General features: G+C 35.1%; 1 protein-coding gene and 2 long non-coding RNA genes across 5 annotated transcripts; all 3 read right to left on the bottom strand.

The window, feature by feature from the left end:
- Positions 1-2,097: 2,097 nt before the first annotated feature.
- Positions 2,098-5,211, bottom strand: LOC128206595 (uncharacterized). 2 transcript variants are annotated; one of them, XR_008256512.1, is made up of 4 exons: positions 4,872-5,211; positions 3,466-3,544; positions 3,101-3,141; positions 2,098-2,711 (listed from the first exon to the last, which is right to left on the bottom strand). It is a non-coding gene; the product is annotated as an uncharacterized LOC128206595 (long non-coding RNA). The 2 variants fall into 2 exon arrangements; XR_008256513.1 differs by lacking the exon at positions 4,872-5,211 and adding an exon at positions 4,494-4,535.
- A 15,416-nt stretch (positions 5,212-20,627) lies between these two features.
- LOC128205647 (angiopoietin-1-like) lies at positions 20,628-53,234 on the bottom strand. 2 transcript variants are annotated; one of them, XM_052907455.1, is made up of 9 exons: positions 53,106-53,234; positions 41,699-41,819; positions 37,973-38,696; positions 32,686-32,853; positions 30,429-30,596; positions 28,234-28,364; positions 24,585-24,681; positions 21,320-21,484; positions 20,628-21,005 (listed from the first exon to the last, which is right to left on the bottom strand). In XM_052907455.1, exons 1-9 carry the CDS (start codon positions 53,114-53,116, stop codon positions 20,755-20,757), a joined length of 1,836 nt encoding a protein of 611 aa, XP_052763415.1. In that variant the 5' UTR covers positions 53,117-53,234; the 3' UTR covers positions 20,628-20,754. The 2 variants fall into 2 exon arrangements, with proteins under 2 accessions (XP_052763415.1, XP_052763417.1); XM_052907457.1 differs by lacking the exon at positions 30,429-30,596 and having other exon boundaries at positions 20,630-21,005.
- Positions 50,886-52,329, bottom strand: LOC128205648 (uncharacterized). Its single transcript, XR_008256302.1, has 3 exons — positions 52,109-52,329; positions 51,395-51,479; positions 50,886-51,079 (listed from the first exon to the last, which is right to left on the bottom strand). It is a non-coding gene; the product is annotated as an uncharacterized LOC128205648 (long non-coding RNA).
- Positions 53,235-72,089: the final 18,855 nt, after the last annotated feature.

Genomic DNA, 72,089 nt, shown 5'->3' with positions numbered 1-72,089 from the left:
AGGGACAGCAGTTTCGATTCCCAACCGCAACATTAATATACTTATCATCTTCCGGGATGGACGTTAATCGGGGTCCCGTGTGACAGTCCTGTACTTTGCGGCACGTCAAAGAATTGGATTGGCTCAAACCAGGGCTGTATTTTGTATGTGCACCATTCTCGAAATATTTTAAATAACTAATACTCTTACCAGATCACTCGTCGAATGGGCAAGGCCCGAGTGCGAGTGTAAAGAAGCTTACACACCAACGGGTGGTTGAAGCAATTAAGCAACCCCGTCATAATTGCAAACAATGCTGCTTTTTTACAAGAGTAATGCAATGATGAAAACGGCAATAGAGTATGTCATTGGACAAGCAACATATATTTGGTTTAATAATAATGAAATAGATTGTGTTGTTATTGTTTATTAAGGTTCATAAACCTTCGTCTTAGTGTGAGGGTAAGATCACAACATAGCCCGACTTTGAATTAAAATTAACTTCAAATATTGTCATGAACACAGCAAACAAAATGCAAGGAATAATAATTTGACAATATATTGAAAGGATTGAGGAGATGGCTACATAAATCATGGTTACCGAACTGGCATCTTAACGTTGTCAGTAGGACTAAAGTATTAGGTTAACCGATATTTACCGCTTTAATTCGAACAGGGTCTGCCGCGAGACATTCAGACCTCTCTACCGACTGAGTTAAGTAGTTAAGTTACATTATATATTATTGAACCTTTTACCGACATATACAGTACAACCTTTGGGGTACTTATCCCAAAGGTTGTACTTTTTCATGAACATCCGGCGCTTAACCTTTAGGTGACAGTCAAAAATTGTATATTCTCAATGGCTAGTATTTTTAGAAAAAAGCATCATTAATAATGCTTTACTACATTTATATATGCATATTTTATGAAGGAAAATGCAAAGGATATATTATTATAGGATATATAGCATTTAATGATAATGTCTTCCAAAGGTTGTTCAAATTGGCAAAATATCCCAAAGGTTGAATTTGTATATATATATATATATATATATATGCACTGTGCTGTTTGTAGAGTTTTGTGCTGTTCTATGTTTCTTGTTTGTGATTTTGTTTTCTATGTCTTTGGCGTTTGCCCATTGCCACTTAACCGGGTTTATGTTTAAACTTTTTGCTACTGAGCATGTTTAAGCTTTATCTTTTTGCATAAATATTCATTGCAATTAAAAGCAATTTACCAAATACCATTTCAGACATTCTGTCATTCAAGGCATTCGTCGATACTGCCACCTACGAATAGAGATGGCAGCCTTTGGCTATGAAGAAATTCCTAGGTTAACGGTACTGCAAATCTCCACGTAATTACCAAACTAATTATATAAAACTGTGTATACATACCCGCCGGTAATATGAAGGAGAAAAATATGACCAAAAGCATGTTTCCCATATGCGTTATTTCTACTTATTATGCCACGTCTCTTCGCTAGCTAGTGTGTTCTCACAATGATTTATTTAGGACACATTATGATAAGGTGTCCTGTAATATATGTCAGAACAATGAAAGTGAAAGCAATGATTGTCTTTCAAATTCAAGATAAAAACGCGTCGATGTCAGAAAGAGTGACAACTTAAACACTTATCTACGACGCTTTCAGTCAAAAAATCAGTAAAACAAAGAAAATAGTTTGCAAGTTTACAGACGCTTCAAACACAAATAAGTTTATACTAATAATGTATAAGCGCGGCATACTATATAAACTAGCTGTTACATGTTTGTTAACTTTTAAGGTTTACCCGCGTTTTAGGCTGCATTATGGCTTTACCTCTCCGTGACGTCATCACCACTAAAATCATGTTTAAATGCCATGAGTAGCAATAACAACGTAAAAAAATAATTTAATGCGGTATATTAAAGTGATATATCATTTTAAAGGTTACGTCATTACAAACTCAAATATGCACATGTTTTCAAAATCCATCAATTTTTAACAGAATTATGGCCATTTTAATTTTACAATTTTATCAATTTTTCTGCCAAAATAGGTCAAATTCAAAACTTCGGAATTTAAATGAAATAAATAATGTAAAACAACACATTTTGTTTATTTTCTTTAAATTTAATACACATTCCTAAATATCAGAACCTAAACAAAGTTTTAAGCAAATTATTTTACTTTAAAAAAATGAAGAAAAAACGTCCATTTTTAAGAAATTTTAAAATTGCTTTATATTTTGAAGAATGAGCTTGAAAAAGGTAAAAGACAAAGAACATTAACATTCTTCCATTCACTGCTTGACTGTTGCATTTTTACAATTAATAGTATTATAAATAGGAAGATTAAAGGCAAACAAAACATTAGTTGCCATGGTAATCAAAATGTGCATAGATTTGGAATCATAATGTCCATGCATTTATTTGTAACCATTCATGACAAGTTTTACACATAAAAAGAAAACATTTTATATGGAAACATTTTCACTCTATAATCACTCAAAAAATAAAGGAACTGTTCATGCTGTACAGGGGTATTTGGAAGTGCAGATACTTCTTATTGCAAGAAAATTAATCCTCTTTGCACTACACTGTAATCTTGGATATTGCAGGAATTGAGAGAGAATCTGTGAGACACTTCATGGTATGACTGTTGCATGATAGAACCACTGTCAAATACTGAAAAATACTGTCAAATTACACCAAGCTGTTTTTTTTTCTCAGAAACCATCATGAGCCTGAAAATATAACAAAGGAATGTTTTGATTTCAATAAATACACATGTTCACAAAAGAAACTACATGCATTCAGTTTATATGGCAACATACATATACAGATGTATACATACAGTGTAAAAAGGTTTTATCACATTTAATTAAGAGAATACATTATATTACCAGATATTGTCTTAATATTGTCTTAATAAAGTTGACATACATACAGAGAGAAATAAGGATTTTCTAATTTAAAACTTCATACTGTTCAACATTTTTGTCCACTTTTTGTACATAACAAATTACCTGTTCTCTATAATAATTTATTTTTCCTTTCAGAATTATTCCTCAAAAAAGTCAACATTATATTTTTAATAGAGTAAATAAATACAATTTGACAAAAAAGTACATACAATTAGGTTACTGAATCTGCATCAGTCAGGTGAGAGTGAAACTGAAAGTAAACAGAAACATAGATAATTATGTATTATTCAGAGAGGGACAATTATGTATATATATATATATATATATGTAATGAGGTTTGATGTCTATACACAGTTTGGTATTTACCAGAATCAATTTAAGAATCAATTCAACTTTACAGCTCAAAAAAATGTCAAAAGCATTTATTTTACAAATAATAAAATATGTCATCATACAAAATGTCAAAGTTTATAAAGAGTTCTCAATAACTTCAGGTATGATTTCAAAGAAAATTAAGCAAATGGCATGTTTATGAGATATTCTCTGGTAAATATGCATCATAGTTCTAAGTTACCTCAGTTCTGCAATCCTTCCCATCATCCTGACTGGCTGAATTTGAGTGTTATGAATGTATTCTATGGCTTTATTTCTCACTGAAAGGAAGAAAAGATTAAATAAAAAAGTGGAAAAAGACTAATAAATGACAAAACTGACCACCCATGAATTGGCATACATACTAATGTGTAAAAATACTCAAAATATTTAGTCAAAAAGGAAGAACAGCCATTTATGGAATGTGAAGTTTAAAATAATTTCAAATGAATAATCAAAACATTGAGTTGAAAATTAATGACAGCAATTGAAATCCTATCATAACAGGAATTCCAATAAATCTGAAGACAAATAATGTTTGAAAAGTTGAATAATTTTTACAGAGAGTGATTTTATAATCCAAGTAACTATACAGAACTTAAAAATGTTTCCTGAAATTTACACATTAAAACATTGATATGTTGAAATTTGAAACTTTCCAATTATTATTTAAGTATTAGTTACTTGGTGATAATGTATGATCTCTAAACAATTGAAATTGGTAGGCATCCAATTAACTGTTTAGAAGATTAAAAAAATGCTTACTTTCTTAGTTTCAATTGTGAAATGCCTATATAAGCCAGCCTGCATTTTTCTTATTAACCAATAAAACACTAAATGGAAACTTGGCGTTGTAATTTGATTCATTGGGTTTGGGTTGTCGAGCTCTTTTAAGTTATTTAATATGAATTTGTCGGTCAATGCCCGTTGCAGAAACATGCGCATAAACAATAACAAACTAAGCTTGACAGATTCTTAATTAATAATATAGAATGGCTTAATAAAAAATAACTGCCAATTCTCCAATAGTTTATTTACATTTTTTTAAACCGAAAGTGACCAGATCCTTAAAGAACCCGACTGTTTATTTCATTAAAACCAATCACAATATTGCAAATGTCTTATTTATTCAAATTATAAAACATTTGACCAATGTTAATGCAAAAGAATTGGCAACCCCTTATAAATAGCATTCTAAATATAATAAAACAATGATATGCATAAACCTACCTCAATGTTTACTCAAAATAAAGTACTATTTACAGAGGTTGGCATTTAAAAAGTAAACAAAAATTACTTCCTGGTTAATTCGGATACTCTCGGCTTTTAAGGTTGCATGCCTTATGAGTCATCAAATTGTTCTTGTTTTTGGCCACTCTCAGAAACGATGTGTTTATAAATAGCCCTTGCGGAAAAATGCGACAGATTACGGAATCAAATGGATAGTATCACTGTGTAGATAAATGAATAAATTTTCAGAAATTCGATGATGCATTGTTGTTCTCTTTCGATGTGGACCTATAATTCAGCATGTTTTATCCTCTGTTTCAGTTTTTGTCAAAATAAAAGCAGAAAATATACATAATAATTCATTAAAGTTATACTCACCGATGCAGGAGACGTCAATGTATCCTTGTAAAGTCATTGACAATCAAAACAATTCTTAAAATATCCGAAATCGAAAGTATAAAATGACAGTCAAAACGTCCCAAGACCGGCAGAAAAACGACATATTACAAAAAATGCTTGTGAAACTTTTTGCTCGTTTTATTTTGTTTCACATAATTAGATAAAACCCGTACTACAGTTGATAGATAATTTATTCATGATTATTTTGGTACCATTTTCGGCAGTAAGTATAAATGTTTGCAGGAGTAATATCCATTGGAGTGAGGAGTGGTATTAGCATTGTGCAGAATAGGGAAGTGTAAAAAACGACGTTACGTTGTTATTGCTACCATGAGTGACACGAGTCAAATTCAATTATTTTAAAAGAGAAAAAAAACAGAGTGTGAGATACAAAATATTAGTTTAAACATATTTATTTTTACAACGATTGTGAAACAAGTTATTACAACATTATATTAATCACTTTCGTTGGCACGATTTAACGCGAGAGTGTGGTCTTGTGTTGTGGGGGGAACCGGAGAACCCGGAGAAAACCCACTTGTCCGGCTTGGTGACGACGAACCAAACCCACATGCGCCCAAGCCGGGAATCGAACCCGGGTCGCCTAGGTGAGAAGCGAGTGCGCTAACCACTGCGCTAACCGGACAATATTCGGGTGCGGTTTCAATCTCGATGCGAAGAGACTACTTGGTTCTATAACGTACTCGGTGTAAAGCACCGATACACGGGATACAACCAGTACTGAGTACACCATTTTCCAAAAACTATCAATTTAAATCCGAGCGGTAAACAAAAAGGGTTCCTTGTACAATATTTTAAATCTGTCGATTTGACACGGTGTTTTGTACATGCGACCTTCTCCATCCGAAGCGAATGCACTATCCCGAAGTGCCTGTTATGTCCATTGATGGAGTTCTACGGTAATTAGTTATTAAATAGTTCTGTGTATATTTCATATTAGACATAAAAGAAAAAATCAAATAGTTTATTTGTCTATAATCATTTGCCTAAAGATGCACTCTTACTCCCAAATAAGATTTACCATAATTAAAAATATTGTTTTAATATTCCAAAAAGGATGAATAAATGTCGAATACATTGGTTCTCATGAGGGTATCGAGTTGAATTTGAAAAGAGCACAAAACACGGTATTTCTACCTTATGAAACTAAAGTAGACCACAGTAAATCTTTTCGCATTCACCAATAATTTAATATTTTTGCGCTTTCTACTATTTAATACACGATTACAATCTTGCAGTAATTAATTGTTTCAATAAATGAATTATTAATTAAGTAGTTTAAGGTTTATCAGTCAAAGTTTATGTTTGTTAAACATGTGTATGTATTGATTTTGAATAAGAGTGTCACTTTAAATAAATTAATAATGTTATTACATTAATCTATTTCATTTTGCCTTCTCTGCTTTATAATGATTTCATGATTGGCATTATAAATTTCATGATTGAGCTGATGTGTGCTTACATTACACATCCTAAGATTGAAAAAAAATGTTTGATTTATCACTGGAACACAAAAATAGTATGGCATAATTATGTGAACTTATGTGCAAAAAGCAAAGACAGTGTCATATGTCCTTTATACTGTCGTAAAGGCAACGCTTCACATTGAAAGATGCACTCTTACTCCAAAAAATGATTTACCACAATCTATAATTTATTGTTTCTAATCCAAAAAGAATGCACATTTATTCATTATCCTAATACATAGTTATACTTATTGAAATATGTCGACAAACTTCTTAATAAAATAACAATCTGCCAAGTAGTTTGTACCGACCCCATTTTGGTTTATGCTTAAGTGGTACCATAGGTTAAATATTTATCTTAACTAACTATGTTCTATTAACATGACTAACATATAATAATAAAACTAACATGATATAATTTGGATTAAATCTCTCTGAAAAAAAAAATACGATTGTATTTTTTATGAAACATATACAAACATACCTTGTCCACATGGAAATGACTAATCCGCTTTTACTCTATCTAGCTAAAGATTTAGCACTGTTTCGCAATGTTAAACCACCAGCCCTATAGAGTTACGCAGCTATTTCGAGCCTCATCCCACGTATGTCTTAAAAGCCATAATAAATGCATACTGCAGCGGTTTACATGATGTTTATCAACAACAAACCATTTAGCAGTGCATCAACAAAAATATTTCCGGATGTAAAGTATCCTAGCTGTAAAGTAATCTCTAAATAAATGACGAAACATAATGAGTATTGTTGAACTGTGACGGTCTCGCAAATTCATTTTCGTTCTATGACCAACCATATGCATTAGATCATCAGTTTTAGCTTCGATATTTAAGGCACATTGATGAAAATAGGTTTAAAACACATGCTATTTTTTCTGTTTCTGAAATATTTTCCCTATTCGTTTAATGATGCACACATCATTAATTTATTGTTGATATAAGAATTTAGATAGATAAGTAAATATGATTTACTTTTGTATTCAAATCTACTTACTTTAGTCACCAGTGTGAGTTTATTAACTTGCGCATCAGTCTATTTCAATGAGCATGATATTTAAAATTGAACATAATAAATGTTTATCAAAAGCGGAGGTATTGTACTGCATTGTGAGATCAGCAAGGGCGACATATCACTGTGCATATCCATATCGGTACCCTCTTTGCGAAACTACTAAAAGGGTACCCTCTTTGCACATGCTCCGGTCATTCTCTGCTGAAAACAAATCGGCGATGGACAACAAGCCAGTAAATGTTCATTCAACTGATGAAAGGAGGTATGTCATATGCAAAAGAAGTATACCACGGAACACTAGAATGTTATAGCTATGTCTTATTTAGTAAAGGAAAACATAGCCTTGTCAAAATTTAATTTTCATTGTCATTACCTTATGTTTGGGAAATAATGGCCAAGGCTCGGACGAAGTGTCGATAAAATATCAACGGTTCTGTCATGGTATATCTATGATCAGATCCGACCAATCTATTTAAATACCATAAATTGTCCATAAACAGTTATTTGAGAGTTGCCAATCGCCAATGAGAGGCTGAGATAGTGGAAGCTGATCTGCCCAAAAAAACATACACAAAAAGACACACACACCAAATACTAAACATAATGAATGGGTCGAATATTTTGAGCTTGCCGTTTTTTTGCGAATGCGCCAAGCAATGTGTTATGCACATAGTAAAATGACTTTATAACGGCTATAACAAGACAAAGCATAGTGTAGCAGCAAACATTGCATACATGTAAGTATAAATAAATTGCGTTATTAAGAGCCAAGAGCATTTTGCAAGCTGAGTTTCGCATTTATGTTTTATACCCATCTTCATCATATATTACAAAGAGCTGAGGCCGGGCCAAAGTAGCCTTAGGAAAGTTTTACTAATTGTGTCACCTGCCAGTAATTTGGTTGGCGTTTTCATGGCGACGCGATAGATTCGCAGCAATATGATTGGTAACATATACAAATATAGCTTACAATGGGTGTTGTTGCATAGCATAGCATGGCAAACATAGCATATCGTAAATATTGACAATACAAGTCTTGAAGCGTTCCGGCCTTACGAATTTTGAAGGCCATGTATATGGTAACATTCACAAAAGTGTTTCACAACAAGACACTACAAAGTAAAATAGTTTCAAGCATGGTTATAATATAAATATATGAAGCTGGCGGCACAGTAAGTAATATGCAACACGCAATAGAATATACGTGGTTGAGGATATATTTTTTATTTGCAAATTGATTTCGAATTATTTTTTAGTAGGAAGTGGCTTATTTCATCTAGTCCAGTGGCTTCTTTACGTCTACATTACTAATTATATCTGTTATATCTAGTTCTGCTATTTCATTTCAAAATTGCTAATAGTTTTAGCAGACCTTAATTCGAACGAAGGTAACTCCACTCCATTATTGTCAATTGTCAATTGTAGAAATAGATGCAAAATATACAATTAGTGCATATCTTTATCAGTATATATATACTTATTGTCATCTAATGATAAAAAGGTGGTATTTGTTCACAGGTCTTATTTTCTTTTAAAGTTTTATTGTTTTCCAATATATTCTCGAATTATTTTGAGACATTTTATTTACAGAATTCTCTAAATTTTCGTAAAATATTTGTTTTCCATGTTTTATCAAGTTATTAAGTTTATTTCAAAGTGTTTTATTTTTTATTCCAGTTGCTAGGTTACTTTGTTATTATAGCTTTACGTTTTTGTCGGTGTCTATGACGAGAAAAATTCCGTATAACAGAGTCGTACCACGGTTTATCAGTTTGTCTAATAGTCACTGCATTTCGTGGGATATGTTTTCAGCTATCTCAATAAAAGCTTTTGTGAAAGCACAACATGCATCTTCCACAGACTCATGAACTAAAAATGACCAGATATACTCATTAGTTTCATTATTAAGTTGATCGTAATTTCCATTTATATATAATTTACACTTATTTCTAAGATATTTAAATTTGATGTATACGTAAGTGCTAAAATGGTCACTATTGTTTCCAGTTTTTATTATACCGCTATCTTGAACTTATATATTGTTGGATATTATAACTAGATCAAGTAATGTCTGTTTGATTTGAGTGACTCATGTTGGTTGTGTTATAGTAATATTATTTTTTTAGATCAAATGTCATCATTGTCGGAGTGAGTTAATTATTTTATTTTTTTTCATTCAAGTCACCTATTACTACTCGTGAGGAAATTTAAAAGGCTCTTTCTGAGCTAGTTTTAAATTCAACTTCTAGTATCTGGACGCCTATACAATGTACATAATAAAAATCTGTTAACAACGTCATTTATTTCAATCCAAATTGATTTAGAAAGAGCATTCTCAAGTTCGGCGACACCTTTCGATACTATATCATCATTATTGACGTATCCTAGAATCCCACCAGAGAAATTATATACACCTTTTCGATAAACAGTGTTAAAGTATTTAGTTTTACAGTTGAGTCTGAAACTTCTTTGAAAGGTGGGCTTCAGTAAAACATTAAAACATAATAAATCAATCTGGTATTTGTATTTGATAATTTATTTCTTATGCCACGAATGTTTAGATTAATGATTGATAGCGAATTGCAACCTTCTTCAGTAATCGGATCGGGATTCTGTTCAACGTCGTTAGATAGAAAGAATAAAAATATAGTAATTTACATATATTAATGTATACTTAATATCGACAAAGTACTGTCTACCCAATAAGTACTTATCATACTAAAATACGTTTCTTTCAAGTCACTTGACATTTGTATGAAACAATATTTAGTAAAGGCTGTGAATCAATATGCACAACTCTCCGCTTTAAGGTGAGGGTAACATAGCAATAAGTGACCAAGTATAAATGTTTGACCTAGTTACCCCATTTCTTTTAGCGTCGTACAATCCGATGGATGCTCGCCATAAGTCTTGTTCAATACCCGTATTTTACATGGTATTATTCAGAATAATTGGATATGTAAGAAAGCTATGCATCCAGCGAAGGAACCATATATAACTGAATACCCAGACTAATATATATGGGAAAACAATGAGTCAGACATAGGAGAAGATTAAATATAAATAAATCAATATCAAATTGAATAGGTAAACAACTAGTCATTCAAATAAATCTACTGAGTGTAAGGGAAAGTGTTCTATTATTATAGAGGAATAATGATTTAAAGACACCGGTAAGTTGATGAATACATAATTAGTTCATCTAAATAATTATTCAGATACCACGACCAGTAATTTTGGAACATTTGTTAACTTAACTTTTTTTACTTAATAAACAATCTGTTTACACCCGTGGTTTACCCCAACTGTTCTTATTTATGATATTGGAAGTTAAATTATCGTGCAAATCGCTTTTTACAAGTTTTGTTAGGTAGTTCGTGTTTTAACAACTATAATGAGAACATGTATCAGTTGTATAGCCTGACTCAAATGGAGTGTGCATATCAATGCTAACTCCAGTTATACATGTATACATGTACTATATATGAATAATAATAAAATAAACAACTGTAATATGTGTATGTACATTGATAGTGAAACAGTCTCGGATTATTTACATAATTGTTTAAAACAAGAATGATACTAGTACTAATATACAATAGTATTTACAGTGTGGTATGTTTTACAGTGTGGTATGTTATTACTAAACCATAGAAGAGTTTTAAGATTTATGCTAAATTGCGAATAAACCCTTTCTTGGATAACATTTAATGACGGATATATATACATGTATAACAAACTGGACTATATAGCATAAGGTAACTTTTCATTTTAATATTTTGTAAATATACGAGTAAGCTATCATCCAGTTAACACTATATGATTCAATACGGAGATATATATGTCATGATAATATGGTTTCATCGTATCATCTAATTACATATTTAATACTTGTATTCACGAGTGTATATACTTGACTAACATACCACAATCATTAGTGTGTCTATACAAGGGTCACTCCACACTAGCTGCTGATCTGAGTTACAACTAAAGCATTTATGCAAACAGTTGCAATAATATCTTGTGAATTGTCTGAAATGAAAATCATTGAATTTTTAGGGCAAGGTTCTCGCTAAATCTGCTGATGATTTTGGAGAGCTAAAACAATAGCGCCATAATTCAAAATCGATATTTAAGAATAATAGGCCAGTCGGGTCGCTGGAGAGACGCAAACGAAACTGCTGATAATAGTCAAGCCATCCATGGCCGGGATAGTTTAGCCCCAAACCGAATGTCCCTGCCGTACTTAAGTATTTCTTGCGTTCTATGTGGATTGGCGGCTAAAAAGGTAGACGCTTAAATAAAGAGAGCGTCCGTCCATGAGCCTTGAAAAGGTATCTCTAATTTTTGACCGTGATGATTTTAGTTTTATTAAAAGCTCCCCGTTCTGACCAAGTGTAAGTTCTTGTTCGTTCGCAGTGTGCGTCTCTCCAAGCAAGGTCGCAAACTCGACATAGCTCCCCGAGACAACTTTATCTCGTACTGACGGAATGACAGTACCCTAACTTTCTGCCTAGATTATGTTACAATTACACAACTTATAATTATTGTTCAAATAAAGCTCATAAAACAGATTTAAACATCAGATACTTAAGTCATCATCATCATCGTCATCGTCATCGTCATCGTCATCCATCATCATCATCATCATCATCATCATCATCATCATCATCATCATCATCATCATCATCATCATCATCGTCATCATCACCACCACCACAATCACCACCACCAGAAGTAAGGAAGAAAAGTACAATAGTTTAAATTAACACTTATTTAAAAAAGAACGAGCAAATTTACCAGTTGTTCAAGGTTCTCATTTAGTTCATGGTAAATGTATTTGTAGTTCCAAGAAACAAATCAGGTTCAGAAAATAGGAATATCTAAACATTTAGCTAAGTCTTGTTTATATCAGTTTTACATTGATAGCTGTAGAACAAACACATTTTGTTTAAGAATGCTTGAAAATAGAAGTGTGCACCTGTATGAAAAGGCTTGCCGAAAAACGAAAAACAAGCAATTAAAGGTGCTTCTTCAATAGAATCAGACTCTACCATATACAATTTTCGATCTTTTAGAAGTAAGGAGTATATGGAAAGGAAATGATGTTGTTTTAAAAATGTTAAATACGAATGGTTATGTATAGTTTAGTAATATTAAGTTAAATAACAAAGCAATATGTACAATGAGAGAGAGATTGACATATTTTCATAAGTATTAAGGTGAACCATCACTTCGAGGATATGTACATGTTATCGCCACATATTATAATAGTATGTAATATCATCATGCATTTTAAGCAGTGTTTTTTATAAAATAATTATGATTTAACAGACAGCTCTGGCTACGATTTATGAATATAGTCACAAGATGCTGTTACCCAGCTATTTAGATTATTCCGATCGACTGTACGAATTGTATCCTGAGATAACACAAGTTTCAAAATGTCATCAGTATCATGGCCTTGCGGTATGGATAGCATGTCTGTTTCACGATGTCACGACTGCGTTCACCACAATGTCCGCACAAGGCGTCGTCGATATACGGTCTTTTATCAGCGATTAGTCGAACAACTGTAGAGGCATTGCGGATATGGTCTCTCGAGGTAGCACTCAACCATAAAACGGATGGACGTATTTCAGGATGAAAGTCTATAAATCGATTGAATTCTGGGTCATCGGTAATAGGGACGAGCCACTGTGATTTATAGTAGTTTGTGACTATAAATCGCACGATACGTTTCCATGTAGACTTAGGTGGGATGTACATCGTAGCTCTATACTCACGGAGGTAGTGTTCTAAACCATATTGTATTAGTATAGCATGTATGTCAGGTACGAATCCGCTTTGTGTTAGTTTTCCTTATATGTAATTAAGTTTAAGTCTATAATCAAATACTCTTCGTACGAGAGTGTGCGGTCCTAATGTACACAGTTTGTGAAAAAATCCAAGTATACGCACGTCTATTTCGGCAAGAATGGAAATCCATCCAAGGAGACTCAGGACCATGTCAGTTCGCGAACGTGTGGTTAAGTTTCGGCACATTTTTGATGATAGTCGTAACAAACGTTCTAGCTTTAGTATGTCAGTCATTTTTAGAGATGACCATAATTCTGCACCATATAAGACTGTAGGGAAAGTTATCTTTTCTATCAAACTGGACATAACAAGAGGATTAATGTCATAGGAGTTGTCCGTATAGTCAAAAGTGAAAACAGTGATGCTTGTCCTTTTCTTATTCTTGTGTTAACAGCATGGGATCACTTCATTGTTTTGTGAAGTGTAATACCGACATGTACTGTAGCATCCGTTGACTTCGATCCGTATTAATAGTTGGTTGCAATAGTTTCCTGTAGTATAAATGATGCTGTAAGTGACCAAAGTCCTTTTTGTTATATGTTTTGCTGTTTATTTGGGAATTGTTTGTTATGTTCAGTCGACCAAAGTTTTAGGCGTTCATGAAATATTCTTTCAAATACTTTGTAAATAACAGGTAGTAGAGTGATTGGTCTGTAGCTCTTACAAAAATTCTTTGGTTTGCTATGCTTGTGTATAGGAATTCCCCTTTTGCACCCTTTTGGAACGTATGAACCTTTAATCATAAGCGTAAACAATGTTTGCATGTACGAATTTAGAGTATCCCCTCGGTGTATTAAGTGTTCAATAACTATTTTGTCATTTCCCGGTGCCTTTCGTTTCTTTAGGTTACATACTGCGCTTTATGTTCATTATGCTGTACCTCTTTCGTTAGGATGTCATCTTGTGAATAGTCGCTCGAATTTAAGTAGTCCTGTACTTGTTTCCTAAGCTTTCTTTGAAATTCGTGTCATAGTTTGGAGTTTGTTTAGGAGTGAATACTTCTGCCAAATAGTGTCCAAAAGCATATGCAATTCCGTTTGGTTCTCGAAGTGTAATGTTGTTGTGTTCGAAATCGTTTACTGATTCTTTTTGCGACTTCTGTTTTGAGCGAACCATTCGCCAAAATAGACGTATATCACACCCGGCTGTTGTATTAAGATCATAGAAATGTACGTTACAGCTATTTATTACATTTCTTTGTGTATTAATGAACTGCCTTTTGCTTGTTTATAATTGTCATAAAAAAGTCACCTTTCATAGCTTATAGATCCGTTATTTAGCCATTCCTTTCTTGCAATTCTTTGATTGCGGTGGGTCGTTTTGACGTCATAATTCCAGTACGGTTTAGCTTGGGCATTAAACTTACTGATGGGCAGTGCTTGAGATGCTCTTTTTATTGATTTTATTATGTGCTCATAAAGCAAAACAATGTCGTTGCTCTGTGGGATTAGTGCAGCAATATCTAGGCAAATGAGGTAGGCGTGAAGTAGGTCTACGTAGTTGCAAATATCAGTGTCTTTGCACTTATTCCAGGCATTGAATGGTTCTGTAGTTTTCTCGAAGACTGAAAGCGGAATCTTCAGTTTTGTGAGAAGTGGGTGGTGGTCAGATACACCACAGCATGCGTCATCAATAACTTCGTGATGCTTTATAAGGTCTAGCTGCCCACGCCTGTGATGACATAATCCAAAGTTTTCTTTGTCGGTCTAAATGTATATTTTATGTTTCCTGTAGTTGGAACACATTTAATATTGTTATTTGTTAGGAATTTGTTAAGATAGTAGGCTCCGAGGTTGGTTCTTTGAAAATTACCGGATGTGACGTCGGCATTGAAATCACCACATAAGAGGATGATGCCTCCCGGTGAAAATCGAGAGAGGATACCTTGCATTTGATCGGCTTGGTCAATATATGTTTTGATCTCGTAATTAACTGATGGCATGTACGTTACAAATATAAATACTGGCGTGATGTCGCTTGAATATAATTTTAGACCACATATGTTTCGACAGTCAGGCAATAGGATGGTTTTCACTGAGAAAAGCAAAGATTGTTTGTACATGGATGGAACACGTCCCTTTCCACATCTTGCTTTTTTGGATGGTTCATGTTCACATACTGTAAGTTCATCGTATTTGCTGTTTAATCAAGAAACTGTTTTGATTTGTGCATTAATTTATGTTCCGTTACTATAGCAATATATATTGACGGTTTGTCTAATAGATAGCTTAGGCTTTCAGCAGAGGACATGACTCCCCGTACGTTCCAAGTTAATAAATTACAAGAGCGGATAGTTTTCTCTGATAAACACATTATATAAGTTTCATCAAACTTTAGGCCAACCAAAATCTAACAGCATACTGATAATGTTTCCATATATGCTACATATCTTTAAATTTTGCTTTTGTTGTGAAATCTTATTTATTAAAAAAGGGTTTATACACCTTTTTGAGGTCATTACCATCTGCAAAGGCCCGCAAAATGGTTTACAGCCCGAGTGCGTAGTTTTTTAAATTTCATGTTAAATTGAGAGTTTGTTAAAAAGTTTACTAGAAATCTGAATGAAAATCTGAATGAAAATATACATTACTCGCGATTTGCGATTGTGTTATGTATTATTTAAAACAACTCATGCAGTCTGTGCATTAATTATTATGTCGCTTCTCAAAACAAATAGTGCAATTTAAGTATTGTGTAAACGTAAGCCAGCGTACAATAAAATGTAAAATTAAAAAAAAGTGTTCATTTAGTGTAAGAAATGTACATTGAAACTAAACAATCCTTCAATAATACGTTTAGCAAAATTATCTGTATCATTAGATCCCGATTTGAAGGAATCGCAAATCGACCCTACGATAAAAATGTTTCTACCGGGCATTATTATTTGACTCGATTTCTCCATATAGTTCCTGTTGAACTCTAGGTGTAAATTGATGTCGTTGATCGTCATATGCTTCACTCATATTCGCAGTATTTTGAGTTTGAATTTTCATAAAAAGTGGAATATTGTTGTCGTTCTCCCTCTGCCCGATTTCTCTATAAAAGGTAATTTATGAATTGATGCCATGATCGTCTAAATATACATTTGCGGGTTCAGAGGAGGGTGGCACCCGGAGCAAGCCCCCTCCCCCATAAATCGGACTTGTTTATTTCTCAATACATTTTCGCAGGGGAGTACTCCGACCCACCCCACCACTGCCAACTCTTTTAACTATATAAATTTCTTTTCTAAGGGAGAGGCGCAAGTCAACAGGTTAACCCCCTTAGTTAGGCCCCCTATAAAATCAATTCTGGATCCGCTCCTGAGATATATAATAATATTTTGAGAATATTTTTAATAATACATTCCCATATCGGTTCTTCACAATTTCGGTTGATGTTCGTTCCGTTCAAGAAACTGAATTAAATAGCTCTCGGTGAGAGTTCACTTATCGGACAACTAGATTTAATGATTCTTAAGTTAAGACCAATCTCAACGATGGGCATTCGGTCATTTTTATCGAAACAACCTCGGATGTATTTGGAATGTATACATACTCTAAAAGTGGTACGTTTAAGTCCGCTGCAAGTAGATCACGTAGTTATTTTATTTAGCAGTTAAACTTTATGACTTAACTCTTGCGAATCTTAATGATGTTTGCAATAATTCACATCACTGGCAATCAATTTAAATTTAGATCAATAAATACAACTCTAAAACACTACATTTAATTAATGGTATAATGGAAAAAATACAAACTACTTCAACTGATGTACCGGCATACATTCAAGGTTGTTTTTGATAAAAATGACGGAGGAGCTCCGAATGCCTATCGTTGAGATTGGTCTTAACCCAATGCTTGCTTGCATGTTTCAGAGTTTCAATAAGAAACATTGACCAGGCTTTAAGGAACGAACTCAAGGTTGAAAAGAAATATAACGGTTCATTTTCACATAAAAGGCCGCAATTTATAGGTGATTACAATGAGCATTTCTAAAATTTATACCTATTTCTTAAATTCATTTCTAAAGATGAACATTATTTTAAATGGAATGGTTTAAATGGCCTGCTGGAAAAGTATGAATGCAGACACTAATTTCCAACTTCAATATGTGTGTATAACCTTTGTCAGTTTTCGTTACTTTGAAGTCACATAAATGGATCGCCTTGGTAACGATTCGATATTTCTCAAACCAAAACTTAATATGTAACACAATGTATGAATATACTAGTATGAAACTAAATCTAGTTGTTAACGTTTTGAAACAGCTGATCATATTTAGAGAGCGGATGAGTCTTCACAGACCCTAGTGGAAGAACCACGGTTAGAATTGCAGCTCACTACGAATGTTCCAGTCTTGTTACGCGCAATCTGCTTGAAATTTGTAGTTCTGGTCTAAACGGGTAAACGGGTGTAAAAATACTGGTTTCGCTGGATCATGATACGCATATTCCGGTCTGGTATCACGGGCTTTGCTGGTCTAGGAAACGCAACGCCCGGTAAAATATAATGTATTTGAATAATTTACACCGTGTAATGCCCAAAAAGATATCGCGTATTCTCTTGAATTGCACACCACTTTCGGTGTGACCACGTTGACCACGTTGTAAGACACATAATACAGAAAAGTAACGTTTGTTTGTGTTTTGCCTTAGTTGTTCGAAGGACATACATCACTTATGCACCATCTTTGGTTAAATTGTATGCTTCGACAATCATTATATGTTTGCCAAGTGTTATATATCGTACATATTGAAGTTCTGACAAACGTTAATGATTTTCGACAACTTAATCTCCCCTGACGACGGATCTAAGACTGAATAATATTATATTACCATACTACCTTCATTTTCCGTTAAAGGGCTTAAATATAATTAACAAACAGTTGGGGCTTTTGGGTTAGTGTTGCATGAGACATATAACCACTATTATGTTGATTGTTTTTTTTAAACATTTAACCTCATGGCCTACATTGGAATACCCTGACATACATCCATGGCCTTTATACAATATAACCAACCAGTGCGCCATCTCGATTGTAAACAAAAGCTATTCAGCATTACGTCACGAACCCTTTTTGATATACGAAACATGACCAATTTTCAAACATAACTTTGATACCTTTGATAATTTTAATCAATGTCTGACTGTTTCTTTGTAGAATACACAGGCATCATATATATCAGCAAAGTGCCAATGTTTTCGTTCTAGTTACTTATTTAAAATGGACATGCTACATAACCAAACGCGAATTTAATGTGATTAAAGCTGCACTCTCACAGAGTGACAGTTTTGGCATATTTTAGCTCTTGTCTCTGAAGAGCCGATGTTACTATCAATGCATTCAATTAATTTATATAAGAAAAGTCACAGTAGAACAGACCTTAATCGTTCGGAAAACTGTCGAATTTCATTTTTCTTAAAGCGTTAGTAACGCCTTTAACCATAAAACGTCTATTTTCGAAGGTAATTTTGAAAAACTGCGATCTAAACATTTGCCACCAATTGTATTGCTGGTTTCCAGTCATATACGCAAAATCTGGCTCATTCCAAGGCACAAAAATAAAAATGGTTGTCAAAACGGTCCATCTGTGAAAGTTCAGTTTTAAGATGTACGCAGTAACAAAGTTTACAGTTTCATGGATGATCTACATTTAAGCTTGACAATGCCCACAAAAAACAAATATGTTTACTAACTCTTGCGAAAATGATAAATAATATAATATCACCAAGTGTTAAACGTATTTTCGTATGGCCAATATAAATCAATTGTTAGATTTTTATCCATTTGTTTAAATGGAGGCGGGATGACCTTTTTTGTCCCAAATGACTATTTCGCCGTTGGATAAATGTTCGTTTTATTTCTTATTGCATAAGGGGCTTTATACAAGTTTTTCTAGACAAAACAAAAACACCATTGTAACCATTCTTCTTTTTTACATGTTGATGTGTTTATACACACCGGCTGGTATGAATAATACTATTTCAGGGGCTGCGGTCAAACCAGAGGGCGCGCGGGGATGAAAATCTAGCAATTAATTTATAGTCGCCTAATGAATGATTCAGTGAAAAACTCCTCATCGACTTGACTTATAATCAAACTTGACTTAGAATTTAATAACTCAAGCATAATAAATAAAATCTATGAAGCATGGCGAGGATGTTATAAAAATAAAAATCGACTTATTTTCTTAATCCCGTTAGTCCATATCTTGTCGTGTCTTGTTTGATTTCAATCAAATTCAGAACTAATAATTTGTTTTTGAAAGACTAAAAATGGCAAATTTTAAATCATCTAAACAATTGTACTGAAATGAAACTATTTAGCCTTGATGTAGCACTTTCTTCGATCATGAAAATAACAGCATAGAAATATGGCGATACAATGTTGAAGATAAACGATAGCCGACGGTCAGCGACAAAGAGAGAACTTCGTATTTATAAAGCGTTTTATGATAAACCTATTTCATATTTCTTAGTAGAAGTTCCGTCAAATACACAATCAGTCATCTAAAAACCTTTCTGAAATATTATAGCCGTGATCCAATAAGGTCAAAATACTTACGCTTATGTTATGTTGTCATTTCTCACAGCCTGAAAGAAGTGTATTCCCGGCTTCTTCGTCATGACAAAATAGTCAGTCCTTCATCCATCATTGTCTCAGTCAACCCTCAATCATCTCCGTATATGGATACAGGCATCTTTGCGGAAAAAATTTAAAACTTCGAGTAACATCCATACACCATAAATATCATTTGGCATATGACAACACGTGTAACCGCTGTAAGTTCGATTCCCAGTAGACAAAGGTTGCACACCAGTCAAGTAAACTAAACTAAAGTTTTGATTTGACATTATTTGTTTTCCCCGATATATCATTAAAACGCTTTTCAATTGTTTATTCTCTCAGCGGCGTTGTTGTACACCTGATTATCAATCCAGGGACCGCAAGTTCGATTCCCCGCCGAACCACTAAAAAATACTAATCGTCCGGGAGGGACGTTAAATGGGAGTCCCGTGTTACAGTCCCATACACTGATGTACGTTTAAGAACCAGAGTAGCTCAAACCAGTGTTTATTCTGTCTGTGCACTATGCTCCGAAAACCTAAAATGACTATCAATCTTATCGGAGCACTCGCCGAATGGGCAAGGCCCGAGTGCGAGTATAAATAAGAATACACACCACCGTACTCTCTCACACATCGTCATTGGCTCCTTTTCGAAAAAGACAGGTTAACTCGTATGGGTATACTTTTGACAAAATATCTCTAATTGAAGCATCTGTATTCCATACATGGAGCAAATAATAAAGACAATGGATTATAGAACACATAAAAAGCTATACATGCATAACATACTTTTTAATATTTATTTTCTAAGGTTAAAAGACAACATTTGGAAAAATAAAGGAAAGGTTTATTTAATTCGAACAGTTATAATATGCACAGTACCATTACACGTTTTATTCACCACACTTCTAAATGTAATTGTGAGTACTATTCCACTTAATCATTTCTTCTGATCATTATTGTCGACGTTTTCAGTGACACCAATTGTTTGAAACTGTAGTAGATCATTCCACCCCATCCGTCATGATATCCGGATAACGTGCCCGGAGTGACGTACTCGCCGTTCAGGTTGATAAACGTACAACTTTTATACCACCATCCTCCTTGGCGTAAATCTCCGCAGAAGCTTCCCTTGGCAGTGAAGTCCCTGCCATTGTTATATCGTTCGAACCATCGCTCATAATCCCCTTCAACAGAAGTATATCTCAGACTAATAACCTTAACATGCTTACATTTTTACTTCAATTGTGTGTTTTATGACTTACCGTTTTTAATTTAACTTTTTTAAAATAACACGCTATTTAAGACTGATTAAAGAAAATATTAAGTATGCAACCTTCATATATATATATATATATAATCATATATTTAATTGTAACAAATATATATATAAGAAGGTTATATATGTAACAAAACCATGCTATCGCACTGCCATTATTGTACCCGTATTATTAAAGCAGTGGAAATACATGACGACATTTGAATCAATATTGGACCATACCGGCTGTTCCTGTGCCACGGCCACCGACATGGAGGGTGTATGTAGGAGCGACACCGAGACGAAATTCCGGCCACTCCTCATACGCTGAACTTCCGTCTGCTGCCGATACCTCCATTCTTATTGTGGTGTTCCCTTTATCAGCTATTTCTTTGATGTAACTTAGGCCTGCAAAACCGTGAACATCCATCAATGAGTTGGTTGACCGGAAACGTTCAATACTATGATAAATTTTTAAACATGGTATTAATTGAAATAGAGATTAATAGAAGATATTTTATAATTTTGAAGAGCGTTATTCAGGAATTACCAATTATTTAATCAAGATTCTGAGATAATTGGTGTAGTTCAATCAGTATAGTCCATCGAGGTATTTGTGAGGATTTGTGTCAACAGCGTTTCTTGGTTTGTTTGTGTATGGGGATGTCGTAAGTTTTTTTCTAGCAAGGGTAGACAGTTGGCATCATGGTGGAAACCATGGCTACCAAGGCAACAGCCAAGATGATCGAAATTTTCTTACTAAATGATTAGTATTACTGCATATATTAAAACTATCAAAACAAATAACAATTTAAATATATGTATAATAAACTTTAAACATGGAACAAACTATCCTCTAAGGCTATTAAAAATGTTTACAAGGTAAAAAGACAAAAACAAAAATCTGACAATTTCATAAATTCGTGTATATTTTATTTTTTATTTATTATGTTAGGTAACAAACAAGATGATTGGGAAATTTAATGTATTTATAGATTATTTAACATTGTACAGTACCATACTGAGATACAATTTGTATGAGTTTACAGCTGGGAAAATCATATCAGACGAGCCAGACGTATGGTGTCCCACCTATGAACGAGTCCTTTTATACCCCGTTTTGTTCAGAACAATGTTATATAACTTATTTATTATATACCTTCATTATTCTAAATATTTTAATGTTTTGGGGATTGTATATCAGATATAAGTTTCTGAAAGCATTTTGTTTGGAAAAAAACGACAATTGATTATGGTTATTACAGAGGATTTATGTCACTCTAACTTTATAGCGTCTGTCTGTCCCGATTTCCTTTCGCAACCTTTTCAAGCATTTTGGTCATTCTCGTTGGTTAACACAGGAAGTTTGAATCATTCTACACGAAAACATGTGGGATATTTGTACACACGTGCATCCCGATATGGAAATATATTTCACGGTCAGTTTTGATATTAGAGCCTTTTTATTTTTATTTTGTTAATTCATCTCTTTTGTCTTACATCCTTTTTATAATTATGAAACTTGTATCAGTTGTTAAAATATGATCTTCCACTTAATGTGAAAAATATGTATTTTTTTAGAAAAAAAGAAGAATCAAATTGGTGTTAACGAAAGGTAAAATAAATTTCCAGACTTATAAATATTTTTTATTTAATTTTCAAATTGCATACGGTTTGTCTGAGATCAACTTATATACGCATTTTATTAAAAAGAATTAGTCGTATGGCCTGTGTCGAAGGCGAAAAAATTAGAATAAATAAGGTTAACGATAAATAGATTCTGTTCAGTGTTTCTCAAAATTTCACTTCTTTCATTACAGTTTCGACAATTCCGTGAGCCGATTTGACCGAAAATTGGACCGCATCCGTCGTGAGATGCATGACCTAGACGCTGAAGTTCCAGAGCTCCAGGTCGCGCAACCATTCGTTACGGACCCCGAGGGCAACCGGAAGTTGTCGCTCCGTTTCAACTGTGACAAATTCAAACCGGAAGAAATCACAGTTAAGACCACCGGAAACGTCCAGAACGTGCACGCGAAGCACGAGGAGGACCGCACAGGCAAGGCAGTCACATGGAGTTCATACGAAACTACACGCTACCGAAAAACGTTGATCCAAAAGCCTAAAATCCACCCTCTATAAGGACGGGTTGCTGCAAATTGAGGCCCCGGCGCCACCCGCGGTTGAGGCCCCATTAGAGAACCTCATTCCGACCGAGAGATTGTAATAAACTCATTATTCTATGTCGAAAGTGCCCCGGTGGACGATATCACTTCTTTCAAGTTTAGATCAATTTGGAATACGACGTATTAAAATCATGAATCATTACTTTGCATAATGTTAATCTTTTCAACATATATGATTTGTTGTCAACGTAGTAAAGACTACAAATTAATTGTATCTATGTCAACATAGTTGATTTTCGCTGTTTGTACATATTGTATGTACGTAGGTCATGATCAACGTGTACGTCATTCATTACTTTTATTTATTGTTATTCAGGTGATAAAGCATGTCAGTATTTGTTCGATTTGTTCATACATAAACATTTGAACAATATAACATGCTTTTGTTTTTGACAGGATTTAAAGGGACTACGTTATGTTTTGGCACATTATTCTTTTCCCGGTCATGTGTTGAAAAGAAAGTCTACAATTGGACGTATAAACTTGGAATAAAATAAGTAATATTTATGCTCCTTAACATTTAGGCCATGGTCATTTCAAGGACTGCCATGATGTCTTAAGTCTTACCACTCTAAAATAAACAAACATACCTAAAATAGGCTAAGAAACGATTTGGTCAAAACAAACCACGCACACACACACATGCGTAAGAATTACTTTAGCTTTCTGAGCCCGTACCGATTACTGATATTGGTTCTGTAATTATGCTGTAAAACATTACATTTTATTGAAAGGGTCTTCATCAACACAACGTGTGTGTGTGTGTGTGTGTGCGTGCGTGCGTGCGTGCGTGCGTGCGTGCGTGCGTGCGTGCGTGCGTGCGTGCGTGCGTGCGTGCGTGCGTGCGTGCACGTGTGTATATGTGTCAAGATGTTAGAGTGGGGAACGGCCAAAAAATTCAAAATGATAGTTTCATTTAGTTTTGAGGTACAAAGGTAAAACAAACTATGCTGATTGTTTTGTCTTGCGTTGAACACATTTAACGAATAACTATTTCATCAGCGATAACTGTTTCATTTCAAAAGTATTTTGACAATATGAATAAGTATGTTTGTCAAAACTGAATGGAATGAACAAGGTCTTGTGGATTTATTGAATGAGTAGTCTGAAACATCTTGTCTTAACACATCTTTATTCATTTTGTATTCATATTGTCTAATGTTTTGAATTTAAATGAAAGCAAAATTCGAAAACAACAACATTCGTGTGTGATATTTGCTCAACTCCTTTACACTTTTAAAGATATTGCCAACGGTCGGCTTGAAACGTCGAAATCTTGAGTATTGCTTTTGAGCTGTTTTCTATTAGTATTCTAAACTTACCTAGCCAAAACTCCGTACTGACGTCTCCAAATCCATGGGTATACTCATAAAGGTTCCTATAAAAGTCCACTGAGCCATCATATCTGTGCTGTATAACCTAAAGAAGAGACAAAAGTCAACTGAGCAATCATTTCTGAGATGAATAACCTAAACAAGAGACATAAGTCTACTGAGCCATCATGTATGTGCTTAATAACCAAACCAAGAGGCATAAGTCCACTGAGCCATCATATCTGTGCTGAATAACCTAATCAAGAGACATAAGTCTACTGATTCATCATTTCTGTGCTGAATGACCTAAACAAGAGACATCAGTCCACTGAGCCATCATATCTGTGCTGAATGACCTAAGCAAGAGACATAAGTCCACTGAGTCATCATATCTGTGCTGAATGACCTACGCAAGAGACATAAGTCCACTGAGCCATCATATCTGTGCTGAATAACCTAAACAAGAGACATAGGTCCACTAAGCCATCATATCTGAGCTGAATGACCTAAACAAGAGACATAAGTCTACTGAGCCATCATATCTGTGCTGAATGACCTAAACAAGAGACATAAGTCCACTGTGCTATCTATCTGTGCTGAATGACCTAAACAAGAGACATAAGTCGACTGAGCTATCATATCTGTGCTGAATCACCTAAACAAGAGACATAAGTCGACTGAGCAATCATATCTGTGCTGAATCACCTAAACAAGAGACATAAGTCGACTGAGCAATCATATCTGTGCTGAATGACCTGAACAAGAGACATAAGTCCACTGAGCCATCATATCTGTGCTGAATGACCTGAACGAGATACATAAGTCCACTGAGCCATCATAACTGTGTTGAATGACCTAAACGAGAGACATAAGTCGACTGAGCCATCATATCTGTGCTGAATGACCTAAACAAGAGACAAAAATCCACTGAGCCATCATATCTGTGCTGAATAACCTAAACATGAGACATAAGTCCACTGAGCCATCATATCTGTGCTGAATAACCTAAACATGAAACATAAGTCCACTGAGCCATCATGTCTGTGCTGAATCACCTAAACAAGAGAGGTTTGTGAATTTGTCATTTATTACCACTGAGCGCAAAACATGTGCTAGATTGTCGTGTTTTAAGAAGAAACGCACTAACATCAACGCTGATACTTAGGGTGATATAAAGGACATGTTCAATATCTCAAGTTAGTTTCAGATTCCTGTGCGGACAATGGTATTAAAACACAGTTCAAATGACGTTGAGTCTTGATCTCGATACCGAAAACATAAAAAGGTTCATCTACCGGTCGATTACAACACAACTTTACAGTTTCACGGCTATTAGTCCAACAGTTCTTGTGATACTGTGCTTAGATATTTTACAATACATTTGGATGTTATTTTGATCTGCTAACCTAAATGGCAAAAGGGGTCATCTACCTATGCTGTTTCATGATCGTAGGTACAACATTTGTTCAAAACACTGTTGGTTTCGACTTTGACCCTTCACACATAATGACTCAGTAAGAATATCGATCAGCTACTGGTCAAGAACATATGTTGTATGGTACAATGTCACATTGTTTTTGAGTTATTGTGTTAACCAAACCTGGTCTCACGACAGAGAGAAAGGCCAAAATTTGCAAATAAATACTCATATTCAAGGGGGACATAACTAGTGTGTATCCATAACATGGTTTTCGTTCATAATTATTTTAATTTCATTCTGAAAACTATATTCCTACCACTGAAACCATCCATTTCAATACATAGATATATCCTTAAACATTGATGAAATGATGTTAAGGTGTTTGGTCAAATAGTGTTATTGAGCGAGCAAGAACATTTCAGAACATTGTTAATGTTTAACCTTTTAAACAACTAATTACCGAAAGATGTATAACAAACATTATTGATACACGCAGTACAATAGGTATTGCTACACAATCAAGAGGGCCAAAATAACCCTATATCGCTCACTTGATTGGACATAAGTTTCTAAAGTTATTGATCGGACAATAAACTGACGCCGCCCGGCAAAATGCTATAGTTGAAACTATTATACATTCCGCTTTAAACGGACGTATACAATATGGAAAATATATGTTTATTTAAAACGTTCCGGAGGGCCATAACTCTAACAAAACATTGTTACGGTGAATAAGTTCATAGAGTTTGAAGTTGATATCTTAAATGATTGAGTAAAAATAAAACGATGATCAAAAGTATGTTGTTGTTTTTTTAAAAATGCATAATAAATTAAATATAACAAAAATATAAAAAAATGAAATAAAAATATATATATTGTAAAAAAAATTTAAAAGTTATATTTTGATTAAAGGTTCACCTAAGGATACTTCCTGTGAATATAATTTGAAATCGGAAAAATGGTTTCTAAAGTTTTCCATAAAGACATGTAGTGAAAAGTAGCCCCGCCGACCTGGCACTCCATTTTAACGAATCCACATGAGGTGAAGAAAGTGATATATGGTAACCTAAGGAATAATTCTATTTTATTAATTTTTAATTGGCCAGAAGATTTTGGGAGAGATTTTCAAAGGTTTCTCATTATACAACTAACCACAGTGGCTTGATGACAAAGGCTCATTAAAGTCACAATAAATAATTTCAACTAGCCAAAATTATATTGTATACATACTTGAACATGTAAATCAAAAACAAAATACATTGCCATAAACATAAAACGAGATTTGACAAAATTCAAGAATACCCTATACTGTAACATGAAACAAGTGAAGAATGTTCGCCCGGCGAAAAGGTAAACAAAGATCAATTCTCGTCGAAAATGATAACTTCTTTGTAAGCTACAAACAAAATACTTGGCTCATAGATGTAGTGGCCCGTTATATACACGTTAAAACCAGTATTCTTGTCGAGAGAAACGGTATACGACGAAAATTCTTCAAAATGCGAATTATCACAAGCGCCAGCCAGACATTGTTCTTTTAAAAATACCGTGGTACCCAGCTCCCCTTCATCGATTAGCGAAAGCGGCCGAAGGGCGGGAACCACCGGAACACTCAACGCTTTTCTGATGGTTCCCGTCCTTCGGCCGCTTTTGCTAATCGATTAAGGGGAGCTGGGTACAACGGCATTTTGACAGAACAATGTCAAGGAAAATTTCTGTGAAATGATGTTCAACCCGGGCTAGTAAACTCTGAGCAGTGTTTCAAAGTATTTCCATCGGCATGGAATGACTTTTATGAAGAAATTAAGAAGATGTTCACCAACGGAACTTTCCTGTAAAGTTTGTTGCAAATTGTCCTAGTGGGTAAGGAGAAGAAGTTGTTTGAAAGGAACAGTTGACGAACAATTTTCCTGTCACAATAGCTAATGCTGAGCACAAAGCGCTCAACTGAGCTAAAACACACACACGCTAGCAAGCACGCATGTAGGCACGCACACACGCACGCACACACGCTAGCAAGCACGCATGTAGGCACGCACACACGAACGCACGCACGCACGCACGCACGCACGCACGCACGCACACACACACACACACACACACACACAAGCACTCACACGCATATTTAACTATATTATCTAATGCCGTTTCCATATATAAGGAAGCTGCGTCAACGTGACAACTTCTTTGAACGATTGTATTTTTTTGTGAAAAAGTTTATTGGCATGTTTTTTTTACCGTCCAACCACCTGAAGCAGTCGTCATGTCACAAAACACCCGGATCTCCACGTGACTTTTCCATAGTGACACGTTATACACACCACTGGGTAGTCCTTGGTTCTGTTTGTGAAGGTCGTAGCAGTCCACCACTGGAAACAAAAACAACATGCGAATATGTTTGAATAGCAATATAATGACCATGATAACGATAACAAAACGTTTGACTTTTTATTCGAACTCAGTTTGACATTCATCGGCGCACCTCGGTCATTTTTCAACGATGCATGTAGATACATATTGAGGATTTACCTTGTCTGAATACTTTTCATTTAACTACTTTGAAAGTAGAAAGCGTGGGAATTCAATTACACCTTTTTATGTGCTGCTTTGTTATGTTTTGGCAATTATGACGCCTGTCTGACACTAAACAAAACTAAACAAAAAGTACCGACAGACACCAACTATATAGGCGTCGCCGCCATATTCATTTTACGAACTACTTTTACTAATGCACTGGGGCTCTTCGTATGATTAAAATTGCCGAATCATTCCGATTAGTGTGGCATAAGCTTTTAATGGCGTAATTTCTCATGTAGTGTGCAGTTTAGATGTGTGCAGGATACGAGTAAGATGAGATAAGATGTAGTACAGGATACGAGTTAGATGAGATAAGATGTAGTACAGGATACGAGTAAGATGAGATAAGATGTAGTGCAGGATACGAGTAAGATGAGATAAGATGTAGTACAGGATACGAGTAAGATGAGATAAGATGTAGTGCAGGATACGAGTAAGATGAGATAAGATGTAGTACAGGATACGAGTTAGATGAGATAAGATGTAATAGAGGATACGAGTAAGATGAGATAAGATGTAGTACAGGATACGAGTTAGATGAGATAAGATGTAGTACAGGATACGAGTTAGATGAGATAAGATGTAATACAGGATACGAGTAAGATGAGATAAGATGTAGTACAGAATACGAGTAAGATGAGATAAGATGTAGTGCAGGATACGAGTAAGATGAGATAAGATGTATTACAGGATACGAGTTAGATGAGATAAGATGTAATACAGGATACGAGTAAGATGAGATAAGATGTAGTACAGGATACGAGTAAGATGAGATAAGATGTAGTACAGGATACGAGTTAGATGAGATAAGATGTAATACAGGATACGAGTAAGATGAGATAAGATGTAGTACAGAATACGAGTTAGATGAGATAAGATGTAGTGCAGGATACGAATAAGATGAGATAAGATGTAGTACAGGAAACGAGTAAGATGAGATAAGATGTTGTACAGGATACGAGAAAGATGAGATAAGATGTAGTGCAGGATACGAGTAAGATGAGATAAGATGTAGTGTAGGATACGAGTAAGATGAGATAAGATGTAGTGCAGGATACGAGTAAGATAAGGTACGATATAGTGCAGAATGCGATTTAGATTAGTTTAGATGTAGTACAGGAGTCGACTTAGAGTTTAAATGGTAGCCGGTAGATGTGACACGGAAAGTGTATATTTTTCTATGATGTTATTTCGATGATTTACCCCAAACATATGAACTGTACACAATCACGCCCTAAATCAGTGACTTCATGTTTGGTCATATTTAACGCTGTAAGTAAAATATGTGTTGATATTTGTTAATGTATGATCATATTTCAATCAAGACAATTTTAAATGGTATTTCCTTTGGTGATAAACACAAGTCATCGACTTTCATTGCGGAAATAATAGTCATAATTTGTTCTTTGTAGATCTTGTTGCTGTAGTATATTGTCTGTGAGAAATGAAACGTGAATGTTATGAATTATGTCAAGCAAATGATTGTAATAATGTCTGCTCCCAGATGTGTTCCTTCCAATTAAACATACAATTTGTTTATAGAGTTAGACTAAAATGCAATCAGATTGAAAATAAAGCTGAAATAAATGGTTTGATTATGTCACGCCTGTAGTACTGTTATTCAATATAAAACAATAATAAAATCATAAAGACTTGTATCCCAAAAACAATATTGCTCCATAATAAAAACTATTATTCAAACTGCCGTTTAGATTGTTACTCGGTTTGAAAACATGATATGGTATGAGGAGGTAAATGGATACACTACACTAAGAGAAACATGAGTGTTTTTAAATTTACTGTATTTCGGTAGTTACTGATAAGAGACTATGCATCTGTCACCATAACGTACTCACCAGGACACTCTTGAATGACACATTCCTCTGTATCAATATCATTGCCAATGCAAACGCCATCAGTAAAAGGCGGAAGTACATCACATGACCTGTATCTACTTCTTTTGCCCTTGCCACATGACTGAGAACAGTCGGACCATGCAGACCAGTCACTCCAGGAAATGTGAACTAGATAGAAAAATAGAACAATATTTAACGGCAGCTGGACAACGCAGGTCGTTTGACTACTTTTGCAGCAATCGTTAGAAAGGAAAACCATGACGACCAGTCACTCCAGATATTGTGAACAAAATAGAGAATAGAACAATATATAATAGACAGTGCATCAACACAGGCTGTGACTACTGTTAAATGTATCACATGACTGTGACTACTGCTGCAAGTATCACATGACTGTGACACCTGTTGAATGTATCACATGACTGTGACTACTGCTGCAAGTATCACATGACTGTGACTACTGTTGAATGTATCACATGACTGTGAGTACTGCTGCATATATTACATAACTTTGAATATTGTTGAATGTATCACATGACTGTAAATACTGCTGCAAGTATCACATGACTGTGACTCCTGTTGAATGTATCACATGACTGTGAATACTCCTGCATGTATCACATGATTGTGACTACTGTTGAATGTATCACAGGACTTTGACTCTTGCTGCATGTATCACATGACTGTGACTACTTTTGCATGTATCATATGACTGTGAATACTGTTGAATGTATCACATGACTATGTCTACTGTTGAATGTATCACATGAATTTGACTACTGTTGAATGTATCGCATGACTGTGACTACTGTTGAATGTATCACATAACTGTGACTACTGTTGCATGTATCAAATGACTGTGACTCCTGTTGAATGTATCACTTGACTTTGACTGCTGCTGCATGTATGACATGACTGTGCGTACTGCTACATATATCACATGACTGTGACTACTGCTGCATGTATCACATGACTGTGACTACTGTTGAATGTATCACATGACTGTGACTACTGCTGCATGTATCACATGACTGTGACTACTGCTGCATGTATTACATAACTGTGAATACTGTTGAATGTATCACATGACTATGACTACCGTTGAATGTATCACATGATTGTGACTACTGTTGAATGTATCATATGACTGTGACTCCTGTTGAATGCATCACATGACTGTGAATACATCTGCATGTATCACATGACTGTGACTCCTGTTGTATGTATCACATGACTGTGACTACTGCTGTATGTATTACATGACTGTGACTACTGATGCATGTATCACATGACTGTGAGTACTGCTACATGTATCACATGACTGTGACTACTGCCGCATGTATCACATGACTGTGAATACTGTTGAATGTATCACATGACTGTGACAACTGCTACATGTATCACATGACTGTGACTACTGCTACATGTATCACATGACTGTGACTACTGTTGAATGAATCAAATGACTGTGAATACTGCTACATGTATCACATGACTGTGACTACTGCTACATGATTCACATGGCTGTGAATACTGCTACATGTATCACATGACTGTGAATGCTGCTTCATGTATTACATGACTGTGATTACTGTTGAATGTATCACATGACTGTGACGACTGTTGAATGTATCACATGACTGTGAATACTGTTCAATGTATCACATGACTGTGAGTACTGCTACATCAATCACATGACTGTGACTACTGCTGCATGTATCACATTGACTTTCTGTGCGGAAATAATAGTCATAATATGTTATTTGTAGATCTGCATGCAATTTCACATTTTATAATTTTAAAATTATGATTAAACTTGTTGCTGTAGTATATTGTCTGTGAGAAATGAAACGTGAATGTTATGAATTATGTCAAGCAAATGATTGTAATAATGTCTGCTCCCAGATGTGTTCCTTCCAATTAAACATACAATTTCTTTATAGAGTTAAACTAAAATGCAATCAGATTGAAAATAAAGCTGAAATAAATGGTTTGATTATGTCACGCCTGTAGTACTGTTATTCAATATAAAACAATAATAAAATCATAAAGACTTGTATCCCAAAAACAATATTGCTCCATAATAAAAACTATTATTCAAACTGCCGTTTAGATTGTTACTCGGTTTGAAAACATGATATGGTATGAGGAGGTAAATGGATACACTACACTAAGAGAAACATGAGTGTTTTTAAATTTACTGTATTTCGGTAGTTACTGATAAGAGACTATGCATCTGTCACCATAACGTACTCACCAGGACACTCTTGAATGACACATTCCTCTGTATCAGTATCATTGCCAATGCAAACGCCATCAGTAAAAGGCGGAAGTACATCACATGACCTGTATCTACTTCTTTTGCCCTTGCCACATGACTGAGAACAGTCGGACCATGCAGACCAGTCACTCCAGGAAATGTGAACTAGATAGAAAAATAGAACAATATTTAACGGCAGCTGGACAACGCAGGTCGTTTGACTACTTTTGCAGCAATCGTTAGAAAGGAAAACCATGACGACCAGTCACTCCAGATACTGTGAACAAAAACGAAAATAGAACAATATATAATAGACAGTGCATCAACACAGGCTGTGACTACTGTTAAATGTATCACATGACTGTGACTACTGCTGCAATTATCACATGACTGTGACTACTGTTGAATTTATCACATGACTGTGACTACTGCTGCAAGTATCACATGACTGTGACTACTGTTGAATGTATCACATGACTGTGAGTACTGCTGCATATATTACATAACTTTGAATACTGTTAAATGTATCACATGACTGTGACTACTGCTGCAAGTATCACATGACTGTGACTACTGTTGAATGTATCACATGACTGTGACTACTGCTGCAAGTATCACATGACTGTGACTACTGTTGAATGTATCACATGACTGTGACTACTGCTGAAAGTATCACATGACTGTGACTACTGTTGAATGTATCACATGACTGTGAGTACTGCTGCATATATTACATAACTGTGACTACTGTTGAATGTATCACATAGCTGTGAATACTGCTGCATGTATCACATGACTGTGACTCCTGTTGAATATATCACATGACAGTGAATACTGCTACATGTATCACATGACTGTGACTACTGTTGAATGTATCACATGACTTTGACTACTGCTGCATGTATCACATGACTGTGACTACTGTTGAATGTATTACATGACTGTGAATACTGCTGCATGTATCACATGACTGTGACTACTGTTGAATGTATCCCATGAGTGTGACTACTGCTGCAAGTATCACATGACTGTGACTACTGTTGAATGTATCGCATGATTGTGACTACTGCTGCAAGTATCACATGACTGTGACTACTGTTGAATGTATCACATGACTGTGACTACTGCTGAAAGTATCACATGACTGTGACTACTGTTGAATGTATCACAACACTGTGAGTACTGCTGCATATATTACATAACTGTGACTACTGTTGAATGTATCACATAGCTGTGAATACTGCTGCATGTATCACATGACTGTGACTCCTGTTGAATATATCACATGACAGTGAATACTGCTACATGTATCACATGACTGTGACTACTATTGAATGTATCACATGACTTTGACTACTGCTGCATGTATCACATGACTGTCACTACTGTTGAATGTATTACATGACTGTGAATACTGCTGCATGTATCACATGACTGTGACTACTGTTGAATGTATCCCATGAGTGTGACTACTGCTGCATGTATCACATGAGTGTGAATACTGTTGAAGGCATCACATGACTGTGACTACTGTTGCATATATTACATGAGTGTGACTCCTGTTGAATGTATCAAATGACTGTGACTACTGCTGCATGTATTACATGACTGTGACGACTGTTGAATGTATCACATAAATGTGACTACTGCTGCATGTATCACATGACTGTGACTACTGTTGAATGTATCACATGGCTGTGACTACTGTTGAATGTATAACATGACTGTGACTACTACTGCATGTATCACATGACTGTGACGACTGTTGAATGTATCACATAAATGTAACTACTGCTGCATGTATCACATGACTGTGACTACTGTTGAATGTATCACATGAGTGTGAATACTGTTGAATGCATCACATGACTGTGACACCTGTTGCATATATTACATAACTCTGACTCCTGTTGAATGTATCAAATGACTGTGACTACTGCTGCATGTATCACATGACTGTGACGACTGTTGAATGTATCACATGACTTTGACTACTGCTACATGTATCACATAACTGTGACAACTGCTGCATGTATCACATGACTGTGAATACTGCTGTATGAATCACATGACTGTGACTACTGTTGCATGTATCATATGACTGTGAATACTGTTGAATGTATCACATGACTATGTCTACTGTTGAATGTATCACATGAATTTGACTACTGTTGAATGTATCGCATGACTGTGACTACTGTTGAATGTATCACATAACTGTGACTACTGCTGCTTGTATCAAATGACTGTGACTCGTGTTGAATGTAACACATGACTTTGACTGCTGCTGCATGTATGACATGACTGTGCGTACTGCTACATATATCACATGACTGTGACTACTGCTGCATGTATCACATGACTGTGACTACTGTTGAATGTATCACATGACTGTGACTACTGTTGCATGTATCACATGACTGTGACTACTGCTGCATGTATTACATAACTGTGAATACTGTTGAATGTATCACATGACTATGACTACCGTTGAATGTATCACATGATTGTGACTACTGTTGAATGTATCATATGACTGTGACTCCTGTTGAATGCATCACATGACTGTGAATACTGCTGCATGTATCACATGACTGTGACTACTGTTGAATATATCACATGACTGTGTCTACTGTTGTATGTATCACATGTCTGTGACTACTGCTGTATGTATCACATGACTGTGACTACTGATGCATGTATCACATGACTGTGAGTACTGCTACATGTATCACATGACTGTGACTACTGATGCATGTATCACATGACTGTGAGTACTGCTACATGTATCACATGACTGTGACTACTGCCGCATGTATCACATGACTGTGAATACTGTTGAATGTATCACATGACTGTGACAACTGCTACATGTATCACATGACTGTGACTACTGCTACATGTATCACATGACTGTGACTACTGTTGAATGAATCAAATGACTGTGAATACTGCTACATGTATCACATGACTGTGACTACTGCTACATGTATCACATGACTGTGACAACTGCTACATGTATCACATGACTGTGACTACTGCTACATGTATCACATGACTGTGACTACTGTTGAATGATTCAAATGCCTGTAAATACTGCTACATGTATCACATGGTTGTGAATGTTGCTTCATGTATTACATGACTGTGACTACTGTTGAATGTATCACATGACTGTGACGACTGTTGAATGTATCTCATGACTGTGAATACTGTTGAATGTATCACATGACTGTGAGTACTGCTTCATCAATCACATGACTGTGACTACTGCTGCATCTATCACATGCGTGTGACCTATTGTTGAATGTATCACATGATTGTTACTACTATTGAATGTATCACATTACTGTGACTACTGTTGAATGTATCACATGAGTGTGACTACTGTTGAATGTATCACATGACTGTAAATAATGTTGAATGTATCACATTACTGTGACTTCTATTGAATGTATCTCATGACTGTTACGACTGTTGAATGTATCACATGACTGTGACTACTGTTGAATGTATCACTTGACTCTGACTACTGTTGAGTGTTTCTCATGACTGTGACTACTGTTGAATGTATCACATGACTGTGACTACTGTTGAATGTATCACATGACTGTGACTACTGCTGCATATATCACATGACTGTGACTCCTGTTGAATGTATCACATGACTGTGACTACCGTTGAATGTATCACATGACTGTGACTACTGTTGAATGTATCACATGACTGTGACTACTGTTGAATGTATCACATGACTGTGACTACTGCTGCATGTACCACATGACTATGACTACTGTTGAATGTATCACATGACTGTGACTACAGTTGAATGTATCACATGACTGAGACTACTGTTGAATATTTTACATGACTGTGACTACTGCTACATGTAGTCATGAATGTGACTACTGTTGACTGCATGACATGACTGTGACTACTGTTGAAAGTATTACATAACTGAGAACAGAAATATCATGATGACCAATCTATCCGTAAACTGTGATAAAGGTACAGAGAGATAGAGATAGTATACTGCATTGGACCAACTCATGTCCCGTAACTACTTTTGCTTTCCATGTGACATGACTGCAAACAGTCAGACCATACTGTCAAGTTCTGCAGAAACTGTAAACTGGATATAGATATAATACACTATTTAATGGCAGTGGAACAGAGCAGGACCTGTGCCTATGTATGCTTCCCCTGTCATTAACTACATTCCGACCAGTCACTCGATGAACTTGGAAATAAAACAATATTATACATCGTCATATACATAAACACGCATTTATTTATTCGTAAGTTTGAATGGGCGACGGGGTGTATAATGCTCAGTAAATGTTGTGTTCAGTACTGCAATAGTAACTCACTTGTATGGCCCAAACATGAGGAGGGACACTATTAATTTGACGTCTGCGTCAACATGATTGTGACATCATTTCCAAACATAGTTTCAGTTTTATGGCGTAGACGTATGATAGAGCAACGTTTTTCTTCTTAGGTGTCATTCACCACTCAGGACACGGAGAACAAATAATTAAAATGTTTTTGGACATACATGTATTTCACAATTGGTTATACAATCAAGGACACAACATTGGAAGTGCTTGTTACAATTTTAAGAGAAGCTGTCCTTGTCATGTAACGTCAACGCGGTAAAAAGTGTCGTATTACTTAAAGTGTCTTTTTAATTGTGTATGATTACGTAATAACTTTTTGTAACTGTAGATATCGTATATAAGAACTGGTAACTCATTATAGTGATAAAGAGCGATTTGTGATATTCGCATATTATCTCTTGAAAACAAAGATTTCAGCCATTGTTTTGGACATATTCTGTACAAAGTATCATGGTTGTATACACTTGGCTGTTGATGTCGCTTTGACTGAGTCAATTTAGTAATGTAGAACTACCATGACTTCGGACCCTTACTTTGTGCCTGTAAACAGGGTATATATTTGAATCCATGACCACTGGGCATGTTCCTGTAGTTTTCATTATAATTTTGATCTTTTAACTACCCTACTTATAAATAAAGTGCGACTTTATTTTCTGCTCGTGGCATAGAAAATCATTAAACGGCATATAAACTTCATTTTATTGTGACAAAGTACATTGATCGTTACACAGTAACATTGATCAAACACATACATTATCTTTTTTACGAGCCTGTTCTATAACCTAATTATAATAAATTAAAGCAAATTTTACAGACAGCAGAAACAGTAATTGCTTTAAACACGAAGACAACTATTTTCCTCACGTCAGCTATAAGTTACTTACGTGCCCTAATGGTGACCATGATACCGTCCTCTATTGTAGATCTCTGTTCATCAATGATGCCAACAACTTCATTTGCTCTGCCTATAAGCTCTTCAACCTTCTTTTCCAGCTCAATTGTTTCGTTTTGGACGTGTTCCCGTGCTGCATATATGTCTTGAAGTATATTTGTTCTAAAGGTTTCAAGTGTATCTGTTTCATTTGCGATATGTTTTAGGACTTGTGAATTTAAAGCAAGCAATGTTTTATTGTTTTCTTGTTTTTCCCCCTTAATGTGCATGGCCATATCGGTTTTAATCTCGGAGCTAATATTGCCCAAATATATCAAAATATCAGAGCGCAATTGCCGCCCACTTTCAACTATTGTATTGTTAACCTTTTTTAAAGTAGCTGAAATAGTTTCAGCGCTATCTTGCACATAGTTGCTGACGTTGTTCAATACAGTTCTTAAAGTTACGGATACATTGGAATGCAAGACCGATAGTGTGTTATTAACAAGATCATTCACGTCGATTAACTCTTGTTTTTGTCTCGCAAACGCATGTTGGTACATTTCGAGCGTATGTTTTATATCTTTAATTTCAAGTTGTGTATATGTTTCTTTTCCAGAACTCCCGGCCCTTGAACCGTTACTGTCATTATCAGTACCGGACGTGGCAACAATTGATTCAAGCTTTGAGACTCTTTCAGTTAATGAACCAACGTTTCCTTCAATTGTGTTCAATGTCTGAAACGAACAAAAACACCAACAGTTTCAATAAAAGATATGTAACGGGCAATAGAAGCCGAAGTTGAAAACAAACATGCTGTTAGTTGTTAATTACGACAACATATTAAAGATATATTACAAAATCATATGAACTATTTTATCATTAATCATGTGTTTCCTGTCCGGATAACAATTCCAATATACGAGCAATCTGCGTGGCTAGTAACTCGGCAAAGCCCCGTTACCGCGCGTGCTTTGGGTCTAATCATTCAAACTGGACCTGTAACCCATAATTGATGTGTAGATATGAAATTAAAATTTAGCTCATGCATATCGATGAAAAAATATCAAATGTTGGTGAATGATAACTTTATCATTTTAAAATGGCTTGAGTGAAATGAAAACATTTGATTGTTCACACTCTTGCTTGAGAAAAAAAACTACTTTATACAAATTTTGGTGATTATTTGGTGAAGTATTTTATTTGTGTTGAAACAAAATATGTATGTTTCAATGCTAACGACATGTTGTTTAAAAATGTACGCATATATATGATCTGACACGAGTTGTCATTTAATACAAGATTTTATTAAATGAGTTCATGAAATTTGTTAGTAAGCGAGCCTCTGGCGAGCTTACTAACAACTTTCATGGACGAGTTTAATAAAATTCTTGAATTAAATGACAACGAGTGTCATATCTTTTTTATCACATGCTTAAAACGGTGTTTTTATTACCAATTAAGTTCCACTTTCTGAACCGATTGTTTGACAGCCAAAGTACTCAGAGTAGAATGTCAACGATGCGCCATATAAATAGTTCCAAATTAAAATGACAAAAGTAACTAGCAGTTATCAAGTTTTAAAAGCTGATCAAGCGCTTAACAAGTCACAAATACAAAAGTGTGTAGTAAAATATCCAACAACATGAATAACGAACGATTTTAACCAAAAACCCCAATAAGTACACAATTTGATGACGTCACACTCAGAGTACATGCATTTACGCGGTTTATGTGACCTACATCGGTCTGTCAAGTTTTCTGTGTGCACGGATTTAAAAGTTATTCGCAGTCGCTTTTTACGATGATTTTGCAGCGTTTTCTTGGTGTACATGGCGTTTCACAACATTCAGATGATAACGGCGAAGCCTTACTCTGTACTGCATGGATGTTGCTGTTGAAAAAGTTAATTTCCACCAGGAATGTTTCCAGAGAACATGATGTTCTAGCCGCCATGGGATGTGTAATGAGATGTCTGTGCTGCGGAATTCGTATTTGTGTTTTCGGTAACCGACAGCTGATTAAATTGGCAAGCAAATGACATTGATTGCATATTGCTTGTGTTGGTCAAGATGGAGATGTTTGGAATGTTCCTGTGGTGTTTGTCACTATTGTGGCTGTATTTGTTGACTGACTGGATATTTCTGTGACTAGTAATCTGCATTATCTGGTTGGCGGAACATTGTTATCAGAAAGTTTGTGTACAAGATGCTTTCTGGCATTATGATTCGTTAGCCATTTCTCTCCCGAAAGTCTTACAGCTTCATTATTACGGTAAGTATTTGCTGGCATTTAAACCATTTTGTTTATAAACAATGCGGAGGGATATCTAGGTTGCGTGTGATTAGTCTGGCCAATCGAAATGTCTGATAGGTTATCTTACACATGTATAAGATTAAAATATTCGTAATGGGTATATTACACGGAAAACAAGGGTAAGCATGTCATAAATCTTCCTTTACTTACTATTGAAACTTCTTCCACTTATCATTAATGGATGGGACTTTGCTGGGTTCAACATGCAGCAATGATATGACTTTGCACGGACATTGTACATTATTAAGAAGCCTATATTTTAACAGTAATTTTGTAATCAGTTCATTTTGCATTTTTGTTAATAATGATTAATTTCGCTAAATGTCAGCGTGAGTCAGCACTTTATCTTAGTCGACCACTCGATGTTTCTCATTTAAATGTGGAAAAATAAAAGCTGTGTTTGTTATTGTCCTAAATACTGACCTTTATTTTAGGTTTGGTTGAAAAGACTTAATTATTATTGAACGTTTGTTAGAACAAATCTCGTTTGTAAAAGAAAACTTTCTTGAAAATGCCACATGCACAGGTGATCGTCAGATAGCTTGACACTAATATATGGCCCTTCAATCCTTTGATATTGTTAAAAATGTAATAATTTGATATTTCAATACAATTCTAAGAGTTTTACATGAAAACAAATCATTAAATATAAAAAGTAAACATGTCCAAAAATTCCCAGAACTGCACTGCCCCAAACAACGTCAAATAATTCCTAAAATGATTAACAACCTCTTAAACATTTTATATTATCAGAAAGGTGAAATACAAAGCTACACACATCACTTTAATGACAGCTAATGCTACAATTCTTACATAATCAGACGATATGCGCAGATTAAACACTGAAAATGCATATTAAGAAACAATGGAAAGGTTCGAGAACTACCAAAAGTCCCCTCTAAAACAACCTCAATATTGACTAACATGCAACATTTTCGCATGCACTACATACAGAAGCTTAAACAATTACCCTTACCGCTGTGAATTCGATAATTAAGACGTGTATTAATCCTGAACGAATTTTGGTGTTTTTTTGCGAGAAATCTACTTACACTTTAAATCACATTTGAAAGCCACCTTATTACGTCATTCATGTTATTAAAGCTGATTTCATTGGACAGCAGTGAAACATTCCAAAGCCGTCCAATGAAAACGGTTCTTACATTCAAAGACTAACTGAGTGCGCCGTCAATGTCAAAATTGCAAGATGGAGTGATAAGCTAGAGTCCTCTATCAATATTACTTGACAGCCAAGCAAAACAACATATCGACCTGAAAATCTACAACTGTTTAATATATATTTGTAGCTATTAGGTAGAAATGACTGGCTAGCGTCCTCAGACAATATCACAGAACAGATCAGCCAAACGCTATTCGAGTAATGACATGGAAACAAGTCTTCAATAACATAATCTATACATACCACTTCAACGTAGGACTGGAAATATTTCATCCTTTTCATCTGACTTTCCAACACGTCCAACCGGTCTGCAAGACAGGTTGTAAGCATCGCCAACAGAACAACGAAACGTAACCTTACCATTCTGAAAACATCAAATTGATAAAAACAGTACTTTTTAACCAAGAAAAATAAAAAAAATAACGTGAATGATTCAATATTTAAAATTTACTTTTATAGTCTGGGCAAATAAGACGGAATTATAATGAATGCAATCCATTTTCATTGATGCTTTCCTGAACCGTAAGATTCGGAACTATGAATGGCAGATGATAGTTCTGATTACGTTTAATTTAAATGAGCGAACAACTGTCTAATTACATCTGCTGTATGATAATATCAATAGGATAAAAAGAATTATTTAAACCTTCTCTGTGTTCATCGTTTGCGTACAACAATATAACAATTGGTGTTTATGTGACATTTGGATTTCTTCGGGCAACATGGAATACTAGATTGTCAAATTTGAATGCAGTGTCGGTTAACGCTGTACGTCGTTGAGACCTGGGGGACGTTTCGCTAGGAAAAGCTTGTAATCATCAATATGAGTTTTGTTGGTGCCGAATTGGAACATATAGCGAATCTATGCCAATGCGATTACTTCGTGTTTTTTCATATTAAGTTATACAAAATAAGTCGCCGTTAATATTTTTCTTGCATATCGGATGTGTGTTTACGGTCATGTGACTAGTGCTGGAAAAACCAGACGTACACACCCCCTAAAAGATGAGTCACGCGCAACAACGCGCCGTTTCTCATTTCTTTTAATGTATGGTTTATGAAACGTATATTATGCCATTTCAATAAAGCGCAATCAAATATATAAGTATGCATGACTTCTATGACATGAAAAAAAATAATGGTAAAAACGCGATTTTTAGAGAAACTATTGTGATTTAAAATTACTGCGCTTCATGACGTCAGTAAACAACGTCGCACGCGCTTTTTGGTGAGCGTTTTCTACGTCAATTGAGTAACAAATTGATAACTCTAGATAAGCAAGAAAAACATTAATCATGTTTTTCCGGTCCGGATAAAAAAAATCCGACCCTCGGGCACGCTGTGCGGCAATGCTCGTTTCCGGCTGACGCGCGTCGGGTCGGGTTGCCAAAGATGATTTGAATGATACTAAAATATATTTCAGCCTTGTTGGCGCATCATTAAAAGACCGGAAAAGCATTCTCGTCAATCGTGGAAAATTTAGTGTAGAAATCGCTTTGAATTTATCCAAAATCCTGGCACATTTCCACAAAGTCAGATCAAACGTCCCCGCACGGATGTTAAGACCCTTTTCTCAAAATAGCTAAATAGTAATTCATAATTTTAAATGTGTCAATGTATGAATACTAGCTGCATCTTGCATTGCGTATTTCGCTGGTAAACTGTTAATGTCCTATTACAAAAACATATGTATTATACAGGTTAAGGTGTTGTTGACCAAGGCGTTTGGCTGATAAGGGCCCCAGTGAAATATAAATTACCCTCGGGCTAAAGCAATCGGCCAAATAGTCTTCCCACTTGGGAAATTATCAAGTTTAAGCCATGGCCAACTCTATAACCATAGTGATACGCCTAGTAGCACACAACCTACGAAGTCTCTATTCTATAGCAAGAGTCTAAGGCCAAACAAACAATTAAACGATATGAACACAATATACAAATCAATACAGACAAACCACGCATGCATCATAATAAACAGGGCCGGTCCAGGATTTGACGGTCGGGAGAGCGGTACTAAGGGGCATAACATTTTGATTTGGGCCCCTCCTTTAGAACAGAAACTTAGTTGTTTTAAAGTGTTGGCAGATGGGTTAGTGGGTATCCCCACGCAGAAAAATGGTGCATTTTGGGCCTAGTTTACCACTTTCTTTCTCCTGTATTGGAATAAAAACTTTTAGTGGGAGACCGTAAACTTATCAGCAAATAAACTTCACAAACTCACTCAGAATAGGAAACAAACATCTTAAATCCCTACCAACTTTACAAACTGAGGAGTCTTCTCTGCTACCTGAGTTGAACGTTGATATTGCTTTCTAACCGGATAATTGTATTTCAGCAGCCAATTGTATAAACACTGGTAAATAATTACCTCGGTAAGTAAAACCACCGGTAAATTCCGTGGTGATATTACCATGGCGGTAAGTATGTTGTATAAAAGAAATTACCAAGGCGGTAAATTTACCAGGGTAAATTTTACCAATATGTCCCATAATGCAATGGTGACGTCATTTTCCCGCACAGCTGTCAGCTTGGAGGTATCTTTTTTATATAAATATGAACGTCCACGTTTCATTTTTATAAAAAAAAATCTAAAAGGCAGGTTTAATGACAAAATTCATTAAATCGGTCCTACAAGTTACATGCACTGGCACCGGATTTTCAAACTCATTTTTTTTTTTTAAAAATCAAAAAAAATCTTATAATTGCTTACTAAAAATTATAATACCGATATATACTATATACTATATTATACAGTACAAAGTGCATATTTGAAAAAAAAATATTTTTCAATATTTTTTTACATATTCGGTATTATAATTTTAGTAAGCAATTATAAGATTTTTTTTGATTTTTTAAAAAAATGTTTGAGTTTGAAAATCCGGTGCCAGTGGTTACATGGTAAATATTCAGCAAAACAGTACAAAGTAACTTTAAAAGTATTTATAAGCTACTCCCGTGGCTGATCAATAAAACACATGCAACACTTTAAGGGGTAGGTTTATTCTGAATTCAGGGGTGTTTCTCTTTACTTCATAGAAAACGGTCAACGAATACCCAGAAAAATGTGAACATTATTGCAATGATATGCAAGTCATAATGACACAACATATCTGAATAATTTAAAAAACAGATATTAACTGACAAGAAATTATACTTGCTTACACAAATTACAAATATATCTTTGAATAAAATTTAATGGCATCGTCCGTTTTTCTCACGCTGACACCTAAGGAATTTATAGTCAGTTTCAACTTGTCATAGAAATGATGCACTGACTTTCATAGAATTGATTCTCATTAAAGTGTTCAATAATTCATAATTTAATCTAATATGTATGTACCATTTTTTCAGTATTCCATGTATTTCTTAATTAAAGCTGTGAGTCCATTATTATATTTTAAACTGAATTATTGCTTAAATTAAGAATATATGTTAGCAAACACCTCTGATTCTTTTAGTGTCAATACAATCACATATTATAAGTGTATTAAGTCTTGATCTTTTCTATATCTCCTATGTGAAATGTCATTTCTTGAAGAATTCCATTTATTAAATGCTGCATCCGACCACTTTGAAAATTCATAAGATTATTAAACTACATGCGACATTTGTATAATATATCAGTTATGCTTATTATTAATGACCAAATGATCTTGAATCTTTTTCTTTGATCTTGTTTGTAGTATATATATATTTGTATGATTATGTTCCTACCAATAGGCTTGCAGTAGTCTCAACTTGGCACTAAAAGTGCAATCATGTATAATTAACTTAATGAAATTATTTTAGTGTCTGCTTATTTATGTCATCATTGTTTCTGTTTAAAATAGAATAAAACATGATCTCTTCAGTTATTGTCAGCACTATTTAATAGTATTTTTTAACTATATCAAAACTAAGCAGTCCCATTGTGGATGTCAAAGGACAACGTACGTTAATGGGCATATACGGCCTCTATATTTCAAAAATATTAAGTTATTAACTGCTGTTACTGACAGTTTTTAATAAATAGAGTAACATGTAAACTGCATTTTATTACGAATAGTTTTCCGCTATGCCAACAGATGACGTCAGAAACGGCACGCAAAGCACGTGGTTTCGCGCCAAAAGCGTTGATTCTGCCGATTTTTGCGTTTTTAATGTAAAAATAAACACAGAGCGCATGCAAGTGTCACTGAGATCTTTTCACATAGGATTCAGTATTATCTTATTTACTTCTATGCACAGTTTGGTCGTGACACTTATCTGCGCTCTACCCTTAAACACCAAAAAAATCTTCTTAATTTGTACGTAATTTAAAAATAATACTTTTGTTTTTTTCCTAGTAATGTTAATTTAGACCTTAAATGTGACCAAAAAGTGTCTAGTCTGTCATATGTGTTCGTGTGTTTTGGTTTAATACATCGTCTGAAACTTGAGATCACTCATAAATATTTTTACTAAAAATAATCGATTCAATATTTCCAAAAATCGGTTGAGTACCGCCATGATTTAATCAAATATCCGTTTCTAAGCAGACGCTCCGAGACTTGATTGTTCGTGTCGAGTATATTTCAACGTTTGAAATAGTATTGAAAGGTGTAAGTGATTTTTTTAATCAAAGCTTCAAGATCCGGATCAACCCAACAGCCAACCGCAGTTTATAAGGTGATGTATTTTTATCTTCATTTGATATCTGACTCTGAGTGAAACGAAGTGAACTAGAAATGAAAAGAACAATAACAAGAATAAAGCTGATATGTTATACTACCAGACTTGCTAAATGATGTCTTTAATATTCTGCTCGAGAAAAAGTCGTCTGTGAAATTGCGCCAAATTACAACTAAGGGCACTAATTCCCTTCATGTGAGAAAAACAAGGGGAGGTAATAAAATTAATACAAAAGTATTTATTTTTAAATTGAATTTGAGAAATTGATTTGTTTTTTGTGCAATAAACATTTTAAATAACATTTTTAGTTATATTTAATTATTTAAAGTTATTTGTTTTTCTATAAGAACACGTATTTTAATAGTTGTTTGAGAAGGAAGGTTAAACATAACTAATAGTTCATAGCCCGTGTTGAAACATATTTTGGTGAAAACGAAGAACAAAGAACCATATATCTGTGAAACATGGAAACATTATACACTGGTAAAACATTAAACAAATAAAATTAACAAATAAAGGCAAATTGTCCATGTCAAGTAGAGTATACACAAATAATGGACGCGTGGTATATCGTTTATTGTGGTAGTTAGTTTACAATAAGAATTTTATGTTTTCAGTATGGCTAAACAGTACACGTGCATAGTTTGCACAAAACGTTTAAAACCAAAAGATAGACGGCCAGTGGCAGGGTCACAAAATAAACCACTAAGGAAATATTTAAGAAAAACATTTTTAATTGAAAGGACCTGCGACGATGATGTCATATGTAACAAATGTAAGCTGGGATATTACCAAAATAGCAAGACCAAGGACCGTAGGAAGGCCGTCGAAGTCAAGCAATGTACAATAAGAAGCCCTGTGTGTAACATACGAGTAAAATCTACAGGGAAAAGCCATAGTCGCTGTGTTGTATGTAACGGCTCGGCTAAGAAAATGGTTGTAGTTTCGGCCATGGCAATTAGTGACATGTTCCTACGAAGTGGTGTGCTCTTACAAAGCAAGGCACGGTCGTGTGCAGAACACATAAAGAACGGCTTCTTTTTACCGCCCATCTGCAATGAAGAACATTTTAAGTCCAATCTTACCCAACCAACAACAATGAGTGGATCAGAAGTGACCCGTCTTCTCATGAGGTTTTTAGAATCTAAAACCAGCACAAAACTTAAGTTTGACCCGCCAGGTAACATCAGCCCTGAAGATTACTTAAACTTGACAGGTCTCACCAAGGATCAGTTCGATGACCTCACATCGTTCGCAACAGCTGAAGATTTACGTCATTCTAGGGTACGGTCACTCAGAAGTTGTATCGCAGTTTTACTGGTTAAACTTCGGACTGGCCTTGGTAATGCCATTCTTGGAACACTCTTCGGCATGAACCGTTTTCAGGTATTAAGGCTAAAACAATACTTTAGTTATACTTTGTTTCAGATTTCCCGTTTTTGTCATCAAGTTTTTTTATTGCCTGTTTTTATTGTTATTTTTTACGTTAATTGTAAACTCTTAAACTACTGTTACATTAAATATCGATTATTCAAGTAGACATCAATAATATATACGTTATAATAATATATAGTATGCAAACGATTATCAACAACAATTAAATATCAATTTTGTTTGAGATGTGTTATCGTGCACATTAAACTTAAATGCACGTTTAAGCAACTGTTCTATTATAAACTGATAGGTACGAAGAACGTTAACATCCGCCAGAAATGCTCTATTGAAAAACTTCGTTCCGCTGCATGTCGGTTTTGGCCATATTACACGAGATGAAGTAATTCATAGACACACACGGACGCTTGCCAAGGAACTGTTTGCACATGGGTTGGACGTGACAATTCTTGTGCTAGATGGCACCTACTTATATGTGCAGAAGAGTGGCAATTACACATTCCTGCGAAGGTCTTTCTGGTATGAAATGCTTACTGCTTTATTCTAACAATACTTAAAAAAAAAAAAATAAATATAGATAATTGTTTCACGATAAATACCAGCTTGAGATGAAACTAGTTAAACACATTTATTTTTTCTTTCAGTGTCCACAAACACCGCCATCTGATAAAACCGATGATGGTGGTTACCACGACTGGATACATTGTCAGTGTACTGGGGCCGTACGTGGGTAAAAACAACGACGTCAGTATACTCAACCACATCGTTAATGAGAATGTCGAAGAATTTCGACATTGGATACAAGAAGACGATATTGCTGTTGTAGACAGGGGATTTAGGGACGCAGTTCAACTTTTGAAGGTAACACGAAATGAAATCCTTGTTCCATTACAGCTTCGTCTTTATTGTAATGTTTTCAAATCACAGAACTCCTTCCTTTTTATTTTAGGACCTCGGTGTCAAGACAGAAATGCCCTCGTTCCTTGGACCCAAAGAAAAACAATTCAAGACAAACAGCGCTAATCACAGTCGATTGGTCACAAAGGTTATACTCTTCAAAATATACTGCGCAACTAGTGTCGTATTACATTATACATTTCAGCTATTAATACTGGACACGTTGTCTAATCTGACACAAATCAGGAATATTATAGTTGCTATAAATTGTTTCGCTTGAAAAAATATACTGCTCTTTTGAAAGATTAAATACTAGCTCAGCCGGTCCCCTGCATAAAATAGAATCTCAGGGTCGTTCTCATTTGTTTTTACTTATTATAAAACTTAACATTTACAATATTAGCACCGCAGACATTGGTAAAACACCTTTTTTTACCTTTAAATAATTAAAAAATGAAGTAATTGATAAGGGAAAACCAAACAAAAATTAAGTTCGGAGGCAAAATAGTAAAGCGACCAGAAACATCTTATAATAAGCCTAACCTAGCAAATATACATCCAAATAGTATTAAGGTATTTACAATCAGAAACATTATACATGTTTAGGCTCGTATGTTTTATCAATCTTCAATACCGTCTTTATTGCCATGCAATCATGTGAATCTTTCTCCAGATTAGATGGGTAGTAGAATCGGCAAACGGACGGTTGAAAAACTGGAAATATCTTGATCGCGTGATACCCAATTCTCAGATCCCGTATGCCGGAGATTACACACGCATAGTTGCGGCGATCTGCAACAAGTACAGATCCCCACTGATAGCAGGTGTGTTTTAATAACGAACGCAATATGTTAATGATTGCTTTATTATTTGTAATTTAAAGTTATTACCATTATATATCATTGTACATGTGTAGTATCAAACTAATTTATTTTCTAGGTAATGATGAAGATGACCTATTGACAGCCGCGCGTCTGATATCAATGAGCCGCCGTGAGAACCTCTTGCAAGCAAGGGTCGAAGAAGAAGGACTTGACCATCTGACTAAGTCCTCCGGTTGGGCACTATTGTCTGAACCTGGTGTGGTGCCGGACTTTCCAAAGCTGGACGAGTCCGACCTTAGGACTTTGACTGTTGGTGTTTACCAACTTAAGCTTGCGCCATCCTACGTACAAGAGCACCTTGATGAACATGGCAACTTCGATATCTTTGTCCGCAAGCAATCGCCTGGCCTTCTTTGTATTAAAATACAGAGCAGGCATATGTCAGCTATCAGATACAAATGCTGGGTTGGGTATAACGAGGGCGCCATTAATGGGTGGTACTGTAAATGTAAGTCGGGGGCCAGGGTTGTTGGCATGTGCGCCCACATAACAGCGGTTGTATGGCACTTGTCATACCAGCGTCACGATGTCATGGCACGCGGTGTCAGGAACTGGACCGATGCTCTAATTGACACAGCTGAGCCTTAAATTGATTGAAGGATTGATCTTTCATATCATAGGACTTCGCCATAGATACAGTGATGATTTTTTTAGTCTACTGTTTTATGTATGCATGTGGTCCTCACGCTTTCACAATGAATTAATGATTTATTAATATTTAGAAAAGATATGTTCAGTTATTTTCTATTAAGAAAATAAAACATATCTGATCATAGATCCATTATTATCTATTTCTTGATTGATATACGTCACTTCCGTCCTAATTTCAATTCAAGGACGTATTTTTTCCTTTTTATTAAAATTCATTTCAAGGTTGTATGTTATGTTTATTAGTACTTTCATTATATTCGATCGGTGTTGAATGAAATTGGTGAAGAAACTCCGGGTACCGGCGTTTATGGCACATTTAAGGTTTATATAAACTGATTGGAATTTAGAAATTATATACACTGATAAATAAACATATTTTTTTATAAAATAAATTAAGTCCTATAAAATGTATTTAATTAGGTATAGTAATTCATAAATACTAACTTAATTGTTTTGCAAAACTGATATAAAAAATAAAGGGAAATAATTTTTATACATGGTATTAATTAATACTATATAATGACAATGTTGTGTTTTAACTCAGTGTGTTTATATTTGGTTTTACAATAAATTGAAATATAACCAAAAGGGAATCCTTATGCCATTTAACCTTTAAATGATAAAGATACAAATGTGAATCATTTTTTGTTTTATAACGTACAACGCAGAGCGCAACGAAGCGTCAATATCTCGCGGTAAGCCGTGGAATCGTGAAATGCACGTACGTTACTCAACAAGTCGCCATTTCAAGGTTTTTTGAAATATTTCTTTAAAACTTCGGAAATACGAGCTACACATGTTCATTATTCCGTGGTGTATTTTTAAAAAAAAGTCTGGATGAGGCCGATTTCGGCCCAAAACGTACGTTGTCCTTTAAGTGTTAAAAGTACTTACTCATATAGTCACCATATTTCCATTTTACAGGAGCATAAAGTCAATATACAAGGAGTGTAACATTTATTTTCTATTTTCATTAAACTATAAATGGTCTTAAATTCAAAATCAAAGTCGATTCTTATGTATATACCAATATCCAGAATCAGCAATGTTAAACAGCATATAATACACTAGCGGCTCCATGAAGTTCATTTTGTGATGTTTTCTTGACGGCACATTTGTCATATAACCTTGGTCCTCCACTGGTAGCAATCTAAAAAAAAAGAAAAAAATATTTTGTAATCATTAAAATTATATGTTGTCTGTGAAAATCAGCTTCATATCTTAAATGACTGATTAATGAATATTTGGCGCAGATATGAAATTATGCACACTTTTTTTTTTTTGGGGGGGGGGTGACGGCGTTCCCTAGAGGCCAATGTTTCTATAAATTTGAAAGGTAAATTAACAAGAGCGTCGGTAAGAGATGATGGCTTTCACAATAAACAAACAAGTTATTAATATTTTGCTTTCACTAAAATGACAGTATAATGATAATTTACAGAAGAAAAAATCATCTTATTATTACCTCACTGCTCTTGGTGTCTTTAATCATGTGCCTGTTAAATGTTCTAACATCACACTGGCTCTGCAGGCTTTCGCTGATGAAAAGCCTAAAATGATTATTTTTATTCATTATCACAATTATGAAATGGTTGTGTACAATTGAACATAAACATGTTTATCATAGAACTGTATATGTCACAGTACTGGTATAATTTATATACATTTTTAAACACAAAGTAACATACTTGGGTATGTTGTCATACCACAGCTGTTGTGTTTGTCAAATATACAGTAAACCTTTATATTATCAATGCACTTTACATTATTTGGTTAGCAACCACCCCATTGTGTACCTCTCTATATAAAAGAAAACTGTAGAAATAGACGATAGACTGAGGTATTTTTCATAGAAAATGACGTCATAGCTGTCATTTATTGTTGAATGTTTACAGGCGGTTCAATTTGATTGTAAATATTTATTTGCAAAATACTCAAAATATGTGCAAAGTGGGATACATTTCAACAAAGTAAGGTCGAGACCAGCAATCAAGTGTTGGTCTCGAACCATTTGCATTTAATTTTGAAAGATTTTGGAATTATTTAAACGCGAAACAAAGGTAAATACATTCTTAAACTGAAGATTTCTTGGGTCGCCGTTTTTGCACATGAAACTTGTTCGTTGAAATATTTCCAAAGCATTTATTTGTTTACACAGTGGTTATTGGCGATTTCTTACCTCTGTATTCCTGTCTTCTATTGATATGGATGAAATGGAACAGTTTTCTATTCACGAAGTTTCAATTTGTCTTTAAAATCGACAAAATGAGTTGTGAATCGAGCGCTTGTTTATGTCTGGTCGGCCATCTTGATTCTGGTAACTGAGACGGTAAATCAATTTACCCACCTCTTGGAGGAGGGTAAATATTACCGCGGTAAGTAGCTTGGTAAAATCTTAGTTTTGTTTTATACAATTGCTTACCGCCAATTTACCAGAAAAATTACCAGGGGCGGATCCAGGAATCAACGTTAGAGGGGGCGTAGCTTAGGGGCGCAACCTTTTGACATGCACCCCTCCCTCTGAACCGAAAGTGTATGGCATAAACTGTTTGCATATGGATTGGGGGTTAAGCAATCAAGAAAAATTAACAATTTGTAGTTGGAAATAATGCATTATGGGCATTTTTTATTAATTTTTATCTCCTAAATTGACATAAAAAGTAAACTTTGACGATTTTAGAGGGGGCGCGCGCCGGATGCGCCCCCCTCTTAATCCGCTAGTGAATTTCCGCCGGTAAAATATTACCCTGGGTAAATCTGTTTATACAATTGGCTGCAGGTGGGTAACTATTTTCTCTCATTTCAATTTTCGTGAAACTGGCACCATGTATGTATTATTAAAGAAACTATAAAGTTATTCGTAATAACGTAAACAATAAAAAAAGTCTCAAACATTTTTTATTAGCCGGATACATTGTTATTCTGTATTGGAATATGTCCACACCATTCCCAATAAAAATACAACCTCCCAAGTCATCTGTACCGGGACCATTTTCGTTAATACTACGGTGTTTTCTTAGGTTAAATATCTCCCTAATCCAACTATGAGCAATTAACATAATAAACATGTATTAAATAAAAATAACAAGATAATAGTTTGATGAAGTGTCTCTGAAAAATTGAAAATTCAAGATATTTTCATACATAAAAAATAATTTACAAATATACAAACATACCTTGTCCGCATGGAAATGATTACTCCGCTTTAGTTTTATCCAGCTAAAGATTTGGCACTGTTTCACAATGTTAAAGCAAGCAGGCATCCGCGTTTCTGATGGCTGGGATACACCACCAGTCTTATATACGCAGCTATTTCGAGCCACATCCCACGTATGTTTTTAAGTGCCATACGTCTTGTACACTGCAGCGGTTTACATAACGTTTATCAACAACAAACCATTTAGCAGTGTAGAAACAAAAAATGTTTCCGAATGTAGAGCAACATAGCTGTAAAGTCATCTCTAAATAAATAACGAAACATGATTAGTATTGTTTAACTGTTTCGATCTCGCAGTTAAATTTATTTTCGTTCTATGATCAATCAGATGCTTTATATCATCAGTTTTACGTTCGAAGTTTAAACCACATTGGTGAATATAGATGAAAAACACATATTATTTTTATGTTTAGGATATTTTCACCTCTTCGAGTAATGCACACATCATAAATGTATCATTGAACTAAGAATTTAGATAAACAAGAAAATATGATTTACTTTTGTATTCAATATTTGTATGGAAATACGACAGAAAGGAGCTCAGTAGCCGAAAGTTTAAACATAAACCCTGTTTAATGGCACAGTGTTAACGCCAAAGACATCGAACACAAAAACAAAAAATCACAAACAAGAAACATGGAACAACAGCACACAACTCCACAAACAACACAGTGCATACATACTATATAAAGAAAAAGTATATGTGTTTATCAAGGATTGTTAGTTACCGCTCAAATCTCATTTCTTGAGTCGTCAGGAAAACTTTATTAGCAAAGCAATTTGTTCAGAAAATAGTGTAACGAATGTTAAACCGCATATTAGTTTACAAATGTTTCATATCAACGTACTGCGCATGTGATGTCTTCGAAAGTAGTTTAGTACGGAATTCCGTTGTGGCCATCTCCTGTGGATGTGTCGATCTGAAACGCGATTATCGATGATAACGCGAGAGTACGGTGATGATAACGCGATAGTATGATGATGATTACGCGATAGTATGATGATGATTACGCGAGAATACGGTGATGATTACGCGAGAATACGGTGATGATTACGCGACAGTACGGTGATGATTACGCGAGAGTACGGTGATGATTACGCGACAGTACGGTGATAATAACGCGACAGTACGGTGATGATTACGCGAGAGTACGGTTATGATAACGCGAGGATACGGTAATGATTAAGCGACAGTACGATGATGATTACGCGAGCGTATTATGATGAATACGCGAGAGTATGGTGATGGTTACGCGACAGTGCGGTGATGATTACGCGAGAGTATCAGGATGATTACGCGATAGTATGATGATGATTACGCGACAGTACGGTGATGAATACTCGAGAGTATGGTGATGATTACGCGACAGTACCGTGATGATTACGCGAGAGTACGGTGATGATTACGCGAGAGTATGGTGATGATTACGCGAGAGTTCAGTGATGATTACGCGGGAGTACGGTGATGATTACCCGAGAGTACTGTGATGATTACGCAAGAGTACGGTGATGATTACGCGAGAGTATGGTGATGATTACGCGAGAGTACGGTGATGATTACGCAACAGTACGGTGATGATTACGCGAGAGTATGGTGATGATAACGCGAGAGTACGGTGATGATAACGTGCTAATACGGTAATGATTACACGAGAGTACGGTGATGATTACGCGAGGGTATGGTGATGATTACGCGAGAGTACGGTGATGATTACCCGACAGTACGGTGATGATTACGCGAGAGTATGGTGATGATAACGCGATGGTATGATGATGATAACGTGCCAGTACGGTGATGATTTCGCGAGAGTACGGTGATGATAACGTGCCAGTACGGTGATGATTACACGAGAGTACGGTGATGATTACGCGAGAGTACGGTGATGATAACGCGATAGTATGATGATGATAACGTGCCAGTACGGTCATGATTATGCGAGGGAACGGTGATGATTACGCGATAGTACGGTGATGATTACGCGAGAGTATGGTGATGATTACGCGAGAGTATGGTGATGATAACGCGACAGAACGGTGATGATTACGCGAGAGTACGGTGATGATTACGCGAGAGTACGGTGACGATTACGCGATAGTACGGTGATGATAACGCGATGGTATGATGATGATAACGTGCCAGTACGGTGATGATTACGCGAGAGTACGGTGATAATTATGCGAGAGTGCGGTGATGATAACGCGATGGTATGATGATGATAACTTGCCAGTACGGTGATGATTACGCGAGAGTACGGTGATGATAACGTGCCAGTACGGTGATGATAACGCGAGAGAACGGTTATGATAATGCGACAGTACGATGATGAAAACGTGACAGTACGATGATGATAATGCAACGGTACGATGATGAAATCGAGACATTAAGATGATTATAACGCAAAAGTTTGATTCTTTGATAACGGAAACGCGATATCACGATATTACAATGATCAAAACTCGACAGTTGGCTGGTAAAACACGATATTTTGTCGCATTATCATTATCGTATTGTCGTATTATGGCATTCTCGTTATCGTACTGTCGCTTTATCATCATCGTAATGCCGTGTTTTCGTTTTCGTAGTTTCGTGAGTTCGCGGTTTCATCATCATACTATCGAGTATCGCGTTTGAGATCAACACATTCACATGCGATTGCACTAGTGGAATTCCGTAGTTTAATTGTTCTGGTTTCATTTTAAACATTGTACAATGTTTGCTTTGTATTGACTGATATGGCATTTTGAGTAGACAGTTGCTGTTCTTCATTAAGAAGAAACATACCGTGTTATATATAGGGACTAATTTCATTGAGTTGCCGGTTTCTTAAACAATGAGTTCATCTGCTGTAGTAATCACAACAAGATATAGCCATTTTTCAAACCTTTAATTAATTTCCCATACAACAGACAACGTTTATCCGAATTTATTATGAACGAATAATTTACATTTTCCTTTTCATGTCTTGAATTTCACATTTCAATTTAGTAAACAATTGAGCTCGTAGCATTCAGATCAACTTTCCGAACTAAAATAAACAAATACCTCGTGTTCTTGATTTTAACACGTATGTACAATGTTTTTTCATGATAACACAATTTCGCCCCTATATTTGTTTTGCTTTCAAAATATCAACGCTCAGAATAAAACAAAAACGCCGTCGTGATATTGTCTTAACTGGGTAACATTTGCAAAAATAGTGTCTATTATTGTTTTTGTGATACATGTAAATGGTGAGATGATAGGTCAAAAGACAGTGGTCTAATATGACATGAGCCGAATTTCAGTTAAGATTAGATAGTGACATGTCACTGTTTGAGAACATTTTTTCTTAACAAGTGTTTTTTTTTCTTCTTATTTTCAACATAATTGACATCAAATGAATTGATATTCAATTTCAATTTCGAAAACATTATAAATTTTACTAATTTTTCTGCACTCTTTAAAGACAGAAAATGGCCCAAAATATGTAAAATCTATGGTAGGATTGACTTATGAACTACATGTCTTTTGCAAAATGCATGCAAACACAATAATGTTTTTTGATTAATAATAAACTAGAGTGAAAATTTGAAAATGTAAATTAACTGAACAATTTCTAATTCGTAAAACGTGGGAGGGGTGATTAGATTTGACAATGGCCATTATTCAATGTACAAGTTATCTTTCAGCATCTTCTTTATACTAGTTTCCGTATTCATATCGATTGTGCATATAATAGTATATGTATAAAAAAAATATATTACAAATTTTATGTCATAATGGTACCATTTAATGTAAAAAATTCAAAGTAATTGATAAGTAATATTTAACCACAACCGTAGTAAATTTAAAAAGCCAACCGTCCAATTCAATTGTTTTAGTTATATCACGTGACCATCTTAAAACATGACAAACAGATTGCATAGCAAATTAAAGTTAGTCTTCAGACGTGACTGTTTTTCATTTTCTGACCAGGCTTATGCACAACTGGCAAACATACAGTAATAACAGGATTTCTATTTCTACAGTGATGATACGGATTCTAGGTGAATCTTCGGCACAGGGACAATATTAATTATGACAGGTCCTATTCATACATTTTCTACAAACAAGCACTGCAAAGATATTCATAGTCTAGTTATATGTTGGCAATGCATGTTTGTAGAAAACTTCAGTTTAGTGGATAAGTTTATTAAACTAAGCGTAAGCTAAAAGCACAGTTTACAAAAAGAAGTCACTCATGCATGGTATGTTCTTCTTTTACCACAAATAAAAGTAAGTGTATTCTAAATGAGACGAATAACAGAAATTCCAGGTATTGTCGAGAGAAAAAGAATGCTATAAAAAAGATAGTGGTTTATCCTACATCTCGTTTCCCAAAAGCAATCTGCACTCTTGTTAAGATAAATCAGTTCTCTTGCCAATGGTATAGGCGTATTATATCTCCCTGCTTATCTCTAATGGGTTGTGAATTCATTCAAGATTAATACCGTCACTTTCGACAGTTGCCGGTATAGACGTCGAGAAAGAATACATGCAAATGCGCGTTTATCTTAAGGAAATTAAGCGATAATCTAAGACAATTTACATGTTCTTAGGCTCGAAACTGTGTGTTTATTTTTCAAATACAAACTTAATGGAAATTTGACAATTTAAGTTAACAACTTCACTGCACTTAAAGGCAATGAAGCAAGTCCAAACAAGTGACAATTAATGATAAATTATTTGAAGCTTTACAATAGCTATCCACTAAATAACACACACGTTAGTCTACTGAAACTACAGGGATGAACCGAATTTCCAATTTAAAAGCCTTAATCACATGGAGTTCCTTACTTCTCTCCTTTATAATAAATGGCAATGTAAATAAATATCCGGTCAGTTATGTCAACCACTGAAACATATAAATGCTTCATATTTTTTTAAAGTACTAAAACATTATTTATGATATATTTTTGAGACTTGCACACGTATCAACTAATTTTCACGTGTAATTGAATGTAACATAACATACATATATGCATCGACATATTTTGAAAATTGCCAATAAATTATTTATAAACGTTTTGCACCCATTGGTATTATATCTCAATGAGCCTATATAATGTGAAAGCCAAACCGGCTCTTTAAATTTAAGGATACCGTACCGTAAAGTTTTCAACATTAAGCTTGGTAAAAGGTCAATTCAAACATAAAGCGAAAATTGACTCTAAACATTTGCAATTATGTCTAAGATATCTAAGGGAACGGGCGCCAGATCCCTCCTATCAGTACGTACCTGTATTGAAGAATGTCTTCCTGCACCTGGCAATACTGATTATAAGAAATACGGCTGTGGCATAAGGGTATCCCACTGGCAGACAGAATCATCGCTAACAAAAACCACAGAGAAAAATCGATCCTCAGAACAGCCGTTGTATAATTCACTAACTGCAAAACTCCGGGATGCTGAATTGCTGAACAATGATATCACATTGTACAATAAAGGGAGCAAGCCCATGAGAGAAATGTACTGACTTGCTATCTCGTTTATATCCCGTGGAATAACGTATAACGTAGTATAACAAGGGACATGCAAAATAACATACACCGGTTAGATAAATATTCGAACATCGTATACGTTTTATACATTCAGAAACATGTCCATGAATGTAAGACATCGTCTTAATGTTGAAGATATAATAATAACGATATATGGCAGCCGAACAATTTTAACCTACTCGTATTTGTTCAATAATTTGTTTCTTCAGGAACAATACGCAATGCTTCATGGCTTCGCTTTATGCGCTTATACATTTTCGGAGATAGAAATTATATCGAGAAAACGACAAAACAGACACCTATGTAAACGTTAGTCGTTTAAGCATTACTTTGTTTTCGGTTTGTGTATTCGCCCTTGTTTAAAATGATATTGGAACTCAATGGAGGTATTTTGCAATCCAGAGAGCATACTCCATTTACATTTTAATTTTCAAACCCCTAAAATTAGTAGTTAGGTAATCAATAAAGATTTTTTAGGAAATATCTTAACGGGACTCTCACCTGTAATTGACTAAGTATCAAAAATGGCAATGTATTTATCTTCAGGGCGCGCCAATGTAACTCGCGGGTATTTAAATACAAATGTGCTAAATAATAATGAAATTGTAATGCAAGCAGTGTGTTTTGTTTGTTTTAGCGCTAAATTAAAGGCGCAACAATAAGAACTTCTATGCTAAAGCTTGACAGATGCTCTAGGACAGGAAACTGTACTGTTCGTTTTAGCACCATTTGGGTAAATATGTTACGGATGTGGGTAAGTTTATTTATTATTTCATTATTAATTTGTTTCCTTTTTATTAACTCTTCCAGGTTTCAACTTTACCAAATATACTTATATTTTTGGTCGGCTAAGATAAACAGAGCGTAGACATTCTTGAAGAGAACGCAAATGTAGCGTTTCGCCATTGCGCTCAGTGCAACATACGGTCTACTCTGTGTCAAACATATTGACAACGCCGAGACTACCACGGCCAGTTATACACGAATATATGGGTATACGAGCTCTATGATTTACCACTATATTTCAACTTACCACAATACGAAAACGGACACAGAACTGACGTGTTTAACAATTAGTGATCCATATTAAGAACTCTAAATATATTAACGTAATAATTGGAGACTGTATTGTAACTGCTTCTTCAATATGTGCTATGATTGCAATGATTGTCGAGAGAAACGCAATATGAGATCACTTCTGAATAGTTATGTTTTATGACAGTGATTGCCTAAAGAAGCAGATTGAGAGATCACTTCTACATAGTAAGGTGTTATGCCTGTGATTGCCTAGAGAAGTACAGTGAGAGACCACTACTACATATTAAGTGTTATGCCAGTGATTCCCTAGAGAAGCACAGTGAGAGACCACTACTACATAGTAAGGTGTTATGCCAGTGATTGCCTAGAGAAGCACAGTGAAAGACCACTTCTGCATAGTAAGGTGTTATACCTGTGATTGCATAGAGAAGCACAGTGAGATACAACTATTGCATAGTGATGTGTTATGCCATTAATTGCCTAAAGAATCACATTGAGAGACCACTACTGCACAGTTATGTGTTATGCCAGTGATTGCATAGAGAAGCACAGTGAGAGACCACTACTGCATAGTTATGTGTTATGCCAGTGATTGCATAGAGAAGCACAGTGAGACACCACTACTGCACAGTTATGTATTATGCCAGTGATTGCCTAGAGGAGCACAGTGAGAGACCACTACTGCACAGTTATGTGTTATGCCAGTGATTGCATAGAGAAGCACAGTGAGAGACCACTACTGCACAGTTATGTTTTATGCCAGTGATTGCATAGAGAAGCACAGTGAGAGAACACTACTGCACAGTTATGTGTTATGCCAGTGATTGCATAAAGAAGCACAGTGAGAGACCACTACTGCACAGTTATGTGTTATGCCAGTAATTGCATAGAAAAGCACAGTGAAAGACCACTACTGCACAGTTATGTGTTATGCCAGCGATTGCCTAGAAAATCACAGTGTGAGAACACTACTGCATAGTTATGTGTTATGCCAGTGATTGCATAGAGAAGCACAATGAGAGACCACTACTGCATAGCTATGTGTTATGCCAGTGATTGCCCAGAGAAGCACAATGAGAGACCAATACTGCACAGTTGTGTGTTATGCCAGTGATTGCATAGAGAAGCACAGTGAGAGAGCACTACTGCATATTTATGTGGTATGCCAGTGATTGCCCAGAGAAGCACAGTGAGAGAACACTACTGCATAGTTATGTGTTATGCCAGTGATTGCCCAGAGAAGCACAATGGGCGACCACTTCTGAAAATTTAAGTGTTATGCCAGTGATTGCCGAGAGAAGCTATCGAGGAGATCATTGTTGGACAGTTTTGAACTGTGAAACATAAGGCAGCTGTGCACGTGTTATTTTTTTATCCATTTATGTAATAAATTATTATTTTATTATATTTTTTAACTCCCACTGTAAGAGAACAAACCAATATATATGGCACATTTAGTTGGGTTTATTCCGATACTAAATACCCCTGTCTGTCTATCTCTTTTTCATTCAGTTAGTTCTTAAATGTTATCTTTTTTCTGGTACATCAACGAACATGCCACTTCAGTGTTTACCATGTTTCCATAAACAAACTGACAAAATGGCTAATGGCATTACAATAACTTTTTAAATCATCCTTATTCTTTTTGACATTTGATCGGAAGAGGACAATTGAATTATACGTCGGGCTAGATATGTCTCGACTATAACTCATCCCGAAATTGATTACCTTCATTGCATCCGACAGCAAAGGATATAAAGCATCTAGTTTGGAGGATATTTGACAAAATGTCTGCTATATCACAACTTTTTAAATAAACTAGCATCCTTCACGCTTGATGATAAGTTTGTTAGAGCTCAGACAATGCTTAACATTATGTGTGGCTATTTTATTGCATTTCGAATATTCCGGGTTTAAAAACGAGTCTACCTTATACCATACAATACCACGGCATTGTTTTTTGTTTCGGTTGAACTACTTTTAATATCGGCATTAAGTTTCAAACTTTTAACATCCACATAGGAAGACACAGTCAGAGAACAATGGATTCAAATCACATTTTATGTCGATTTTAGCTAAACCGAACACACACATCATACTCAGAGGAAGTACTTGTTAATGCTCTGTGTCCGACGTCATACACTACGCGTTACATTTTGGTTCAAGTGGAATATTCTCCTCATTTCATCCAAACTTTACAGGAATGATCTTTGGATGGCCTTCATGTAAATGTGCACAAAAAATAAAATAACTTCAAAACTATGATTGCCATAGCGACGGAGAGGAAAATCATACAAAGATATTGCACCAAACCTTTAGGCTGAGAGTTTAGATATTTGATATGTAACATCGAATTAAAATCAGGGACCAAGTGTGCTCAAACTGTGCCTATTTGGTAAATGCTAGCCGCTCCCACATGAATCCTTTTTAATTAACATAGAAATATAGATAATAATTTACAGAGAATTAATCTTATCGAAAACAATTTTGGTTAGATATTTTGACCACTGGTCAAATCTGGCTAGTAGTCCTCTACCAGTTGGAATATTTCATATCATAGTAGGTATCTAAATTACTCAAAACGACACAAATAATCCCTGTCAACGTTCGTTTTGGTCCTCGAAGATCTCCACAAGTCGATCAATTATCAGTTACATTCGTACTAGCAATTCTTTTCAACATGTATTATGAACAAATTCGGAAACACTTATTGATCAACAAGGTCTCCAATCCGTTCTTGCAAGGACTCCTGAACTCCAAGGTTATAAAACTGTTCCTTTACGAAACGGCCCTAAGGTTCCCGTATTGTACAGTTAATGAAAACTTTCTATCGAGATCCTATTTAAATTCTTAAAAAACATCATGCAAAATTAAACTTTTCACTTTATTTTCATTTGTACGTTTACAAAGCGCCAATTTCTGTCTACAGTCAGTTAATAGAGTAAAGTAAAACACATGATAGTTACAATCATGATAGTTGCGTCTTTTTAATTAACTAACTGTTGCTCTGATATAGTTCTACATTCGCCGGCATACCAAACATACTTTCAATGCATTCTGAATCCTTCTTGTTTTTAACCGAATACCATTGAGAAGAGGTCATGATATTGATGCTTTAATTAAGACTTTGGTGTAATCATTTGATGAATAAAGAGTTATTTGTTTAACAAATCAAATTTGCTCAGGCATTTTCGTAGAGCATTGTTTTCATCTAACGAATTTTCCCGGAGAAGGCAGGGGTCATATGTGGATCTAGATTGGCTTCAAACACGATTATAGATATGCAGTAGGGAAACTGGCAGTACTGCTATTACTGCACATTCATGTTATATACAACTCCTCCATGCCGTATAACCTCGCATGGCTAATCTACCCTGTTCTGGTATCGCTTTTGGTTCTTTGATTATTTTTCTTCTATTATCTTTGATGAGAACTGTTTTATTCGCGCATTTTGAGATGCGGATTTAATTCACTTATACACGCATTTCAATATGTTCACACTTATCGAAGGCAGGGGACATGCAGCCTTAATGGATATATCGCTAGATTAATGCATGATTGTGCCGTAAAAGAACATAGATTTACTTACATTGATTTTGGGATTAAACGGACAAGAACGCGTATTAAAAGCATATATTAACTGTTTTACTGATCTAATATAGGAAATTAACTCTTATTCAACTATCAATAAGGTATCAGAGTCATACGACTGCAGCCAGAGGCATGTATTGGAAATAATCTGGGTTTTTTTTTTCTTTCCTTGAACTGCTTTCGTCGTTCTGCAGTATTAGAGAATAACGATAGGGCGTGAAACTTGCATCGCCTGTCCTATTGAGGTGATTTGTATTGTGTCAGTGACATTTAGAAAAACACATTGATTAATATAATTTACATTGGTTAGGTGAAAGGCTACCACCACCACCACCACCACCAACAACACCACCACCACGACCATCACCACCACCACCACCACCACTACCACCACCGCTACCACCACAACAACGACTGCCACAACGACCACCAACACCACCACCACAACTGCTAATACTAATACTATCACTTTTGCTACTACTTTTACTGCTACTGCTACTGCTGTTACTGCTACAGCTACTGCACTTTTACTTTTACAATATTTTCTACCTATTTATATGTCAACTTGAAAACATAACTTAAAACAATGCGTGGACACCGCAATGCTGTTCACTATTGTAATGAAATCATCGTTCCCGTCGTTGCAACGCACATATCCAACCGTCATGCTGACGTTGTACAGCAGGATAGCGCTCGCTATCACACTGCACGTTACACACAAAACGCTCTGGCTGGACACAACATTGACACGCTTGATTGGCCTGCGAACTCACCTGATCTCTCACCGATCGAGCATGTGTGGGATTATCTTGGATGTAAAGAACGTAGCACGGATGACGTCAATAACGTTGCGGACCTTGAGCGGGATTTACAGGAGGAATTGGCGAGAATATCAGTTGACGTTATTAGGACACTAAAAACAGCACGATACTTCAGTGTGTTGCTGTTATTGGGGCGGGGTGTAGCCACTAAAGAAGTTAACATTTACAGTTTTTTTTTTCATTTGGACACCTACACTAAATAAAAAGAGTAAACACAACTGGAATCAGTTGATATTGTCTGTTTAAAGAGTTTACAAATGTTGAATATTAAATTAACTAGTTGGTTTGTCAAATAGGTTTATTTCCGAAAATTATTTCACAAAGTAGAAGTACTGACTAAAGTTTATATTCTGAACATATATATTGTTGAAACAAAATACCCTGATCCACAACTAGGATGGTAAATCGAAACATATTGTTTGCCTATTATTATTCATGAAATAGCTGGGAAAATCTTGCAAAGAAACAATTGCATAGTAAAAACCGATATACAATCATATTCAGAATTGAAAGATGCTATCAATACATACGAATGATAAAAAGATCTAAACACTCTTAATTTAGATATTGGCCTAATATTAAATATCTGATTCCAATCGACTCAATAACAATTGCCACTCGTTCCTTAAAAAATATAATAAAAAAAAACACAAAGACAAGCTCATTATTATAATATGTATTGTGTTCACTATGGGTTTAACTAGTTTATATGCACATGACCTAACTCATGTGCGATAATTTATCAATAATTACAAATTGAAAATTATTCCAGCATCAACTTAAAAGATTGAAGTAAATCTTTAGTACAATGAAGAATAAGGTTACAAAGAGGATACTTAATTGGAGCAATTAAAAATATGAAGTATAATTTCAGATTGAGCACCAAAAGTAATATTTTGCTAATGCTTTTGTCTTGAGTTAAATATTAAGTTTTGTTTTCACGAGTTGATCTATCGATGTATTAAATGCCTATCAATTTATTTTCCAATATTAAACAGTGAAAATACAGCACGTCGAAAAATCCGTATCACCATTCCGTCCTTTTTTGATTCAGTATCATGGGTTTGTCTTCTTGGAACTACTTTAGCGTCGTTAAAAATAACCCGTCAAATTTAAGATGCATGCAATTAATTACCTAACTATCTCACGCCCCAGTAGCATGTAAATATCCAGGAACATGATAAAGAGCTATGAGGATAAGTACGAAGCAGAGAACACTCTCTATATATCTAGACAACTAGTTGTTTACCAATTCGACGATCAAGAATTGTAACATAACCAAATAGAATAGCAGCTCGCCTATAAAAAAGTTGGATCGCGTCATCGATAGTAATAGCGATTGACTTACGATTTTTCCGCAGTTCTGCATATTATGATCGTCAAAACATTCTACGAAAATTCTTTTTATGTCAAAATTGCCGCCTTGCGTCAAATAAGTACCGTCAATGTTTGTTATTTTTGTGACATTTAATACTTGTTTTCGTAATAGCAAGTTGATTATCAAGCTGTGATATAAAACGTTTTTTTTTTCTAACTTTGTTCAATAAAGTGAATTCTGTAACTTCTCACTTGTTTTACTGGAGTATCCTATCTTGACTTCAATACACAAAAAGTACGTAACATAACGTATCCCAAGCCCTTTTATATTCGGACATTTGACATAGTAGTCAATTTAAATCAAATTGAAACCGAAAAATAAAAAGGAATAAATACTAAGGTATATAATAAATGGACTATTTCGATCGGATGCCTTTCTTGTGACCGGCATCATGTCTCGTTCGGCGAGTAAACACGAACACAGGCGATATCTAACAATATTTCAAGTATATTTCACATGACACAGCTTACAGACGGGGTACTTATATTACAACGTTCGAATACGAATATAAATACACGTTCTGACAAGTCTTTATTTTAAAAATAGGTAATTATTCACTACAAAATCTACTTCCACTTCCGTTTTATGATTTTTACCTAATTATAATTCATGTTCTTTTTTTGAAGTATGCCATTAATGCAACATATATATGGTATTTGATTGCCTTTTTGTTTTTATAAACAAAAACCTAAGTATGTCAGTTGTGAATGAGAACACCACATTAACTGGTCCAACGATAAGAATTCTCAAACAGTTTTACGTTTGAGCCACTACTGGTGCATTGTAACCAGACAGTTTTCCCGGCATCAAGCTGTACAATCGCCTGACTACTAGAACAGGTAAGATCGTCTTTGTCATAGTGTGAAGTTGCAATGAGGACTGAGTCTTCCTTCACTATCTCGAGAAAAGCGAACTTGTTTGGAGCCGTACACGTGTGTATGAAGAACAAGTAGAATCACCGTGCTGGAGCGGTGAACTTGCCCGTGTTGGCGCTGTAGCCGTTACCCTGGTTGGTCTCCACTGTCTTGTAAACTATTACCTCACCTGTGGACAGGCTGCTGGTCTGTGGAGAACGGGCGTGGAAGTATACCAGTGGATTAGCGATTTGGTGTGAAACATAAAGTTCATTTGTATATAGCTATGTTTGTATCATTTAAATGATTTCAGATAAATATAAGCGAGTGCTTTCGATATGGTTTATGATTTTATCAGATGATAGAAGTCTATGAAGTAGATTAAGGCTTCGGTTTGCAAACACAATTTACATAATAAATCACCTTTTTTCAAACATTTGAGAACTATGTGATCACTATAGTTGTAAAATAATATGTATGGGCAAACGGAGATTTCTCCACGAGCAAGCGTAGGAACGACAGTCTACGTCATCAGCGAACAAATTGTACGTGAGGGGCGTCCCATGGGTAGCGACAGGTTATTACAAAAGCAGGTATTAAGAAAATACTTTTAAATACTTGTTAATACTGTCTTGTTAATCTCCGATAATAAGCATCTTGTTCGTTGTGTACACGATCAAATTACCGTGCAGGCTAGGACGTACACAAATGAAATAGCGATTTAGTTTGAACAAGGAATTGCCATATATTTATTAATATCGTTATAGTGTGTGTGTGAGTGGGTAGTTTTATTGTTGACTTGACATCATTCAAACGTAATGATAAAAGTGCGAGATTATATACGTTTTATAATATGATAGAAGTAAACATAGCTTATTAATTCTAAAGTTTGATTACTCTTAAGTTTATTTTCATTTTGTAGACAAATTATCATATACAACCAGTTCATATTAAAAAAGCTGACTCTCAATACGAAGTTGAAATCTAATTTTTTTAACTTGGTATACATTTTATTTTAGCGAACAAGCACTGAACAGCTTATTACATATACTGATTTGAATACAAATTATATCTATATGATTAAATTATTAATAACGTTACCATCATTTTCGTCAAAATATATTTCAATTCCTTGTCACATTTTTAAATAATTCCTATGGTCGATGTTTCATTTCAACATTTAATAATGATTTATCCTTAATACAACCATTTTCTTAACAATATATTACGTGAAAATTAGACTGTGTGGTACTTCCAAACGTAAAAGTGTCAGGTTCAAAGGAGGGAAGCATATTCGATCGCCTAAATTTGTCAAAATATATTTATGTATAATAGACATATGTGTAGGTGGACGTGTACATTTTGAATGCCCGAAAATTTCCTAAAGGAATCTTAAAAAAAGAATCTTTACAATCGGGTGCCATTACTCAATGGCAGTTGGAACTATGAAAGCGCATGGGAGTCACATTTGTCCAAACTGCATCATAGTTTGATTTAGTGTTTTAACATCAATTTTAACAAAAGAAAAATCTATGAACAATCCATTTTAATACATGGGAAATATTGAAAGTGATGCAATTAATCTGATTGATATATATATAGCGAACAATTACATGAAAATTTGTCAATTGAATGAAAGACAAGAAGGCCACGATGGCTCTATATCGCTCACCTGATTGGGCAAAGGGTTCTTAAGTAATTGACCGGACAACATACGGAACGCCACCTGTCCATATGCGGCAGGTGAAACTTTAATATGGCCGTTGTTTAAACATGAACAAAATATATTTTTCTAAAAAGCTACGTGGTGCCAATATTGAAGTTAAAGTTGTATAGCTTATCAAAAAAGAGCACATTATTATAGTGAATCCGTTCATGTAGATTGAGGGTAATATCTTTAATAATTGTAAAATAATAATGATAATAAGTTTGAATGGAGTGAATCTTTGCCGATTCATATTTCATGAGGCGCTACCTAGGTGAACTCAAACTCTGCAACGGTCAACGGGAGACGAAATAATTATTTCGGAACAACACGCAGTACTAATTACACCTTTAATCTATACATTACTCGACAAATCATAGAAAAGACTCATGATTTAATAACTAATGCAATTTAAATGACTCACTTTTCTATTGTTTAAGTCATTTTAATATTCCAGAATGGCACTTCATATAAGTTTAAACGTAACTTTAAGGCCACACCAAATTAATGTTTAGTTCCTCGGATTTTTGCCAAAAAAATTGGAGCGAGCGAGCGAAAAAATAATAATATTTTTTGTCAGTTTTCATAAAAACCGAAGCGAGTGAAGAGCAAAAAAATATATGTTTCCTTATATTCAATATAATAAGAAAGATTGTTCAAAATAATTGCCCTTAAACCCATGTTAATGCCATCATGAACTGAACCACTAATGGACATTGGGAAAATGTAGGAATACATACTATTTATTCATCCGTGTTTAGTACAAACATTATATGGATAAATCTAATTTTTTATATAATTAAAACTTACTTTAATATGACGATCATTCAAAATAATAAATAACCCTGCTTTTAGTAAAAAGTTTGAAACGACTTACCTGAATCAGTTAAACATCATATGCAACTGTATTTAGACATAACTTTGGGATTTGTAAAAAATGATCAATTACACAGGCATCATCAAACATCAGATAACATAGAATAAAATTTGTTTTTATTATCACAGGAAATACAATGACATGTGCTTATTAAAACAAAAAGAACAAGGGTATTTTTCAGAGTACTCATTTTTGGATATTTAGATGTTTTTATGCACCAGCCAATTGTATATTCCCCCCCCCCCCCTAAGTCCGGAATAGCGGGGACTTTGACTTCCGGTCTCTCAAAACACGAGTGAAATACCCGACCTGCAGGGATACACTGCCGGTAAAATCCCTGCCAAATGGCTCCGCAACCCCGAATACCTATGTGAGGCCCATTCCCGACTATTTTCAATATGAAGACAAAACCACATTCACTAGGCACTGTGGGGGACACATGAAAATAACACAGCCCATTGCCTCTGCTGTCCCCGGTTTACCCCTGGAACAAGGGCGAGGGGTGGGCGGGGCAGTGGTTACAATTGACAAGTGCATTACAATCCCGGATTATGCTGCAAATAAAAACAAAATATAAGGTGATAAACTTAGGCTTACTTATGCTGAGGTATATCCAGACCAGTGTTTATATCGCTATTTGTGAAAAGATATTTGTTCAAAACTGTTGTTTTGTCAGAATTTGATCAAAAATGAGCTTGTACATCAATTTGGACCAAACAATGACTCATGTTCCAGTTAAGTTGACCAGTCCGATTTCCATTCAAAACGAGTCACTAATTACGCAATATAATCGCTACCAGTCTTAGATACACATGCTTTATTGCATAATGATTGCTTTAAATAATGATCCTTTAGTGCATGAGACGATCAACAATGATTTCAAGCATGCTCAAAACATCTTTATTGTCAAAAATAAGATTTAATTTCCAAACATCGAGCCACATTGTTTATACCGGAAGCCGCCATTTTGGTTGAATTGAAACCCATGCTAAACCGATCGAAATACAGTATAAAAACACTACGCAGCGGTAACTTCCCTTTACAAAAACACGAAAAATAGCGTAGAAAAATTATACTTGATTATTTTTAGCCTCTTAATAAATCATTACCTGAAAAAAATCTGCTTGGCGATCAAAATGGAGGTGCGGGCGCCCAAAACAATAAAAACATATATTTTTTACATTTTCAAAAAAATAGGAGCGGTAAATCCGCTGAACGAAATATCAATTTTGTGTGGCCTTAAACAGATTGAAATACGGCCGTATAACATTTGAATGGAATAAGCACAACCGTAGTTTGCGGTATGTATTGTGTGCAGATTAATGATGGGTATTTCATAAAGAAGAATACAGGGTACCATTAAATAGAATTGATTCATTTTCCCGGTAATCGTCAAAACATTAAGTCATTTTGAGTGATTACGATTAAAAAAATATCTAGGCTTTGGACGAAAGGTTTCAAATCTATTGTTATTCGTACATTTCTAAAAATGCGATCGCGGTTCATTTTGTATAATCTACTAAACCGCTAAGGCAATGGCCGACATGCATATTAAATAGGTTGTTTTTGAATGTAATGATTTTCATTCGTTCAAATATATATTTTTTCAGACACAGTCTTCAATCATGTATGGTTTTGCATGTGTATTGTTGCTAATAGCTATCATTTTCTTATTATTTTCTGCTTTGCGGTTACAACAGATATGGCTAAGTTATAAAATCTTGCTTGAAGATTTCCATTTCAGATCTGTTTTAAGCAATACTACGGTAGTTTTAAGGCAGCTTAAAACGTTTATAGCGAAAACTATAAAATTGTTCCCCGTCCAAGTTGAAACAGATTAGTTTATGCTTAACTAAAGGCCTGTTATTCTCACCAGATGTATAGGAGCCGCGGCAAGCAGATTGAGATCTTAAGGTTGACTATTTTATATAATTTGTTTTTGGCATTATAGCTTAAAAATACTCGTAGCCTTTAATACAAGTAACATATAAGGAAGCAGCTGTTATGTTGTCAGTATCACGAAAGTATGACGTCACTTTGGTTGCAAAATTACGTCGTATTTACTTCGTCGTATTTATCCATTTTCGCTTGTCGCGGTCCTATGTAACATATGCATATGGGCGGTTGATTATCGTTTTTTACCGCACGAAATAAACATCAGCAATAACGTTTATGTGATATTGAAATTACTTAAGTACCTCTCTGAAGAATCAACACTTAAAACGCGTCTTGATATTATGAAGTTTTATGGATTCGTTCTGATAAGCCCGGTTTTTATTTACAAGGAAAACTATTTCTTCTAGATGTTAATTGCTTATTGCCTTGGCATACATGTAAACGTTAAGTGTTTCCACATTATAAAGCTAACTAAAACTTCGAAAGAGTTTTATGAAATAAATGTTAAAGAAAAATATTCAAGATTTAAAACATAAAGCGAAACCGATTCCTTCATTTGCCTTTGAACACGAAGTTTTTAATAAGCTTTATTGATGCGTGTGAGGTCTAATTCTTTGTCAGCAGTCACATATCACTGTTTCTTAGACATTTACGCAAAACCTGGCTCAATCTAGGACAAAAGATACAAACAAGATCACTTGTTAAAGCGGTCTATCTCTGAGATTGCATCTTTAAAGCAACCGATGATCAATTTGCAAGAAAAAAAGAAAGTTGTCGAAAACTGTCATAAACTTGGTATTAATGTGTACAATGCATTGAAAAATACTAACTGAAGTACCACATAGTTAACAATTGATTAAAGTTTAGCAGTTATTTCGTATTTTTCCATTAAAAAGATTACCGGGTATGTCTACCTAGTAGAATTCATTCCTTATGCGTGATTGGCTAGTCGGTGTTATCACGTGATATTACCAAGTTAGGTGTATAGTTTAATTATGTCACCCGAGCTAGCCCGTCGTAGCTCAGTGGATACGACGCTGGATTGCAATTTTGGCGACACGGGTTCCTACCCGGTCTCCGACACATTTTTGTTTTACATTTTGGTACTCTTTTTTACAATTATGATATTAAAGCGTAACACGTTCTATTGAATAATTGTCCTGAGATTCGTTACAGAAAAAAATGGTACCAATCTGGTGTACAGTCCCTTTAAATATAACAGTTTAATAACGTGGCACTGGTGTCCTGAAAAAATGTTATGC

The sequence above is a fragment of the Mya arenaria genome, chromosome 10, assembly GCF_026914265.1.
Source record: "Mya arenaria isolate MELC-2E11 chromosome 10, ASM2691426v1".
Classification (NCBI taxonomy): Eukaryota; Metazoa; Mollusca; class Bivalvia; order Myida; family Myidae; genus Mya; species Mya arenaria.
The sequence above is the reverse complement of the archived record's forward strand: the minus strand, read 5'-3'. Positions and strand labels throughout refer to the sequence as shown.

Coding starts and splice junctions, on each gene's coding strand:
- LOC128205647 (XM_052907455.1), bottom strand. Junction 32,854..37,972: donor CATGGTCACCATTAGGGCAC/GTAAGTAACTTA, acceptor TTTTCTATCTAG/TTCACATTTCCTGGAGTGAC. Junction 30,597..32,685: donor TGTCATTCAAGAGTGTCCTG/GTGAGTACGTTA, acceptor TTTTCTATCTAG/TTCACATTTCCTGGAGTGAC.